Source organism: Lepisosteus platostomus, chromosome 5 (assembly GCF_059453375.1).
Source record: "Lepisosteus platostomus isolate fLepPlt1 chromosome 5, fLepPlt1.hap1, whole genome shotgun sequence".
NCBI lineage: Eukaryota > Metazoa > Chordata > Actinopteri > Semionotiformes > Lepisosteidae > Lepisosteus > Lepisosteus platostomus.
The window spans coordinates 52785036-52857124 of NC_142615.1; the positions used below are offsets into that span (position 1 = coordinate 52785036).

A 72089-nucleotide genomic window follows, 5' to 3' on the forward strand; every position below is an offset into this window, starting at 1 on the left:
AACAAGCAGTAAAAAAAAAATGACATTTCAGGTTTATTAGCTAAAGTTTTTATAAGTGAACTGAGATCCCTTTACAGTGCAGAGACCCATCTTTAATATGCTGCGTGTGCTCATTATGGACTTGAAATTCATTTTTGTCACAATGTAAAGGTGTAATAAATAGATAATATACTCTATTTATCAAGACGTGACTATTTTAATTCCATACTTCCATTGACTGCTTTGGAATACATTCCTTACAATTTTCCTAAATTATCATTGTCCCACAGTGAAGACCTGGGTGACATAACAGGGGTCAGGGCTGTGTTGACTGGAGGTTTGTGTAGACTGGCCATTGTCTATGTGAGACTGTGGGATCACTGGGGATCCCCCCCGCAACACCTATAACATTGTCAAGTGGTATAAAGCTAAAGTTTCCTCCATTAAGGGGTCACTATTTGTCACATTCTGGCTGAAAAAGAGACAAGATAAACCTCCCACTGTCACTGACAGAGCAGTCTGGGACACTCCATGCTAGACTGGACTGTTGTCTTTGGAAGATGGGGGCACAGGAGATGAAATAGATCACAGAAGAGTAGCAGTCTTGCCTAGTTGTTATATCACTGACAGACTCACCCACACATTGAGAAGAGAACACTGGCTTCTGTGCAGAAAGCAGAACAATTCACTTTAACAGGTCAATCAGGTCTAATGAGTTTTATTGCCCTCAACAACACTGGACAATTTACATCAATTTACTCCAGCCCCCCTTGTGGAAACAACCCCCAATTACTGTTCATTAGCTCCCAATAGAACAAGCCTGGAGCAGAAGAACAGAGGTTTTTGTTTCTTTATGTTGTAAAACAAGTCATCCTTTGGGGAATAAAAACTCTCCCTCTAGTCTAGTGGATATCTCCTGTATTTGCCCCTGGGCAGGGGAGGTTGTGCTCCTGAACTAGTCCCCTCCTCTCATATTTGCATCACAGTCTATAAACTCCAGCCCTATTGCTTTTCTTCCAGTTCATTTTTTTTAAAAACAGCTCATGAATTATATATACTCTTCTGAAGTATCAAGAAAGCACTCTTATCTTTATTTCACATACAGTATACAGCAGACTGCTTGACAAAAAAAATAAAATAATAGCGCTATTCCCGACGGTCTAGCACAGTAACCACAACTCCAATAACTTTAACTAGAGGAAGAAACCCCAGCTTCTGCTCAAAAGGAAATTAAATTTTAAGGTTTTTATTCATACACAAGCAATACCAATTTACACTATTAAGTTCTACATAAAATTAAATAAGATACAAAAGCAAAGAATAAAAACACTAGACAGTTTTTGTGCAAGGTAAGAAGCATCACAAAAAAAAGTTTCCAACATGATCTGCTGAAACATGACTTGTGATCCATCACCATTTGATTGCAACATGCTTGGGCCATAATGTCAACTTCCAGACCCTCTCAGTCTCTTTCTCCCCAAATCTTCTCCGGTGGATCAAAATGTAGTCTCTCAAATAAGACACAGCCTTCTGTATCACTGACAGAGGCAGAGTTTTTTTCATTCTATATACCAATGTAGATCTAGTCTTCCATAAAGTTTCCCTTAGGCAACAGATGACCTGCCAGGCTTTGCTTTCTTCCAATTTCGATAGCTTCTCAAGTCCATATCCATAGAGCACTACCTGGGGGTCACTTATACCGCAAGCCAGAAAGCACCTTATCCAGCTGTTGGTAAAACTTCATGTGCAATCAACCAGCACATGTCTCTGTGTCTGTTCAACAAAACCATGTGGCCAACCCTTTTCCAAACATGGCTGGGATCCCCAGCCACGAGGCCACGAATTTGACATACTGCACCTCTACCCTGTACAACAAGTTCCAACCTTCTTGCACTTGTCAACACATCCAGTGCCTCATTTTCCAAATTCCATTCCCTTAAATTTCTTTATGATAAAATATGAATATGGGAGGTTAATAGCAACAGGTGCTGTTAAAGGGATCTCTAAAACTTTCAGTGTCCTTAAATAAAAACCACACAAAAACCGAGACAAAGGATACTTTCCCCCTGTTCCCTACCGCTAAAGACAAATGTAATGATATATATTTGTACATTAGGAAAGTGAACAGTTCAGGCATGCCTTTTCCCACCCATTTCCACCTTTTTTTTCTACAACCACCCTCTTTACTCTCTCCCATTTTGACCTCCAGAAAAAATAAAAAATAGCCCTCTTCAAAACCAATAAAACAGACCTTGATGGCATAAAAACAGCACTGACAAACAACAGTAATGGTAAAATTACAGTCTTGACAACTAAAACCTTGCCTTCCATTGTTAATTCCCCATAAACTCCACAGACCGATCTTGCTTTTGACTTTCCCTACCACCCTCTCCCAATTCCTACTCCCCATCCCATTTCTGTCAAAGTTTATTCCATCTCCACGAATTGTGATTCCCACATTTTCCTCTTCACTCCAGTTTCCATATTGCATCAGCACACATTTGTTTTTATTCAGCTTGGCCACTGATGCTCCGCAAAACTGGGTTGTCACCTCCAAACTATTTCTGACTCCCTTATAATCTGTACAAAAAACATTTACATCGTCCATGTATAGTACAGTTCTCACCTCTTGGGCCCCACTCCCAGGGATTTTAATGCCTTCAATCCCATTCTCCATTCTTAAGGCTTGTGCCAGTGGTTCTATGCAGCAAACAAAAAGGAGTGGGGATAACGGACAGCCTTGGCGAACACCGCAATTCACATTAACCACATTTGACATGCTTCCATTAATCATTATTCTACTTCCTATACCCTTATATAATAACCTTACCCAAGTGAGGAACCTGGTTGAAAGCCCCATCTTTTGTAGTACTCTAAACATATACTCATGAGAGACACGATCGTAAGCTTTCTCAAAATCCAAGTTTAAGACCGCTAATCCAATATTCCTCTCTCTCGCATAACCTATGGTATGCTAATCAGTATCAGGCTGTCCGTGATCCTCTTCCCTGCCACACCACAAGCTTGATCTGGATGAATGACTTCACTCAGGACAGAGTTTAATCGAAGCGTTAAACACTTGGAAAGCAGTTTAAGATCACAATTCAATAAAGTTATCGGTCGCCAATTTGCCAGGTCTGTGCGATCATTCTTTTTGAATAGTAAGATCAGAACTTCTGTCTTAAAGCTGTCCAGCAGTTTCCAGCAGCACCAAAACTCAAATTCTTTAAAAATGGTTAAGAGATCCAATGCTAAAATATCCCAAAAGGCCCTGTAAAACTCAATGGGTAGACCATCCAACCCTGGAGTTTTACCCATTTTGAAGGTCTTCAAACTTTCCATTAACTCTTCTACAGAAAGGCCTTTTGATAAAACGGTATCATCTTTTACACTCTTTGGAATGACTTGCACAAATTTTTCTAACAAATCCTTAGACACTTGTTTCTTTCCAAACAACTCCCCATAGAAATCCTCAGCTACAGTCAACATGTCTTCCATACAAGTTTACAAAACCCTCTCTCTTCCCTTCAATGCTGACATTAGTCCCCTCCCTGCAACCCTTTTCTTGAAAAGAAATCTTGTACATTTTTCACCTTCTTCAAGCTCTTTCACTTTGAAACATGATTTTTTTTATCTTTTCTCTAGAGAGATTTTAAAGCTCATTCTTTAATTCTTTGATTTCCTCACTGAAGTCCCACCCCTCTTCTAATAACTTAACATACCTCTGCAATCTCTTTTGTAATCCATTTTCAACCCTTCGTATCCTAGCCTGTTTTCTCCTCCCCATCTCTATGAAGAATGCTTTTGTATGCTCCTTCACCTCCTCCCACCACTGTGCTCTTGTACCAAACAGGTCATACACAGACTGCCATTCCTTATATCTTTCCCTGAACCTGCTACTCACTTCCTCATCCTCCAGAAGTGAAATATTCAGCTTCCACACACCCTTCCCCACAGTAACAACCGTTGGAATAGCAAGTGTGCATGACAGTAAACAATGGTCAGAGAAAAAAACAGGGGTTAAGCCTGCAGTTGTGCAAGTACAATCACGTATCAAAACAAAATCTATACGTGAGGCTTGGGTCCCATTAGACTTGTGCCATGTGAAACCTGCCCTCCCCTGACTATGAAGTTTGAGGGCATCTTTCAGTTTAAAATCTTTACATACCATTTGTAATAATATTGATGATTTATCAAATTGGACCTGTCTCTCACCCCTCATTCTGCCTTCTCTTTCTAAAAGGCAATTAAAATCCCCAGCTAAAACCAGTGGTTCCCATCCCAATAAATACTCTCAATTCCTGAATTAGGACATATCTGTCACGTGGGCAACTCGGACAATACACATTTAAAATTCTAAATTTGACATTCATGAAACGCAGATACACCACCAGTGCTCTCCCTGGTTTCACTATAAGGCACCGACGTACCTCTACCATCTTATTTTTAATTAAAACCGCTATACCATCAGATTTATTCTCATTGGACCCACTCCAAATTGATGGGCCCAATGTCCACAGTTCTTCCATATCCTTATATCTGTTTTTAAAAGGTAATCCACACTCCTGTAACAACATAATATCAGCATTTACCTTACTCACAAATGATAGTATAATCCTTGCCCTTAACTTGGACCGAATGCTTCTCACATTTATGGACACAATGTTCAGAGCCATACTTAAAGTTAGAACAGGGAAGACTAAAAGCTCTGGCTAGAATCATTCAGTCTGTGACACCTACTATACAGGCCTTTTTCCTTTTTCCATTTGCTCTCCTTGCCTCCTCCTCCACCATCAATAGGATGGTTCTCCACCTGCCCTCCTTGAGTCTCTAGTTCTAAAGCTGGATCAGTAGGATTGGAGAGAACTAATCCCATGGGAGAACCTGCCATCTGAGGACTCTGAAAATGATCTTCCCTCAGTTTTCCCGCTCAGAGTTAGATCACTTCCTAAATCAGATATCTCAGCAGACCTTTTAGACTGCACCCTCTGTTCTGTACATTCCATTTGAGCGCTTTTTAGTCTCCACGGGTGGCAGACGATCAGGAGAGATGCTACCAATCAATTCAGAGTCCACCTCACTTTCCACATTATTATCATTCTCTTCTACTTCAGCCTTATCTCCTTCACTCCATTCTGAATCCTCACTCTCTTTTCCACTACTTTCTTCAACATCAACCACATCCAGTTCCTGATCCAGAACCACTGCTCCAGCCCTAAATACCTCTTCAAACTCTTCCTGTTTTTGCATCGGTCTTCCCAGTTTTGTTCTATTTGCAAAGGAATTTGGACAGTCTTTAAACACATGACCTTCACACTCACAGAGATTACATTTCCTCACGCTTGTACATTCAGTATATCCATGTCCAATTTCCTTGCACTTACCACACACCACCTTTGTACAGGCATCCACAAAGTGACCCAGCTCCCCACACCTCCTGCACAGTTTTGGCTGCCCTTGGTAGAACACAAGGACTCTATTTTCACCTAATCCAATCAAAGAAGGAATGTGTTTAAATCCACCATAACCATTTTTTGTCTTCATGCAACAAAATAGGTACTCTCCATGCACAGTTCCAGACCCCATCATCATCCAAGACTTTCTGAGGCTCACCTTTCACTAAACAATACTTAGACAACCATGTCACAATATCTTCCATCATCACCATCTCATTTAACATACGAACAATCAAACATTCTAATCAGACCCACATCTTTTTCTCTTCTATTTTTCTCCAAAATTCTTCCAATAACTTTGCCGATTTGAAACTAAAGTCAAAACCAATTCCCTTCGGCAAAGTAATTAAGCAATTGACATCTAATGCCTTAACCTTTAACTCTTTCTTTAACACCTTCCTTGAAAAGTCCAACCGTGAGATATCACCCGAGTGAGCCGAGCCCTCACCACTCTTATACACCAAACGCGTGCAAAAGTAACAGCGCATGCCGACCCTACAGGCCGCCATGGCCGTTACAAATGTATCAGAAGCAAACAAAAACCAAACCTAAACCTAAACCTCTTCTATACACCAAACCCCATTCCCTTAATCTTATACTCGTACACAAACTGTACTCTCAACTTCTGGGCTTTAACCCTATAATTCTCCAACACTGGCTGGAGACTCTGTGTATCCGGGCTCAGCGGTTATATAGGACAGGACTCGGCGAGCTGCAGGTGAAACTCATTGCTCTGCGCTCCCCGTGCGGAATGCGCGTCTCCTCCCTCCTGACTCGTCACACCGCCTTCATACTCTATAGCGGGGAAAAAAAACTCCCCTCTACTGTCTTCATACACCCCTCTTAAATCACAGAAACACTGAAACTCCGAGGCGTTTCTGTGAGTCAGTACCGGGTTTTTCTGTTCGAGGTTACAAGCAGAAACAATAAAAGCGTTGAAAGCAGGAAGTTATTTCTGCTCGTAGGCAATAACGTATAAAAATACATTTTCTGATTCCTAAAACCTAATAAAATCCATGTAAGTCTCCCTTTCGTTCCCAATGCACATTAATGAACATAAACCAGTCAAGTTCAGGTACTTTTCTGATGTATATGAATACACTAGTTCTGGCGCAGCTGTTACAACAAAGATACTTACTAACTATTTTTTTTTCATACGAGCTCTCGCCGTTTTTAAATTAAATATTTTTTCAATTCGCTAAGTCACAAGAAACACCAACAACACTCATCGTGAGCATCTGACCAATCACATTCCTGAATTTTAAAAGTATTTAGTATTTATTTTTAACTTGTTTTATTTTTAAAAAATTGTATACACCTGTTTTACATATTCTTGCCATTTTTGGCATATTGTAAGTGGATTGTAACTTCAAATTGATAATTCCTGATCTTTATAACTGTGTATCATTTCTTTTTACCTTGTTTTAATATGTTTTAATTATTTTTAATATATTGAGCATTTTAGCATAATTTTAAAATAGGACTATCAATGCTCCTGACTTCTAAAACCTGTATTTATTCTGACATTTTTCTCTCCAACTGCAGATGAGGAGGGATGCATTTGATTTTAAATTGGTTGATTTTAGGGGAAAATGTACATTAATTTCTTTGTACGTATCATCAGTGGGAAACTTGGCATTTTGGGATGAATTGCAATCTTTACTGCAAGACTGATATAGAAATGACGGGAGATTTAAATGACACATTTGATAAATCAGACAGGCACAGTACAACATCTAAAATGGCAGAACCCTCTAAAGTGCTGAAATATTTTAGGCACATTCATAATCTACGAGATATTTTTTAGTGTGCATGAATCTGTCCCACTTCTTTTACTAGTTTTTAAGGAAGATTCTGAAATATCTGATTATGAGATCAAGAGAAGAAAAATGATGACAATTAGTAGGAAGAAAAATACAATGTATTGACAATGTAATATGCTTTAAAGGATTAAAAGGAAAATAAATACTTTACGTAAACTAATTCAACTGAGCTCCTCTAAACACTATGGCCTGAAGAATTGCCAAAGCACAATGTATCACTTTGGGTGACACCAAGGGAAGAGGAACACAACACTCAACACAACACAACCACAAACCACTTATTTTCAACAGCAAAAATATGCTTGAAAATATTTGACAAAAAAAAGAAACCTTACACGCATGGAAACCAATATTTATCTGCTAGGGTAGAATGCAGCAGAGAACAGTAGGGCAGAAGGTTAGTGTAACTCTATAGTGCATCACAGAGGCCAGTCTCTTCCCCTCATTATGCAGGCTGACTTGTTCACAGTGAATTGCCCTCCAGCGATAGTCAGCTGCAAAAACTGACATCAGACATGATGTTAATACTCTGACAGCACTTTGGCTGATTTGGTTAATGTGTTTTCCTATGAAACAGGAGATCTTGAGTTCAAATCCCAGTCGTGCCTTTCTTCCTGTCTTGTCTTATAGAATGTATCACTATGGATGATCACGTGTGGCTTGATTTTGTTAAATGCAAGTTTTCATTTTCTTTGTAGAACAACTTGCTTTTCATGAAATTCATACAGCTTGCGAAAGATGAAACACAGATCTTGCTTATCAGTGCAAAACAAATATCACAGGCTGGCAAGAATAAAGTCTTTTTTTTTGCCAAAAGCTTGCAAATGGAGAAAAGGGATGCACGTGAGTCTCTGGGAGCTGTTAATTGAAAGGTTAGTGGTTCGAGCCCATTTCTCATTATTCTACTTGCAGTTGTTTTGTGTGTCGAACTACAACAAGTAAACAATTGAGTACATTAGTCATTATCACTGGGAATGACCAGTCATGGACAACATTCAGGGGAATCGTATTCAGCCATGGATTTTGTCCTTCAAATGGCTGGCGGGAGAATTCATTTATACTCTCGTTGCACCCTTAGTTAAAATATTTAAAATTACAACACAGATTTGTTCGAGAACTTGAAAAGCAAAAAAGACAGTTGGACAGCATGATTATGTTAGGACTGTACATTTGTATTTTAATACTTTTGTATATTTATCTTAATTTTAATATACATGTAACCATAAATGCTGTTCTATATATATATAAAGATTGTTGTATTTTATAATATTTTAGCGGAGGGCACAAGGGGGTCTATTATACCTTGCGAAACATCCAAGACAACTATAATAGAGGCTCATATTTTAATAAAATTTGCTTTAAAAGAAAACCAAAATTTGTATGATATCATCCCTCAATATTGACGTTCAGTTGAAGGATTTGAAGAAGCAACACCGATAGGTGAGTACATTGATTTTGGACCCATGTTTGCATCTGAATAATCTTTTCTCCTGGAAAGAATTAAAAACAGGTCTGTTTTGAGTCTCATGATGATGCTCTTCTGGATCTGAAAAAAACACGCAAATTTGTTTCCGATGTATTTTTCAATTTTATCAGATTTTTTCAGGTGAATGCAGTCGATACATACAAGTTTTTATATTATGACAGGACCTACACTTAGGGCTCAGTACCGATAACACTGCTGATATTGATGGAGTAGAAATAAGTGATGTATTGGCAGCTTTATCTGAGGCGAGAAGTCCTAGAACACCTACAAAAATGTTAGGATTCAGAGGAAGAAATATTTTTCTACCTCACCCAATCCTATTGCATTAACGAGGCTGAAGTTGGCTACTTGTTCGCCAGCTTCTTCTTCGCGTTTTTTGTTCCACCTTAAGTGCTGCTGCTGTGATGTTATGCTGCCTTTCGCCTGTAGATGCCTCTCTTTAGTCATTTTTAAAAATACTAATCCGAGTGGATTACTGCACATATCCTCAGTAAAGGGGAATATGTAAGTAATGATTATCCAAATTGCATTGTTGTATGAAACATATTTCAGAAAATCGAAAACCAATTTTCAAAACTCACAATAACACAAACTGGCATGTTAGACAACAAGTAAATAAGACAAAGGCAAAACGTGAATTCTCAAAGTCTCAAAATCTTGCATTTTGCAAGAAATATTATTATAGCAGTTTACAATGGGACATTTAGAACATGGCATATGAGAATATATGGTTAACGGAGGATGAGCAAAGGGTGATGACACTTTCTGCTTATTGCTATGACCCTCCCTCCTGATTATAAAATCGTCTCACAATTCTGCCAATGAGGTCTTAGACACAGTGTAACAGACTCTCAAAATCCTGAACTTCAGGAAATGTTGCCGTACTATTTTTAAAATATGACCCTCTGAATATGGCATGAGAGAATTCATAGGGAAAAGCTAATTGCTCTTTCTGTTGTATTGCTATGGCCCCCGTTTAGAAAAAAACATCTCAGAATTCTGACACAAAGGTGTGAGACACAATGTAACAAATTATGAAAATCATGAAGTATAAGAAAATTTACTGTACCATTTTTTTAATATGACCCTCTGAACATGGCATGTGAGGATTTATAGTCAACAAAATAGCACCCCTTCTGCTGAATTACTTATTCCCTCCTTCCTTGTTACCAGAACATCTTAGTATTCCGACACTAAGGTAAGAGAGACAAAATCACTCATCACGAACATTTGTAATTACAAAACTTCACTGTTGCATTTCTGTGTTGTGACATTCTGAACATGGCATGTTAAAGTATATAGAAAACCTAGATCAGAACAGGTTAAATGTAATTCATAGTGATTTATATTTTTTTAATTCTTTCTAAATGAAAAAATATGTTTTTCAGTTATTATGACACTTCGGTATTACATAAAATATGCTTCAATGCCAAAATAAATAATAATGGAAAAAATACCCACAGTGGACATTCATAGTTGCGATTATAGGAATGTTATATATCAGGTGAGTAGCTGTGTCAGCATGCGTAGGCTGCAAAGGAGCAAGTAAAGGATTATTCCATGCTGAAAAGAGAAGAAAGGAAACATAACGTGTTGGCCGTAGAGCCTTCTTCAGGTGTGAGAAAGACAGGGCAGTAAGCAAAGATAATTTTCTTTATATTTGCTTACTGCAGTTTATCTTTGATGACAACATCAAAGACGTTAGGACGTTTTACGGCTAACAGCTCCACATCAACTTCCTTTTATAACTAACCTCATCAGATCCCTCAACTCCCAACTCTTCCAATTTCTCACTTCAGAGAAGGATAAAAACCTCAATCATCCTCTACAGAGAAAAACCATCAACACCCCTACCACCTCCACTAATCCTAACCTCGTTTTTACTATACCCTCTGACCTTTCCCTTTCACCCCTTTGCATCCTCAGCTAACATATTTTAAAATTACAATAGACTGTATAGTATTTATGTTTAAAATTAAGGTAAATATGTCAAAATATCAAAATCCAACTGCACAGTGCCATCTTTACAATGCTTGTCAAGTTCTCAAACAAACCTGCATTGTATTTTTAAAATATTTCAGCAGAGGATTCAACTGGAGTATAAATGAAGATTCAACGATAATATTTTTGGGGTGAATGTGGTTTTCTGGGGAATTGCAATGTTGGGCATTATTGGACATTTCCCGGTGACCCTGACACGTGTTAAACACTCGCATTTCCTGCAAATATTAAAATGGTTATGGTTTCGCTGAGAAATCCAATCGACTGACGACAACGTTTACATCGCAAAAGAACCCCGTCCCTGGGTGGACTCGAACCACCAACCTTTCAATTAACAGCCGAACGCGCTAACCGATTGCGCCACAGAGACTGACTAGTTGGGTCTTCTCTCGAATCACAAGTTTGAGGTTTTAAAAAAATCTCTTAATGTTTATTTTGCCAGACGGTAATATTTCTTCTGCACTGATAACCAAGAATTGAATTTCATTTTTCGGAAGCTGTGTGAATTTAATCAAAAACAAGTTTTCCAGAAAGGAAATGAACACATGCATTTAACGAAATCAAGCCCTTTGTGATTGCCCGAAATGATACGTTCTGTACTACAGGATAGGAAGAAAGACACGGCTGGGATTTGAATCTCGGTTCTTTTGTTTGATAGAAAAGCGCTTTAACCAACTAGGCTACGGTGACAGGACAGCCATCACCGTTTACAGCCACTTGGACACACCACTCTGAGACATCTGCGTTCAGTAAGCGCTGAACCTGCGCTCAGAGCAAATTGCCTCTTTTACATAGCAGCCCCGACACTGAGAAACGAAGAGAACTGGCTTTTATCTGGCATTTTCATGTCCAATGCGTATGACATCTCCCAAGGGCGACAGAGTTATTTTGCGACACTATTTCTTCTTTTTTATTTCTGTACGCTTTGATAAAAAAACGAGAAATCGTGCAAGGGAAAAATTTCTTTTTTTTCATAGAGAAAACGTGCACCAGGAAATGTTGTGTTGAGAAGAAATGATTTAACATGATACGTGACCTAATTTATCGAAGCAATTGCTCAACCAGCAAGGTCTGGAGAGGTTGGAGAGTCTGGTGGATGTGATAATTATACGGTGTTGTGGAAGAAAACAGTCTTTCTTTGAATTCTCAGTCAATCGGAATTTCAGTGCGAAACACCCCTTGTATGATTTAAAGAGATTATATTTTAAAACTCATAAAAAATCAGAAAACACATGTTTCTCACTTTGAAATTTTAGACGGAGCTGTGCATTATTAGTAACGGCGCTGAGCACACTATGGGGGAATTCAGGTTATGTGAAATGCCAGCTGTTTAATAAACAACGCGTCTGATTTCGGATCATAAGATTGTAGCTTCGACTTCTACCTGGCTCGTGTAAATTTTATTCAAGCTCCTTAGTAATAGATGTATATTATGTAATGAACTGCACCTGAAAGCAAACGTTGGGTCTGTTTCCTTTGTTTTCCAGCATGAAATAGCAAATCGTTACAAAAAGCACCTGCTAATGTCCAATAGCGGTTTTTTTTTTAAATTACATTTTCAGGCTTCAGACACTTTTTAATAAAACAAAAGTGTCCGGAAACTCATTAACTTTCAGGTTTGCTTGAACCTGTATTAAAAAAAAGTTATCTGAAACTTCCGTGATTCCATTATCTGATGTAGCTGTCTCTAAAGTTGGACGTGATGTTAAGCAGATGTGAACTGTGCCTTTTCTCTTAAAAAAAACTAAGTTATTTTTTTCCTCTTCACTACAATACTGGAGACTGTAAGCCTGTGTGAGCTTCACACTGCGTGTCCTGTACTGCTCGATTTTGTTCAGATTATCTATGTGGTGTACAGATAGAACTCAACTGCATGGTGTGAATTCCGTGTTCAGGACCAGCAGAACCTGAAAAAGTAACAGCTGACCTCGACGTGATTTGAACACGCAGCCTTTTGATCTGGAATCAGACGCGCTACCGTTGCGCCACGAAGTCTCGGCTGTCCGTGCCTTTGAATTCCCCAAAGGAGACAAATCAGCTTCACAAAAAAAAAAATCTCCTGTGAAGAGCGCAGCTCTTCCGAAGAGAGTCTCTTCTTACCAGACCACATTTTATTCTTCCTGCGCAGCTCTTGTGCAGGTGTTGTTCTCAATTACAGATCCAGGAACACTGATTGTTTTTTCTATTTTTTTTTTAAATTGAGTACCCCATGGTGCAACGGTAGCACGTCTGACTCTAAATCCCGAAGTTTATTTTCAAAGTATATCGGAGTCAACTGATACTGATCAGGTTTTGCTGCTACTGAACCCGCAGTCTTCACCTTAAAGTTCAATTCCCCAAGCCTTTTGACCTTATATGTCCATCCCGTCTCGTCAAAACTTGTATTTTCACAGGATACCCTTCAGAAATCGCAGTATAGAATGAAAAAACTCCAGTAGATCTCGGCCGCTGTTGGTGATTTTCCTTTTAAAATAAATGAATCTCTGGAAATTTTACGGAGTGTATCACTTTCACTGAGACCGAGAAGTGTTAAGCTGTACATGCGTCTTTGTGGTTCGGTTGTTAACCAAAAGGGTGGTGGTTTGAGCCCTTCCAGGGACGCTATGAGCCTTTTAATGTACACACCCTCCTCACTTCATTTCTCCACAGCCGGTCTTGTATCGCTAACAAATACAGAGCCCGTAGGAGGCAGTAAGCTCGCATATATGGCTCACTGCTTATATAATGAAGAAGCAGAGGTTAGTTTCTCATCTGCGCGTTACAGAGCCTTACGCAACTCGTAGTGTACCAACAGCTAGGGTTTGATCCCTGCACGTGCTATTAGTTGAAAGGCCACTGTAAATAACGTATAAGAGATTTATAGATAGATACTTCATTGATCCCGTGATGGAAATTAATAAAGCTTATCCAGCTGGCTTTTATGTTTCACACTAAATTGCGATCTTGAAACCAAAATGAAATTGACATTTGTACTGTATGTTTTTTTTAATTACAAAGCAAACAGAGTATTCCCTTAATTCAAAGATCAGATATTGGCCAAAACAAGACAATCAGACGTGGGCAGACTTTGGAACAGGAGCCTCTGCTTCGTCGTTTATTGAGCTTTTGATCAATGTCTGAGTGAAAAAGATTCGCTATTTTAACTCTTTGATTAAAGTACACAAAAAGCACCTTCCTTCGAGCCGGAATCGAACCAGCAACCTAAGGATTCCCTACTGACTCCACTACAGTCCTCCGCTCTACCAACTGAGCTATCGAAGGGATGTCAAGCAATGCTCCCTAGCACATACTGCCCAATGTAGTGAAATGTTCCGGGTGATTTAAATCCCAGTTCGACATCAAGTTTCCAACTCGTTTCTTTAGTCTTGTTTACCTTGAATTTAAGCCACGAACCAGGATTCTACTGTATAAACTTCCGGGGATATTACAAAATGTTTGATGGGGCATCAATCATTCCAGGCAGAAATTGACTCCTTTTTGTTTCTCGAGGGATCATATTAAACATTTCATTAGTATCGAGAGGAGGATCACCATGAAACACAAAACAAACAGTTTCATTCTGTCTTTTTTAGAAAGTAGCGTTTGTGCTACATTAATTATATTTTGGTGGAAATATAGAAGTTGTAAATGTTAAAATTTATATTTGAATCGAAATGTGGTTTTGAGTAAAATATTAGCGGGATCATGTAATTAGTTTGTTTGTCATTACTATATATATTGCCATGTTACTAGAATTTGTAACTGAAGTTTACTAGTTGTGTTTTTATGATGATTAGCCATTTGTTGATTACAATATTGTATATAATGTATAATTTGAACTACATATTTTTCTAAAACAAATCATTGGCTTTATTTACTAGTTTATACACCTATAAAATATGTATTTGATGTATAATAGACCTTTAACTATATATGTATATTAGTCCTCTAAATGTATCCGTATAATAGAACTCCAACCATTTATGTATAATAAACATATAATCATAGATGTCAAATTGACGTATAACGATATACGTATATTAGAATTTCATTCTAGACCAGTTACGGAGCACATTTATACGTCTAAAGTATGCGTTTAATAGTCGTATATTCTACATCTTTTGTCCACTGGGATGTGCCGATTTTAATTGAACAAAGCTAGATACACATTTTCTAATGCAGCCTTCATTACAAGACAGTTTGTTTCTCGAAAGCGTGTTATGTAAAAAAGAGAAAAACGAAAATATATAGATGACAATCTTTCAAAGCTGAAGATTTTACTTTTGAAAAATTGACATTTTATGTATGCAGATGCATTCACTGGTTTTAGAACTTTGCTGTGCTTCCTGAATCATTTTCAGCGTTATAAACTGGGTGTAGAGGGAGCGATCTCTGTGTATAGCAGTTGACAGGCTGGAGATGTTCAGACTACTCTCGTTATTTCTCAAATGCTTACATCATTTTTCTTTCACACTAGGACGCGAGTGTGTACATGGGCTTGGTTTTCGTTTCACTGATTCTCATTAAAGATTTGGGAATTAACGACAAAAGATTCAGTTTGGCAGAAGGTTTGGTTCACAACGATCTTGAAGACACGCCCATGTAGAGCAGCGTGTGATGATTTGTACTATAAAAGACCAAGAGCTCAAAGTGACGTCTGCGTTTACCGTTTAGACTTTTCCATCTCGGGCACACTTTTAGAAAGCAAAGATAGAGTAGTTGTGTTGAATCACACAAAGACATCTGTTAGCAGAGTGGCGCAGCGGAACCGTGCTGGGCCTGTAACACAGAGATTGACTGATTGAAACCATCCTTAGCTATGTACATTTTATGCACGATTGATAAGCACACCATCAGTTTAATGAAGTACATTAAAACTGATTTTTCTCTCGTGTGTGTGCAAGCTTCACACTTACAGTACTCTTTAATCTTTACCAATAGCAGATGCCCAAATGTATCTTTGGTTGTTCAGAGATCCTTGATAGTTCCCTTAACCCCAACTGCTCCAGGGGCGCCGTACAATGGCAGACCCTGCGCTCTGACCCCAAACATTAACATTAACATTAACAAATCCTTCAAATGAACATCCATATCAAAGCAATTATGTTTAATTTTATTACAATTAAGGTACATATACAAAATATCAATGCACATTTGTATAATGCTCATTTAATAATGATTGTCAAGGATTGTCAAGTTCTCCAACAAATCTGTGTTCTAATTTTAAAATATTTTTGCTAAGGATACAACAGGTGTATAAATGAATTCTCCTGACAGCCAGTTGAAGATAAAATTCCACACGTGAAAATGGTTTTCTTGGACATTGACAGGTACTTAATTGTTTACTTGTAGTTCCACATGAGTAAAATACATATTTCCTGCAAATTTCAAGAGGGCTTGCGAAGAAATCCCATCAAGTTTTAGCAGAGATTATGGTTACAGCGGAACAGTCTGAAGCTCGTCCCTTAGTGGGTTTGAACCACCAGCCCTTCATTTACCAGCTCCACAGAGACACACTCCCGTTGCTTTTTGCCATTCACACGTTTGTAGTTAAAGAATTATAAAATACTGACATTTTCCTGCCAGCCGGCAGTATTTCTTCTGCACTGACCATGAATAACCAATAACTTTATTTCATCTTTCGCAGTCTGTAAGCCACAGAAAAGGAAGTGAATACTTGTATTAAGCTAAATTAAGATGACGGAGATGCACTGCCGTTGTTTTTCTCCACTTTTCGTTAAAAGGAGAAAAATCACTGACATTTTCTTGCGGTATTTCTTCTGTCCTGATTAGCAAGACTTATATTTTATCTTTCAGAAGTTGTATGAATTTCTTGAAGTTCAGAAACAACTTGTTCCACAAAGGAAATGAACACTTGTTTCAAAGTAAATCAAGACGTATGTCTCCCTCGCTGTGTGTGCTCTTATCTGTCCATCTCTCTACTTTTCTCTCACTCTGACAGTCTGTGCAGAGTTTCTGAAGGGGATGTAACACCACTTGGCAAAGAGAAAAATTATCAGAGGCAGAATAAAAAATCATTATTCTCTTCTTAGTCAGATTCACAGCTCAGAGACAATCGGACAGAAGCTCCATACTTCTTTTTATCCGTCAATCCAGAACCAGAGGACATTCAGACAATCAGTGCTGCTACATGAATAATATCAGACAGAACAGCCTGGATTCAGGTCACATCTCCCCATTTTCTCCTTCCTCACAGCCACTTAGAGACAGAGAAGAGCTCCTGGTTCTCCTCTCTGTGAACTGGGCTCAAGACTCACTGATCTGTTAGCTGTGGACTCTGTTCCAGGTCAGAAGCAAGAAGCTTCTATTAACTCTTTCCAGGACCTCAAGCCCTTCAGTATTTCTTTCTTTACTGTATGTCAATCTCCAAACATGTTTTATAAATGTTTTCTAACACACGTGAGTGTGGAATTATCTTTTAATGTAATAAACACAAGTAGTGACACTCTGGTCAGTACACTGTATATTGATTATTAGTAGCCGATGGGCCAATGGCCGTGTCTACAGTAGTGACCAGTTGACCAGTCTGTAGCTCTCAGCAGTGGGACTAAGATCACACAGAAGAAGACCTGTCTGTGTGTGATTCCACACCAGCCCAGGGAATCACCAGCTCTCATATGTCTCTCACAGGTGTCTCACAATCTTATAAATTTTATTGTAACAGTTATACATTTAATTTAAATAATCAGACTACCTATGGAACTAAGAGCAGGCTGGAAATAAAACCAGGATACACATTTTAACCTCCAGGATCAGGTTCCTGATCCTCCTGGCTTCTATACTCTGATGATTCGTTTAAAACATTTAAAAGCACTTATTACAGGGACTTGTGCTCGTTCTCTACTGCTCCACACGGGTACGCCTTGTAACACATTAATCTGCGAAGTAAACTATTTTTTTTCCTGTTTAATGAATTTCATTCCTTGGTTTGTCGCTCTCCTTTTACAACTGTTATGATTCGCTTCTCTTCACAGCCTGGTGTGTTCTTTTTTGGGGGGGATGTTATATAGACTCGCTCTGCTCTGTTAGAAAGAGCGCTGTGATGTCACAGACACCAGCCTGAGCACCTGGATCAGAGAGCAAGACCGCGGGAGGCGCAGGGCGCGCACGGAGGAGAGTTATTGATCACTTATCTATCGAAAACCAATTAATTCAATTGAAAAACCGTAGAATAAACGATTAACTTCACCGATTGGTGAGTACTGGTTCTTTTTCTGTTTTTGATCCTGTTTTAAATATCTAGAAAACAGTCAATAAAGACTGTATCGATCAATTACCACAGTGCGTTTAGTGTAAAAAATGTTCAAACCGAAATTAAACAATGATTATTCTTATTATTATTTAGGTAACTGTATCCTAGAGCTAAAAAAATATATTCCAAGTTGATAAATGTATGTAAGTAACAGTTTACATGTATTTTTTCCCGTGTTTATAAATCATAAGTATGGTTACACGGGGACAGGCGCCACGTCACTGTGTGCGTCTAGGTGTATCGTGTTCATCACAAAGAGCGCTGTAACGTCATGGGTAGCAACAAATACTAATACTAGTGTATTCATATTAATATTAATGAGAGTACAACTGGTTGTTTTAATGCTAGTGTTCATATGAGTATTAATGATGATAGCGCTACTGATAGTTTTAGTTTTAATGTTCATATTCATGTAAATATTATTTATAATTATAGTGTTACTGTTAGAGAATTAACAGTAGTAGTATTAGTTTTAATACTAGTTATTCTAGCATTACTGTTATTCTCTTTGGGGGAATTAAAAGGACTTGTCATGAGTGACCTCGTGGTGCAACGGTAGCGCGTCTGACTACAGATCAGAAGGTTGCGTGTTCAAATCACATTGAGGTCAGCTGGTGTGTTTGCAGGTGCCTGAAAATCTGAAAATTTGAAAATTACACCACATAGCTAATCTGAATGAAATAACAGTGCAGTATAGAACACCCAGATAGGAGCTTATGCAGCAGATCATCTTGAACACGACAAGAGAAAAGGCACACTGCACATCTGTGAAACATCATGTCTGGCTTTAGAGACAGTGACAACAGAGAATGGAAGTTTCAGACTGCTTCTTTGTTACAGGTTCAAGCAAACCTGAAAGTTAGGGAGTGTTTGGTCACTTTTGTATGACAAAGTGTCTGAAGCCTGTAATTATAATTTGCCCTTTTTTAATTGTGGTTGAAATCCACTCCCATGTACCAAGACCTTACAGTATATTCATGTTTACTTAAATGACTAACTATTGGACTATTGGACATTAGTTGGTGTTTTTTTTTTGTAACGATTTGCTATTTCATGCAGGAAAGAAAGGAACCCAGACCCAACGTTTGCTTTCAGGTGCGGTTCATTTACATAACGGACATCTATTTCTGAGGAGCCTGATTTAAATCACACAACCCCGATAGAAGTCGAATCGACAATCTTATAAACCGAAATCAGATGCGTTATCCATTAAACAACTAACCCGTCACGTAAATGAATTGCACCATGGTGAGTTCAGCGCCGCTACTAGTAATACCCCACCCCCATCTAAAATTTCTAAGTGAGAAATGTGTTTTCTACATTTTTATCAGTTTTAAAAAATCATCACTTTTTGATTGATTTAGAATTCCAAGAAAAAAGCGTTTTGTTCCACAACGGCATGAAATGATCACGTCTTTCACTCTACTTCTCTCTTGTAGTAAAGGAGATCTTGCTAGGTGAGCATTTGCTCCGGTAAATTAGGTCACTTTTCATGTTAACTCACTTCTTCTAAACACAACATTTCCTGGTGCATGTTTTCTCCATGAAAAAAGACATTTTCCCTTACATGATTTCTCGTTTTGTTTCATCAAAGAGTACAGAAAAAAGAAAGAAAGGAAAAGTGTCGTAAATGAACTCTGTCGCCCTTGGGAGATGTCAAGCGCATTGGACATGAAAAGTGCCCAATAAAAGCCATTTCTCTTCATTTCTCTTACGGTCAGGGCTCCTGTTCCGTGTAAAGGAGGCAGCTTGCTCAGCCGGCAGACTCAGGGCTTCGAGAACGCAGATGGCTCAGAGTGGTGTGTCCAAGCGGCTATAAAAGAGGAGAATTCTGCCGGCACCGTAGCTGAGTCGGTTTAAGTACCTGTCTCATTAACTGGAGATCCTGGCTCCACATCCGAGCTGTGCCTTTCTTCCTGTCTTTTTGTGCAGAAACTACCATCTTGGACAACCGCATAGGGCTTGATTTAGTTTAAAGCATGAATGCATTTCCTTTCTGCAACAACTTGTTTTTCAAGAAATTCATACAGCTTGTGAAAAATGAAATGTAATTCTTGGCTATCAGAGCAGAAGGAATATTGCCGACTGGCAAGAAAATGCAAGCAATGTTTATTTTTTGACCGGGAAGGTGCGAATGGAGAAAAGCCTTTCGCATCAGTCTCTGTGGCGCAATCAGCGAGCGCGTTCGACTGTTAACTGAAAGATTGGTGTTTCAAGCCCACCCAGGGACGATCTTCTTCTTATTATTGTCAATGTAAACACTGCCTCCGCTAAAGCCGAAACCTTAACCCTCTTTATATTTGCTGAAAATGCGAGTCTTTTGCCCGTGTCCAACAACAACACTTGAGACCGGGGAAGTCCAATAGTGATCAACACCGCAACTCCCCAGACAACCATATTCACCCATGGAAAAGTATCTTTGAAGGGCTGGCGGGAGATATCATTTACAGATGCAGCCATTCAAAATGCACGGGCGATACCGCATTATTTTGTGGTGCCCTTTACGCAGTCTACCGCGAGTTACCGGTAAATACCGCGAGTTACCGTAAATTCCCCTATAATACCGCAAGCAAAATAATAGTATCCGGAATTTCCCCAAGGTGGAGCTAATAAAGCTCAACCTCTCATGTTTGAGTTGTAGCCATTAAAGTCTTTAACGAAGTTATTACTAATAGTATTAATAATGAATGACCTTGGACAAGCTGTAAACTCAAAGTATTACCCTGGTCCTTATTATTGTTTTCATTGACCGTGTTTGTAAAAGTAACATTTCGCAATCACGCATTTGTTTCCAATCCAAAGTACAGTAATTTTTGAAAATCGATTCACCATGCCTTTCACATGCTCATAAAAGAGATTGATTTAGGAACATGAACATATTACCGTATGCTAACTGTACTGTATACAGTATGTATATGTATATTTAATGTCTTAAATGTGCCCGTTTAAGTATTGAATATTTATATGGAATTTTACCACTGAAGGGAAATCTTAGTAGCTGAGCATAAAAATAATAGGAGCATACTGTAACGGGTGTGAAGGGCATAAACGATATTAATTTTGGAACACAAACATACAGTATATGGATGGTCTTGGTACTTTAAAGAAAAAATACACACCAGTATTCCATTTCTCCCTAAACATTTTAAGCATCGAAGTCTTTAACGAGATACCGGAGTCAACAAGCATACTTTTAGAATTTGATTAAAAGGGAATATAATATGGAATCGCGTATCTAAAGAAATTAATAACGATATAATTATATTCATGTACCGCAACACAAGAATAGTACACGCTGTACATTGTTTGTTGATAATGTTTCTGTAGTGCTTTTTCAGCACCCTGCATGTGACCTTGCTGGTGGCGCAGGGGGCTAGGTTCCTAACTCCCATGTCACACGGTCTGTGATCGAACCCCATTGGAACTATGACTGTTTCCTTTAACAAAGATTTCTTTGAAAAAATGAAACGTTTCCCTTGGTCAGAGATTAAATAAAACCTCACTCGCACCAAACAAATTTATATTTCTAAATATCACAACATGATCGAATTTAAGTCTTTTTAATAACAATGAATAGCCACCTATGCGTTACAAAATAAACATTTATATTGATTTGAATCGTGTTTTGATTTAAATCGTAAACGCGTGTTTAAATATATCTGTTTAAAGGCGATATATAAAAGCGCTGATTCTTATGGAATGTGTTCCGCCGGGGATTCAAAAAAAATATTTTTTTTAATCGCGTATCTAATGAAAATAGCAGTATAACTTTGTTCATGCACAAACAGTGGCATGTTACATTATTAATTTGGGTGTCTCCTCTTGCCAGAAAGCTCTAAATTGCATTTTGAGTGCGGTTTTTGACTTTTTCTAAATTGCAACCCATAAATAAAGCTGATACAGTTTAGACTTACTGTATTTTAAACTGTATTACAGCAGCACATTGGACAATTTAAAAGTGGAATCGCAAAGCAAAGTAAATACCCAACACTGATTGTACCCATCTGTCATGCTAATAAAACACCTTGAATTGAATTGAATTGAATTGAGGGGGGGGGGAGGGCGAGCGAGATCACCAGGACGTAAGGCAAATAAGATACACTCCACAGACATTCACAACAGCGATATATCATAAAACGTTTTCACATGTAGTTAAGTTATTACTTGGTTTTCAAAGTGCAATGAAATACAATATTGTTGTTGTTGCTGTTCTTGTTGTTTTTATCCCGTAAAGCGTTTTGAGAAGCCACCTTTAAAGGTGAAATATACTATAAAAGCGCTGATTCTTACGGAATGTGTTCCGCCGGGGATTCAAAATTTTTTTCAGCTAACAAGGCTCGCCAGCTATTGTGAATTGAAACCTGTTTTTCTAGCTTTTAAAGTCGTGCGATGTGTAAGCCACAATTCAAATAGAGAAAAAAGAGCTGACTGACAAGATTTAAGATGTGGCTGTCAATGTTGGATTAAAAAAAACACATTGCCTGAGGTTTGTTGCATTGCTTGAAAAATAACTTTATTTCAAGAGACTGGATAAGTAATTCAAGTGTTTTTTTTAACTTCCTGTAAAAACAACTAATAATTTAACTATATGTGCAAACGTTTTATGATAAGTCGCCGTTGTGAATGTCTGTGGACATGTGCTGGCTGGACAGGAGGCTCTACTGTACACAGAGATGGGCGGGTGGAGGGGACAAGCCTCTTAGTGAGCCGAAAATCTCATCAAGAATCAGTTTCAGCAACAGGGCTGGGCGCATTGTTCCATTCTCCGACCACTCTCGGTGTAAACAAGTCCCTCCTGGTCTCTGCTTGAAATGCACTTTCCTGCGTTTGCTTTGGTGTAACTGGCTTCCCCTGCATGGGCGAATTTGAAGAAGATCCTTAGTAAGTCATTGAAGAAAACCGAGAAGAGGTCGGAGTGGCCTCTGTCGTTCATCAACCATCCAGGCAGGCAGTACTCCTCCTATTCTGCCAGGACCCGGAATCGAACCGGGGTTGTTGCGGCCACAACACAAAATACTGACCACTATACGATCACAGCGAGTTACTGAGACAGACGCAGAGGGGTGGGAAGGATGTACTCTCTTCGTGTGACACTAGTCGGAAAAGTCCTGACGTTTTATTTCAACTGAGCCCTAGTATACATCGACCCTTCGACACTCTGAGTGCCAACTCTCTTGTGTGTTTTCTCCACCAAGCAGCTGGAGTGCAATGGCCGAGCCTCACCCTGGGTGAACCTCCTTCTTGATCAAGGTATCTCCCCTGCCAGGTAAGTATGAGTTGTACAAGCCCCTGCAAGCGGCCCGCACCCAAAGCACAAAGCGCGCAGCCTAGGCCAGCACCTTGTCCCGCACGCCGCCGCCTCCGTCTCTTACCCGCTCTCCAGAACCTGCTGCCTTCTGTGCTCTCTCGGCACCGCTGCAGCGCACACAACTCCCGTCTCGTCTCGTCTCGTCTCGGGGGCCGGCTTCAAAGACAATACAGCAAACACAGCGGGGCGGGGGAAGAAGAGGACACGACACATGCAGGTACATTCAGCTCCGGTGGGAACGAGTCATTTGTCGGTCTTTTCAAGTGCTGGGAGCCGAGTAATCCTTCGCTTGTATCGTTTCTCCCCGGTGACTAGATCTCACCCTGCGACTCTTGACTCGGCTCACCCACGGCAGCCCAGCAGGTGTGAGCCTAGCCGGCACCTGGATGGGAGATTCCCCCCGGAAAAGCTCAGGTTGCTGCTGCTTCTCCAAGAGGTGTGACTGGGACCAGTAGGGAGCTCACTGTGGCTTTCTTATGCCCCAGCATCCTGATGGCGACACTCTGCTGCACAAACAGGCGCCGTCCTTCGGGGAAGGCGTAAAACCGAGGTCCCAACCCTCCTTGGCCATGAAGAAATCCCAGGGCGTCTCTCAAAAAGAGACGCCGGGGGTGTCACTCTGGTGTTAGTGTTCCCCTTTACCAATCAGTCGGAGTCTCCTCCTAATCCCCGTCTCATATGTAACAATCAATGACAAGGCCCCCCTTTCCCGCGATATTGTACTTGTCTCCTGGCCGCTGGCTGGCGCCGTGAGATTTAGTACTCGCGCAAGAGACCGGGGGCAGAGCGCGAACGCGGTCCCCCGCCCCCCACAAAGTGTGCGCTCCAGGTTCCCTCTCGGGGCTCTGCAACACAGCGGAAAGGCAGCGAGAAGGAGCCTCTTGCTCTGACGCCGCAAGGCCACAAGAGGGCGGAGGCGCCGCGCGCCCGGCCGACGTGTTGGACTGGTGTGCTTTATGTGCTGAAATAAACACGCGACAGCCCAGAAAGGTTTTCAGAGTGCTGTGCACTGGAGGTTTTTGTCTTGTGAAGACTTGCCTTGTGCTCCTCCATGCAGTTTGTTTGTTCTCCTCCAGTGCGGGACAAGCCAACACAAGGGAGCACATTCGCCAACATCCAGGTACGCAATGCGATTTGGAAAGAAGCTCCTTTCCAAAGAGTTGCACACGAACGATCCTTCAGTCCCGCTCAGGGGGCACGGAGCCCCAGCCACACACAGCTTCAAGTAGCGAGTCAGGCACCTCTGCTTTCACTTGTGGCCTCACCACCCTGAACGCGCCTGATTTGGTCTGGTTTTGGAAGCTAAGCAGGGTTGGGCCTGAATAGTACTTGGATGGGAGACTTCCTGGGAATACCAGGTGCTGCAAGCTTTTGCTCTCTCGGCCAGCAGGGGTCGCCGTTGGTGCCGTAGGATTTGGGAAGAAAACCTGGAGGATGGAAAGGTGATCTATAGCCTCATCTCTAGAGATGTTTTGTTGCTATGGCATGTGTGTGACCCATATAAAAAAAAAACCCGTTTGTAAAACGAATATCGAAGCTGCCTCTAAATCTGCAAATAAAGATGAGTCGATAAACCACTTGTTTTTCGTATAACTATACATATATTCATTTATTACTGATTTCATTCATTGAGCACGGATACAATAGAGGTACAGCCATTCACTGTTTGACATGTCTGCACTGGTACAGAACCGAGCAATCAGAAAACGGGTGAAACTGTCTTGAGAATTAGTATACAGTACCGAGGCTCCCATGACCAAATAAATTGGCCTTAATAATGCAGACTACAGCAGGAGTAGTGTAACCAGCTTGAAATGTTTCTCCGGACCTCTAACTAAAAGAAACCGGGAACCAGCAGTGGCATCGACTCCTTTCGAACTGGGATCCTATCGCAGCTCGTGGTGTCGTAACTCTTCCGTATCTGATATTGGACCAAGCACATCAGGGGAGAGCCCTAACGCAGTCCCCCACTACCAGAAATTATGCAGTCGAGATTCCCACATTTGGGGAATTCGCAGGGGTCAGCACAGCCGGAGTGCAATGGCTGAGACTCGCTCTGGGTGAACCTCCTTCTTGATCAAGGTATCTCCCCTGCCAGGTAAGTATGTGATGTACAAGCCCCTGCAAGCGGCCCACACCCTCAGCACTAATCGCGCAGCCTAGGCTAGCTCCTCGCCTGGCTGGCTCCGTGAGATTTAGTACTCGGGCAAGAGACTGGGGGCAGAGCGCGAAGGCAGCCCCCCGCCCCCCTCTAAATGTGCGCTCCTGGTTCCCTCTCAGGGCTCTGCAACATAGCGTCCCGGCGCTTCCTCCTCGCCGCCCGGAGGCGATGTGCGTCTGGCCGATTTGTTCAATTGGTGCTGTTTCTGTTTTGAAATAAAACGCGCCAGCCAAGAATTGTTTTCAGAGTGCTGTGCACTGGAGGTTTTTGTCTTGTGAAGACTTGCCTTGTGCTCCTCCAGTGCGGGACAAGCCAACACAAGGGAGCACGTTCGTGAACATCCAGGCACGCATTGATTTCGAAAGAAGCTCCTTTCCAAAGAATTGCAAATAAACGATCCTCCAGTTCTGCTCAGGGGACACGGAGCCCCCGCCACACAATGCAACGGGAGTATAAATGATGTCTCCCGCCAGCCATTCGACAATCATTTTTCATGGGTGAATATGGTTTTCTGGGGGGTTGCAATGTTCGTCATTATTGGACATTCCTGGTGATTCTGACACGTGTTAAACACTCGCATTTCCTGCAATTATAAAAAGGGTTAAGTTTCGGTTTCGCTGACAAATCGAATCAACCTTCACGGAGAGAAGAAAGGAAACACAATGTTTCGGCTGTGGAGCTTAGTACCGATAACACTGCTGATCATGATGGAGTAGAAACAAGTGATGTATTGGCAGCTTTATCTGGGGCGAGAAGTCCTGGAACAACTACAAAAATGTTAGGATGCAGAGGAAGAAATATTTTTCCACCTCACCTCACCCAATCCTGCTGCATTAACGAAGCTGAAGTTGGCTTCTTATTCGCGTTTTTCGTTCCACCTTATTAGGTGCTGTGATGTTATGCCGCCTTTCGCCTGTAGATGGCTCTCTATAGTTATTTTTAAAAATACTAATCCGAGTGGATGACTGGACATAGCCTCAGTAAAGGGGAATATGTACATAATGATTATCCAAATTGCATTTTTGTATGAAACACATTTAAGAAAATCGAAAACCAATTTTCAAAACTCACAATAACACAAACTGGCATGTTAGACGACAAGTAAATAAGACAAAAGCAAACCATTCATTCACTGGCATTTTCTGCATATTTACCACGACCTTGCCTTCTGATTGTTAAAAGTCCCAAAATCTTGCATTTTGCAAGAAATGTTAATATAGCAGTCTACAATGGGACATTTAGAACATGGCATGTGAGAATATGGTTAACCGAAGATGAGCAAAGGGTGATGGCACTTTCTGCTTATTGCTATGACCCTCCCTCCTGATTATAAAATAGTCTCACAATTCTGCCACTGAGGTAATGTGACAAATTATGAAAATCATTAAGTATAAGAAAATGTACTGTACCATTTTTTAAATATGACCTTCTGAACATGTAAGGATTAACAGTTAACAAAATAGCACCCCTTCTGCTGATTTACTTTTTCCCTCCTTCCTTGTCACCAGAACATCTTAATATTCCGACACTAAGGTAGGAGAGACAAAATCACTTATCATGTACATTTGTAATTACGACACGTCACTGTTGCATTTCTGCGTTGTGACATGTAATACCCACAGTGGAAATTCATAGTTGTGATTATAGGAATGTTATATATCAGGTGGGTAGCTGCGTCAGCATGCGTAGGCTGCAAAGGAACAAGTAAAGGATTATTCCATGTTGAAAAGAGAAGAAAGGAAACACACTGTTTCGGCTGTGGAGCCTTCTTCAGGTGTGAGAAAGACAGGGCAGTATGCAAAGATTATTATCCTTTTATCTTTGCTGATTGCAGTTTATCTTTGATGACAGAATCAAAGACGTTAAGGAATTTTTACACCTAATAAACAGACACTTTTTTTGAACACCCTTATTTACTGTTAACAAAAGAGCTGACACGTATTATGTGTGAAAAAAAGCTGCTAAACAGCTCGACCTGCTGCCCCCTCTGAAAGACACAGTCACTCATAGAATTATTGAAATGGCGGATGGTTTCAAAAGTACACTGGTAGAGCGCGTTAAGATGAGCAGATGCTTTTCATTGCAATTAGGTGAGTCTGTAATCGATTTGGCCAATTCACTCGTTTATGTTAGATATGAGTTTGAGGGTATGTCTCATGAGGACTTTCTGTTCTGTAAACCGCTACCATCAGGAACAGGAAAGCAAGAGCAATGAAAAGCTGCACAGCGCTGTGAAAGAAAATACAGAGAAGTGAAAGGCAGTCCTTTCTCTAAGGAGGTAGAAGAAGAGCGATTCCCCGTCGGGGAATCAAACCCCGGTCTCCCACATGACAGGCAGGGATACTCACCACTATACTAACAAGGAAGACATCGCCCTCTCTGACCCCAGGCATCGTGTCTTGACCCACCGTGCTGGAAGCCGACGCGTACTGTGATTCCTTTACAGAGCAGAAATGACAACCGAGGAGCCGAGAGATCATTTCAGCATTTCGCGTCTGAACGGAAAACACAAACGACCAACTCGGAATGACTTGCTTTTGACACTTTTCAAAGCGTTCTTTGTGCACAACGACTGCGCTGCCTAGCAGATACAAATGGGTTGTACAACTTCGATCTAGCAAATGCAAGAGGGCTAAGCCCCCTTTCTTTTAGCCCAGGTTCGATCTGTCTCCCAGAATCACCAGGGCGCACGCACACACACACCCGTGCCGTTGAAGTGCTCTGCTTCATTTCTAAGGGCAACTCAACATTCACTCCTACCCCGTGAAAAGAAAAAAAACAGCGTCCGCAGCAACAACAGCTCAGGTCTCTGCACAGGAGATAAGCTGCTCCCATCTCCTCTGCTCTGCGGCTCCTGCGGAGTGGAGTCCTGCCTGGAGCCGTGTTTGCAGGCGGCGGCTCCCCGCGCCTTGTCTGTGCGTCGTGTCCAAGAGCTCCTGGGAGGAAGAGAGAGCCCTCCCACTCGGGGGCTTTTCCACGGTCTGTGTGAGGAGGGGCGGGTGTGTCCAGTAGCTTATCTCGTTCTGTTGTCTCGCGATGTCTATTCACTATACTACATCCCTTCCTTTGTTATTTTTAAAGTCTATAACTTTATCATACAATTGTAACAATTTTATATCAACACACAGTAAACGGTTATTAACTATTACAACAAAATGTATATAAACCCTTTCATTTCTATTCAATACATTCATCTTTTTTACAACAATTTCTATACGTACCAACTCAAATTTTAGTTCAATTTCTACTTAAGTCACTTCTAAATATCACCTCATTTCTAGCAGTCTAAGCAACATCTACATAGATAACACAAACAAAATAGGGCAATTTAACATTTGGAGAGCTATGCAAGTCCTGTATTTTTAAATGTCTCTGTAATGAGCCAGTTTCCTGATAACCCTGCCACTAATGGTTGTTACTTTACTACTGGGTAAAGTTACTGGCTTTCCTACGGATGTACTCTCCACTGTCTGAGGACTCGGCACTTCCTGCACGTCAGAAAGTCCTGTATTCTCAGCATTTTGTGTTTCTGCAGATTCAAAATCAAGATCCAATGGAGGAGTGTTCAAAGATGTTTTACATTTCTCATTATTTTTGAGCCATCTTCCACATTCACTAACTCAAAGGAGTTACAAGAGGTGTTTCTCAATAACACATAGCGAGTGTCTTTGAGTGTCTTAAAGCTTTTTTCAGGTATCTTTGAAATCTTTCAATTTTGCCATTACATCTCGGATAGTAAGGTGATGCACGGATGTGTTTAATTCCACGATTAATTCCACAAGTTTAATTCCACAATAGTCAGAAATGATTCAAACAACTGTCCTATGAATTGCCTGCCATTATCTGTTACTACCTCTAGTGGATAACCAAATCGTGCAAAGATGTTCATCAGCTCTCTAATAACTGTGGCTGAAGATATGTCTGATACAACAACCGCCTCAGGTTTAGAAGTATAATAGTCTATGACAGTCAATATGTATTCATTCTGAATGGGACCTACCAGGGCAATGCCCAATTTTGTCCAAGGCCTTGGTGGTAATTCAAGTGGTTGGAGAGGTTGATCCTCCTGCAATGGCTGATTCAACACACAAGTGGAACAATTCCTGATTAGTCTTTCAACATCACTGTTCATGTTGGGCCAGTAAAAGTTGCTTCTCAGGTACTGTTTTGTACGAGCTACACTGTGATGAGTCTCATGTGCTATTTTCAGTGCTTGTCTGATTTTTGTTTTCGGTAACACAATCCTCTGTCTTCTTAAAAGCAGTCCATCATATGTAGATAACTCCAACCTACACCTGTGGTATGGCTGCAGTTCGTCTGGAATTGGATTAGGCCATTGTCCTTTTTCCACTATGGACATCAACAATTTCAATGTGTCATCTTCGTTTGTTGCTTGTTTAAGTTCCTCAAGTGTCAGTGCATGCAGTTCATAAGTGCTGATTGAAAGCACTCTATCAACATAGGTGTCTTCATAACCAGTGTCTTCTGTGTCTGGTAAAGGAAGACGTGACAATGAGTCTGCGATATTGGTTTTCCCTACTATGTGTTCAATTTTGTAATCATAAGGCCATAATCTCAATCCAAGTCTTTGTATCCTGGGTGGTAACAATGTTGCCTTTTTGGGATTGAACATATAAATGAGGGGTTTATGATCCATTTGAAGTGTGAACTTGCCTCCCCATAAATATGTCCTAAAATGTTCCACTGCCCAAACACAACCCAAGGCTTCACGCTCTATTTGTGAGTAATGCCTTTCTGTTGGGGTAAGTGAGCGACTTGCATATGCCACTGGTTTGTTCTGTCTATTTTCTTGTCTTTGTAGCAATACTGCTCCAAGTCCTAAAGGATTCGCGTCACTGATCACTACTGGTGGTGCATCTAGTTTGGAGTATGCCAGACATGGTTCAGTTACAAGTGCTCTTTTCAACTCGGCAATGGCTTTCTCAGTTTCCGATGTCCATTCCCACTTCTGTCTTTTCCTCGTTAGTTTTCTAAGAGGTTCTGATATGTCTGCATAATTAGGAATAAATTTCATCAAAAATCCACAAGTTCCTAAGAATGAGCGCAAAAGTGCAACATTCTCAGGTCTCGGCGCACTGCAAACATGCATAGTTGAATCAAGAGCACTTAAAAGATGCAAAAAGTTTCAAATAAAACAGAATTGAAAGACAGTCGAGTAAGGAGGTAGAAAAAAAGCACTTCCCCGTCTGGGAATTAACCACCGTCGCACGTGTGACTGGATACAAAAATAATAGATTAATTTGTGCCCAGTCTCTTGAAGCTTCAATGCGATTATTTTTCCTTCCTTATTTCTTCATTCCCATGCATTTACTCTATAGTAGAGGAAACGCGAAAGTGGGAAACTGCAGGCATTCGTCGTGAGTGGTGGATTGTGATCAGTGAGCATCTGGACAAGTCTGTTCCATTACCTTTTCCATTGGGGATGTAGCACAGCGGTAGAGTGCATGCTTTGCATGGATGAGGTCCCTGGTTCAATCCCTGGCATCTCCAGGTGCTTTATATTCACATCGCAATCTTCTGTTGAGTGAGAACTCTTTGCTCGTGTTCAGAGAGAGCCAGGTTTACACAATTAAATGCAGGCACACTCGACGTGCTGCAGAGTTGCGCTGCTGTTTTAAATGTACCTCATTTAGTTCTGTTAAATCTTAAATTATTTGAACTAATAATTTAGTTCAAATTCAGGAAATCCAGAGATTGCTTCACACTTGTGGCTGTTGCAGAAAACACCTGTTGAAACTCACCCGGGATTTCCTGAGAGATCATTCAGCGAGCGAATCCTCCTTCTGAACTCCGCACTAAACTGAAAGCTTCACGAATTCCTCACTGCGTGTCCTGTACTGTTACAAGTGCTTTCGTGTAGATGTGAAACACTCCATAAACACACTTTGAACTTTTTCCATTTGTTAAGGAAAATGCAAAAGAGCATGACAAGTATTGATCGTATAAAATATCCATGGCACAACTCGAGAAAGTACTGAAGGACTACACATCGACTTTTGATGATTACAAGAGATTCAAGAAACACAATCGTCCGCAGCTGGGTTTGGATCCTGAACTCTAGAGTTAAAAGAACATAAGCAAAGGATATGACCAATAAACTCTCTGAATTGCCTTATAGTTTATGAAATAAAACAATTTCTTAATAAATTCTAACTGTTGATAGACGATTTATTGAATTTTAACAAAATCACAATTACAAACTTTTTCGGTTAAACTTTTATTCACATACTCTAACATAAATAAACGTTAGTGTCTTCCGGTGTGTGAGCCAATTTCTCCAACAAATATTTGTTAGTCTGTCGGGCTGTGCAAGGTGTTAAGAAATAGAATTTCGAAAAGACAGGCTCCCTAAGCTTAACATCAAGGCTGTTTTCTCTACAGAAATGCTCTTTAAATTTCAGCACTGTTGCAACTCCCTTTATAAAGGGTGTGCACACGTATACAACCAAGTCATTGAAATATTTTTTTAATTATTGTTCCAAAAAACGTTCCATTTGTTTTCTTTTTAATGTTGTTGATTAAAAGATTTTATTAAATGAGAAAAAAATCTGAATGTGAAAAAAGGTTAAATGCTATTGAAAAAAATCAGTAATGTGAGGAAAGATGGATTTTAGGAGCCCCTTACCTCCCCATGTCATGCTGTATTTCTCACTCATTCTACTGGGCGTGGTGCCGTCGCTTCATGATAAAGTCTGTCAGTGGTCATTCCAGATGGGTCAGGTATGACTGCTCTTCGGAACAAGAGACAGGTGACTTGCGAGGATCCCGACAGTGTTGACCTTCTTTCAGAGCCTGGATAGCTCAGTTGGTAGAACATCAGACTTTTAATCTGAGGGCCCAGGGTTCAAGTCCCTGTTTGGACAGTTGTGCTGTTCTTAAGTCTATTGTGAATGTCATTCTAAATAGTCTTTTATCTTTCACTCTTCTAGCTGTACTGTGGTTATTTTAAATGTCCATTACTTGTATTTACAGTAGTGTATTTAGCGTTTCATTTCACAAACCGAAAATGTTCAAGTAGATCTTGTCACTCTACTCACGTAATCATCTAAATTAAATCACAGTAGAGTACAGAACACGCAGTGAGGAGCTCACACAGTGAGTACTCTTGAATACGACAAGAGGAAAGGCACACTGCACATCTGCAGAACATCACGTCCGAGTTTACAGTGACAGCAGAGGTTGGAAGCGACGTAGTTTTTTAATACTCGCTCGCTGAACGATCTCTCAAGAAACCTCGGTGGAGATTTAACGGGTGTCTAATAATCACGTTCAAAAAGATGACGATAAGTTTTTTTTTTTTAACTAGGTAGCCTTAATGGCAACACGGTGTGAGTAGATCTTAAAGCAGCTGCAGAGTACCCGTAATGGCAACACAGTGCTTTGAGTTCGGCTTTTCTTATTTCTTCTGCAGAACCAGTGGAATCGGAATATACTGATCCGCATAAGAAGCGCTTTCGGTTTCTGATCATTTTTATTGAGCGCTGCTCTAAGTACCACAGGCAAGATGACTGGTGGTCTAAGGCGTTGCGTTCAGGTCGCAGTTAACCCTGGAGACGTTTGTTAAAATCTCACTTCTAATAAAGAGGTCTTTCTCGTTAGAGTAGAAACGATAGAAGCCTTAAGCGGGAAACAAATCACAACATCTCGCATTTCACGTGTTTAATGTTAACTGTCTCAGTGGTTGCCTCGGTGATTGATGGCTCTTCTCCCTCGCAAGGTGACGGCAAACTTCTTCAGAGAGGGAGTCTCCCACGCACGGCTTTTCTTTATCAAGAGCTGAGACAACAGAAACAGACTTCCAACTGACATGAATTACTTCTTGAGCGTTTATGACTGTCTTTAAAAGCTGAGAGCAGGTGAAAAAGTCTTTGGAAATGAGGCAATGACTGCTGACAGTAAACAGAGCTGACGCTCAGCAGCAGACAAGCGCTCCTCGTTAGTACAGTGCTGAGTACCCCCTCTTGTTGCGCTGGAGACTGGGGTACGTTTCTGTGACAGGGCGCTGGTTTAATTTTTTAACAACCTGAGTTCACTTAAAAAAGTATGTACTGTGTACTACGTTTCGGACTAGATAGTGCGGTAGAATATGGAGATCATCTCCAGCTTTGAGCTCAACTGCAACAAGAAGTCATGCTAAATGTAGTATAGTGAGTAGACATCGCCAGACAACAGAACGAGAGAGTAGAAGGCGGGAATATATGGTGTAAGGGCGTGATCTGTGTAGTTAATAAAATAGTTAAAATAATATAAAAACGTCTCTAAATTTAGATACACAACATTTATGGCGACGAGAGATGAGTGCTTGACGGACTCAAAGCGAGCAGAACACTGCAGATTTTAGTATCGGGGCTCCCGTGCAGCGGATTTTCGCCAACCTCCCTGGAGAAAAAGGTACACATTAACAGACTGTAGCTGCCTTAGACGCTTACTTTACACCGCGGAGAAAAGTGGTTTTGGAACGGCATAAATTTAGGCAGAGAACTTAGTCTCAGGACGAATCTGTTGATGCTTTTGTGACTGCACTAAGAGAACTGGCTAAATCTTGTGACTTTGGAGTATTGGAAACTGACATGTTAAGAGATCAACTTGTGGAAAAATGTGCACCTAAGAGACTATAAATTGCTGCAGGAGGAAGGGCTGACTTTAGAAAGAGCTCTTACAGTCGCTAGAATTCATGAAGCAGCTCAAGCAGAATCAAGAATGCTTTCTGACCACAGTGACAAAGTGACACTGAACGGGGCGCTCGCTCAAAATTTACAAACAAAAGCCGAGCAGCAGGACGCAGTCATGCTAGAGAAATAGAAGAACAGGGGACGGCTGGCATTACATGTTACAGGTGCGGACTAACAACGCACAAAGCAGATGAATGCGGAGCGTGAACAGCAAAATGTCTACATTGCAAGAAAACAGGACATTGTGCACAAGTCTGCAGAACATCACGTCCGAGTTTAAGGACAAGTATCCCTTTTATTGTTGTTGCTGCCTCCAGTTTACATTTGGCGATGTAAACCAGATTCAGAAAAAAATAATTTGAACAACCTTATTCCCATGCTTCCTCGAAGGCGCGGTGGCCAAGTGGTAAGGCGTCGGTCTTGTAAACCGAAGAGCGTGGGTTCAAGCCCCACCCGTGCCTGTTTCATTTGTCACCGCTTTCCTTCAGTTTCAAAGTCTTAAAAAAACTCGCAATGTAGGGATCTCAATAGTAAGAGAACATAACTGTCGCCAGTGATTAGTGTTCCTGCATATCCTGCCTTGTTTTTTAGTCGACAAAGCTTATCTCTCTTCACACCCATCTTCCGAATGATCGCCTCAGCATTGGGAAGGAACGTGCGCTTGGTACAGCCCCCGACTCCACGGTCTGATCACAAATAGATCGGGTGAGCTGTCAGTCCAGGTTGGAAGTTACGTTCGTAAGCACTTAAAATCTGATTTAGGAACGAGAAGACCATGCTTTTTTATACGAGTAAACGATAAAATAATATACTGCCTGCAAGACTATGTCAAGTTCAAGTCCAAGTTTATTGTCATTATACTCATACACAGGTATATGGTATAACGAAATGCTATTTAGCTAGCTCTCGGACATAAGTAGTACAAAGAAAAAAACACAGCAACAATACAATTATATAACAGAAGAAAGACAACAGCCGATGTGCATAAAACAACAACAGGCAGTATGCAAAACAACAAAAAGGTAACAGGTTATGTGCAAAAACATGCATCAAAAGAATGAAATAAAGGGATAGAAATGATGGGGAGTGAGCTTTTGACATGTATGGGAGAGGTAGATTTTCAATGTGTGTTTGGGTTTTTGGTAAGAAAGAAGGCACTGTGAGTTTCAGATCATAGGTGAGAGGTGAGGAGAGAGTGAGAGAGGCTGGGAGTTTAATAGTTTGATAGTGCGGGGGTAAAAACTGTTTCTGAGTCTGGTAGTCCGGACCCGAATGCTCCGCTACCGTTTTCCATGTCATGCTAAACGCCACAAATTGTGTTCGTCCAGTCGTATCAATCGTCCTAAAATTACGGAAAATCGGATGCGACTGGTGCAATCAGCACACATTTTTTCAGGATAGTCGAGCGGTTTAAAACAGCAAATTCACAGCTTCGTGTCTTTTAAGCTTTGTGTTTCACTCTCCAAACAGAGGCACGGGTTCAAATCCCACTTCCGACAGTCAGGCGTTTTACCCTGTCTTTTTTTACCTGCCTTTACACTGTTTCAGTCTTATTGTGCTCACTGACAATCACAGTACGAGGAAAACGGAGAAACTGCTTAGCAAAAACAGGGACAGAAAAAAGCTTCGTAAACACGTGAATGTGGTTAGCAGCAGTAAGGTATGCATTCAAACGTTTAAGGCAGATTTATAACAGCAGCAGAAGAAAGGTGCAGCCTTTGTGAGAATTCGCAGGTTTTTATGCTGCTTGGACTTCTTTCAAGCCTATGAAGTGACCCCCGTTTTATTTTCATTTTCAAACTTCAGAACCGAATAACAAAAAGGTTTCATGTGTGACAGCATTCCGTTGCAAATACCGGTTCCACGATGTATTCAGCGACGGGAATTAAATATTTTAGTGCTGGCTCAAATGCGAGGAATTTCAGAAAAACCCGGAAAAGCAACGCTTGCAGTAAATGACAAATTTAAAGCGTGTAGTCAGCATGAACAGAACAATGCAATGCTCTGTAAAAACGATCTGGAGCCGCAATTACTCTTTTATCTCGGGCAGTTCATTCCGATACGATGTTTCCGCAGAATAAATGAAATCCCAACTCCAAACATGTTGTTGCCATTATTGTTACTCCTGCTGCTGTAGTTTTAAGTTTTAATCAGTGGGTATGTAATGTTGTAAAGGGGCTGGACTACTTTGTTCAGTCCAAATTCCATTATGTGAATTTATGCTTTTTTAATATAAGCATTAACAATACAATGCGTGCTCAAAAACCGTTACTTATTAGCTTAAGAAGCGGCAGTGTTTTGACAAAGTGTGGTATTCGAACAGAAAATGCTGAAGTGTTTAATACTTGCTTGTGAGCAGATCTCCCTCGATTTAGACAAACTCTTGTTCGGCCGATGATTTCATATCAAAATCTGAATCAAGTGGAAAGAAAGCTGAATTACGCTGGGTACTGGGTATCACTGTTACGCCATCAGGTCATGCTAGGAGGATTGGGGGATCAAATTGACACAGAGGGACCCAATGTGGGGGCTGAACCCACAGTTCTGAGATTAAGAGATTCTTGCTCTATGGACTGCGCCTATATAACTCTTGTGCTACAGCAGTAATGTTTCTGGGTGTGGATGAACATGACATAATAGGTTGACAGCAGGAACACGTGGCCCACAGGCAGTGACAGTATCGCTATCACATTTGGCTGCAGTATATTGTGTTGAGAGCAGCAATAACGTTCCTGCAGAGATGGGAGTGCCTTTAATACAGCTTTTTTAATCGGACAGAGTAACAGGAACTGACCTAAAGTTTCGGCTGTGGATCCATCTCCACATGGGGGAAAGAGACAGTAAAATTGCGATGAAGAAACAGAAAGATTTGTGCTCGCTGCAAAGTAGGAAAGAGGTGGTCAGACACATAAAACAGCTTGGTGATAATTTGCAGCGACAGTTTTATGTTATTTAGTACACGATTTCTCTTCATGTTCCTTAAGATGTGTAATTTGTATGTTGGTTGTATGAGAACATGTTCTTCTAAAGTCCTGTCAATTGACAGAGGAGAGCTAGCTGGTGCAGTCGAACAAATCCGTGTCATATTTTTAAAATAGTTTAGCTAATGAGCAACGAGAGTATAAATGAATTCTCCCACCCTCCATTCGAAGATAAAACTCCATGTGCGAGTCTAAATTTCCTTGAAGCTACTGATGTTCGTCATTATTGGACATTCCCGGTGATATTGATTAAGGAGCTCAATTTTTACTTGTTGTAGTTCAACATGTGCAAAACATTCGTATCCCCTGCAAATATCGGCAAGGTCAGTGATATTCTCAACAATTTGTGCCATTGCAATTCGTGCAATTCATGCCATACTTTTTCGAAATGTATTCTGACATGCCAGGATCATATTTAAAAAACTGGTGCCTTAAAATTTCTTGGACTTCAGGATTTTGATAGTCTGTTACATTGTCTTTCACACGTCGGTGTCAGAACTGTGAGACATTTTCATAATCGGGGGGAAGGCCGTAGCAATAAGCAGAAAGTGCATTCACCTTTTCTCAGTGTAAATCCGTGTTGTGGTGAGTTTTTAAAATTGGTTTGCGATTTTCTGAAATATATTCCATACAAAAATATAATTTGGACAGTCGCTATTTATTTGGATATTCCCTTTCAGTGAAGATGTCTGCAGTATTCCAGCCGGATTAGTACTGATCGAAGAGAGCCATCTACAGGCGAAAGGCGACATAACATCACAGCAGCACCATTTAAGGTGGAACGAAAAACACGCATAAGAAGCTGGCGAATAAGAAGCCAACTTAAGCCTCGTAGCAGACCCTGGGAGGCACGCTCAAAATAATCATCTTTCCCAGTACTTCAGAGTCATATTTAGATCGCTTTACTGCAATTTTATTTGACTGATGGGAGATGTGAAGCCATCGAACCTGTACTGCGCTTTCACATTGAAATTGAAGCCATTTCTCATGCTTTCTCTCAGTGTCCGGGCTGCAATTGCGTGTAAAGAAGGCGACTTGAAAATGAAACGTGTAATCACTTTACAGAGGGTCTTCACGACGGGGTGCGTCAGCTAGTTCTCCATTATTGTCAGTTTACTGGACTTCTGAAGAAACCTATCTACAATGAAGATACAAACTGCACGGTTTAAGGCACATGAAGATAAATCTGTTTGCTGATTGACTCAAAACATGTCGATACAAATAATCTGCCAGGCTGATTTACTTGTCCGACCACCTCCCTCCGTCCCCCTTTGCTGTTAGCACAATTCTTTCAGTTTCTTTTCTTGTATTTTCCTTGCTATTTTATTGTTCCTTTTCCCCAGGTGGAGATGGATCCACAACCGAAACCGTTTTCACCCTGTGTTTCTGCACCGTCAGTCTGTATGAAGAACAGAAGTTGCACAGCTCCAGTGGCGCAATCGGTCAGCGCGCGGTACTTATACAGCAGTGCACAGCAGAGTCATGCCGAGGTTGTGAGTTCAAGCCTCACCTGGAGCAGTGTCTTTCTCTAATGAGCGCAACTGTCGAGTTTAGATACTCTTAGATATTTGATGGAGATAAATTAACATCAAACGAACAAGTAACGATTTATTTCGAGTCACAATCAAAGAAGGCTCCACAGCTGAAACGTTGTGTTTACCTCTATTTTCAGCATGGAATAAACCTATACTTTTCCATTTGCAGCCCACACATGCTGTGATGCAGCTCCCTACTTAAATTACTATCAGCTGTATACCTCCAGTTGACCTGTACACAAATATATGAGAGGGGTCTACTGAGACGAGAGGAGCACTGAAGACTTGATAAAGCTCTCGCATTAGATTATGTGTTTATGTTGTTCCCCAGATTTGTTTTAATGTTCTTTTTCTTTTGAAGTTGTTGTGTTTGGTTGTTTTTTTATAGTTGCTAGACAACTACAGGGATTTACCTAGGTTCCCGTAAGACTTCTCGTTTTGTGTTTGTTGTGTTTTCGGGTTACAACAATTTTTTTTTTCTATTGATAGGACCCCACGCATTACTGTGGGACTAGTTAACTTTAGTTCATACATTGTACCTGAAATTACCACATAAACTACTACTGTACTCTGTTTTCCTTTTTTTTTTTAAAAAAGGCAAACCTAATGTTCGTTTCTCCTTGCTTCTGATTGGTAGCTACAACGGGTCAGTTGCAACAAACTGGCTGCTGAAATTTGTCAGCAGCTCTGTAGCAAACCTGTTTTCAATTGCAACAAACCTAAAATAACAACTGCTCCCCATTAGATGTTACTAAAGTAGGAGACTAAGCAGACGAAGTGGAACAATAGATTACATTGGAACTGTCCTGAATGTAGTGGAAATAATATCGTCATTAAGTAATGAACAATTGCTTTCCAGACACTACAATTATTCACAAGGAATTTTATCAATACATATTTTATTAATAAAAGTGTAATATCTTAATAATGAAGTTTAATGTTATCTATATTAGTAGCTGTATTACAGGTAATGCATGCACAGACTTTATTATACTATAATGAATTTTCAGGTATCCCGGGGAGAGAACTGAAATGAAGGAAATACATATTTAAAAGGGGTGTAAGTCTTAAATGTGTTCGTTCACATAGGGGTGTTAATTGAATAGATTTGTTGTAATATTATTTGACTCTACACTTCTGTTTCTCAGGAGACAGCATTAATATTGGGGATTTGCGGATACAGAAAATAAGTTGTACTATACAGGCAAATGTATGGTTACCTTAATGAAAAAAACTCTTATCATTAACCTTTTCAACATTATTATTTAAGACAGTCTTTCAGAACAGTATTCTCGTATTAGTGGCTATAGTCTAATGATAACGGTGGTGAAACAGGTGAAATGTGCGGAAAGAATTGGAGATGGAACAGGAGACTCATCCAATCGATAGAAAGCTTGGGTAGGACTGCACAAACACGATGCCAGTACTTAGTAGCGTCATTTAAAAAAATACGTGGTTTAACAATATCAACTGCTCTTCTGTGAGCTCAGCTCCACTACTAGTAATACATTGCCCAAATTTTCAAATTAGATACATGTGTTTTCTACATGTATATAATTGGTACTTTTTTTGTTTTAACTGATTTAAAATATAATCTTTATAAAACAGACAAAGGGTTTATGTGTCGCGCATGAAATTCACACACAAGTAAGGAAAGATATCGCGCTTAGGAAGAAATCCAGAGTGCAGACGCCGGCGATTGAAAACAACCACATACAGCCTGTATGTGCTCTACCACTGAACTAAACTTCTGACAACTACTGTATCTTTATCTGCAGCACTTTCTTTTAGGAAGAGTGAGGAGTCTACAAGCCTAGAAAATAAGACAACTAAGTGAAAGATAAATTTTCACTTCTTGATTAAAGAACATAAAAAACACCTTTCTTCCAGCCAGATTCAAACCAGAGAGAAAAGAGTTCCCAGCTGTTTCCACTATATTCCTCCGCTCTTACAACTGAGTTATCGAAAACACAGGAAGCCCACCTTTTGTCTTACATAAAGCACAATGTAGTGCAGTGGTCCTATTTATTTAAATCCCAGTTCGAAATCAAATCTCATTCCCATAGTCCTGTTTAGTTTGAATTTAAGCAGTTGTAGCAGCAATACTTGGTAATAAGACAGAATTAAGCGTTGCTGTGCTTTCCTAAATGAGGCCCCATCTCACTCTCCATCTCTGTGGTGCAGCCACAGAGAAAGTATTCATGCAGGCTGATTTAAGATATTTTCTTTTGATAAGGGACAGCTCCCAAACAGGGATGCATTTAGATAAGCCTGGCTATCATGATCAATGGTCATCCATTGGCGCCTATCTGTCTAGGGAGTGCCAAATGGACATCTGGACTGCATTCCTAAGTGTCAGGAGTAAGTGACTCGTATCTCACCTTGATCAACCAATCAGGGATTTGCAGGGCGTGGTAACACCACGTGGGTCTCCAATGCCCGCCAAAATCTCAACCAATCAGCACACATCTGTGTCTTGGTTAAAAAGGGAGCGCAAGCTCAGATCGGGGCTCTCCTTGGCCATTTTCGCGCATCCTCAGAGACAATCACATGATAACTGCTGTTGTCTGCACTGGGACTTGGACTTTGTTCTAAGCGCGAGGCCGAGGATCCCATACGTACTCAGAATTCTACCAACGTGAATGCTCCGCTTGATCAACGGCAGCCTACAGTTGGACCCTCGTCGACAACCTGAATAGCTTATTCAGTAGCAGCGCTGGTCCGGGAACGAACCAGCTTCTTCCCGGGCAAAAGAGTGACTTGTGCGGACTCGCGGTCACACTCTGTGCATAGATACTTTCTACTAGCCAGCTGGACTGCTGGTAGATCCCCTCGGAGCAATGACTGCCCTGCGCGTCGCAGTTAGATTCCTCCGCCCGTCCAACTCCGAGCTGCACCTCTACTGGTTGGCCGGTAGCCAGAGGACGCCGGGACAACGCCCATTGGACAACCACTGGAACCAAGGCTGCAACAGAGCCTGTCAGCTGGTTTGGTGTTCGTGCCGGGAAATTCCAAATCCATACACAGTGGATAAGTAAACCCCATGTCCTACATTGCGTCTCGAGAATTCAATTGTACCTCAACACAAGTTGTTATCAATTTAATTCACGAGTATTGCATTTACTTCCGAGTTTAGAGTAACAGTGGGTAATAACGCTGATTAGCGATTTTGTAACTGAACGATATATATTGACATATATTCTCTGTTGTGTATCTCTTTGTGTTTGCATCTCTTCGAGATTATATACCTTGTATATTGATAATCCTCACAGTAAGGTCTGCCGCTTGTATCCAGGCAGACTGGTATATGTTTGGTGCACAATTTATATTAATAACTGTATCTCGTGTATTGAACATGTGTGTGTGCGTTGTTAGTTGTTCTGACGATTGATTTTCTAAAAACCACAGCGAACCACCTCGTGATTACTGCTACATGAATAATTGTCTCAGTAAACCCATCAAACCTGTACACAGCTAAGGAAGAGTAGCTCGGAAAATACCCAACTCAACAAGCGAGCGCATTGGTTGCTCTTGCTCTTAATGCAAGGAGCTGTTTTTTATTTCACATTCATCATTATTATCCAAAAACAGCTGCACAACTGGTCGCATTTGTGATTATGTCACTTCTCTGCAAAACTGGAAACTACTGTAGGTTTATGTAGCGCCAATACATTTAGCTGCTACTCCTGCTGCTACTCCTTCGTCCTGTTTTAAAAAAAAACATAAACAATTTTCTAATGAACAACTCATGAATTATTGCCAGGATCTATATTTAGCGTTTGGTAGTGATAACACTGCAGATATTGATTGAGTAGAAATTCATGATGTATTAACAGCTTTATCTGAAGCGAGAAGTCCTAGAACGCCATCTATGAAGTTTTAGGATTCATACCAAGAAATGCCTTTTATTTCCCACCCCAACTGCTGCTTTGGCATTACACATTATGTGAACATTACCAGTTTTGGTAGCTTCTGGGCACGATTTTTCTAAATTGAAACTTATTACAAAATTCTTGTAAATCAGGACTAATTTTAATATCAAATGAAATTACTACAGAAGAAAAGGCTTAACTGAAATATGAATAAGACTATGCAAGCCTAAAAAGTAGAACAATTCAATTTCTATAACTTATTTTTAATTTTTTTAGAAATTGGCTCACACACTGGAAGAGACTAACGTTTCTCTTTGTTAGAGTATGTGAATAACAGTTTAACCCCAAATGTTTGTAGTTGTGATTCTGTTAAAATTCAATAAATCGTCTATCAACAGTAAGAAATTATAAAGAAAGAAAAAAAATGTTTTATTACATAAACTATAAGACAATGAAGAGAGTTTACTTCGCTTTTTTTCTTTTGACTTATGCGTTCAGGATCCGAACCCATCTGTGGACGGTTGTGTTTCTTGAATCTCTTGTAATCATCAAAAGTCGTTGTTTTGTGCTTCAGCTTTTTCTCGAGTTGTACCATGGATATTTTATATGATCAATACTTTACATGCTCTTTTGCATTTTTCTTCACATACAGAAAAAGTTCAAGTTGTTCATATCACTGTGCTGCACATTTACGCTGGACCACCTGTAACAGTAGAGGACACGCAGTGAGGAATTCGTGCAGCTTTCAGCTCAGTGCGGAGTCCAGAGGGAGGGCTCGCTCGCTGAATGATCTCTCAGGAAATCCCGGGTGAGATTCAAAAGGTAAACCTGGCTCTCTATGAACACGAGCAAAGAGTTCTCACTCAACAGAAGATTGCAATGTGAGTACAGTAATATAAAACACCTGAAGATGCCAGGGATTGAACCCCGGACCTGTGGAGCAGTAAGTGACTTGTAACGCTGACATAAGAAATACTTACATAAAGTGCTTTTACTGACCATATTACAAATCACAGGAAGTAAGGTCTTAAAACATTGGGCAGTAGTGGGATTTAAACCCACGCCCCTGAGAGAGTGGAGCCTAAAATCCAGCATATTAGACAATTCAGCCACACTACCTCTGGCCCCTTCTCCTTTCCTCTCGTTGCTGAGTATAGGTGCCTTCATGCAATTGAGCCAGTTTTGAATCCCAGCCAATACATCTCCAAATCTTTTCAAATGAATCTGTGATCTTGTAGCACATCCTCTGAAAGAAGCAATCGAAATTGGAAACGTCTTCTTCAACACTGAAAAGCTCAATTAGGACGAAGCAGTTGTACACAGGACAGCAGTACCGTATATGTTCTTGATTGATTCAGACTCGTTCTCAGTGGTTCTTGCTCACCAAATAACTTAAAAGCTGAGGAAGAACGCTACGAAAAATACTAATCAAAATACAAAATAATAATCATTATTAACCAGAAACAGCAGAAAAACTGGTCACATCTGTGATTATGTCGCTTCTCTGCTTCAGCAAGGTCAATAAAGGACTCTCTGAAAGTAGTAAAACACTGAAGAACTGCAAAACTGAATTCAAAATCATATTAGGAATTCTGAGTGATGCCTGCTGACATGCAATCCAATACGGATGTTGTCTTTAAATAAGAATTCTCTATGTTTCCCTGCCTTTTCCCTGGAGTGAAACTATTGGATTGAAGGAATTCTTATCATAGGTTTACAAGGTGCCGTTGATATTTGGATAAATCTATGAACTCGTGATTTTTATATACTTTAAATATCGGCCATATGCACAGAATAAAATGACAGTACTAATGATTTTTCCTGAGACGAAGCACAACTTATCTTTCCAAGACAGCTGATAAAGGCAAGCCAGTGGATACTCTAGCAGAACATGGAAAAACGTTCAGCTTTGTAACCAACAAATTCCCCATTTAGATCTGACATGTGAGGTATGCTTTATGATTGCTTGAAGTGAAACCCACAATCTCTTTGGAACTTAGACAAGTTATTTCTGATGGAGCCCTATGCGGAAAGACTTAATCAGCTCTACCCCTGAGGATGACTCGACTCGAAAATGCAGAACATTAACGTTTCACAGATAAAAGGAGCACAACCGACATTAAAATTGAGGGCGCATTGTGATTTGCACTGACTCAAAAGTGATCTTGGTAGACAAACTTCCCTGCTGAAGGTGGAAAAAAGAATTTGTGTTGAGAAGAAGAAACACTTTTTTCTCCCTGCTTTGATGTTAAGCTGATAAAGTAGCTTTTAACACATTGCTCCACTTGGTGGTTGTAACACAAAAACTCTTAGCAGCAGTGGGATTCAAACACACACCTCCAACAAGACTGGAGCCTTAATCCAGCACCTTAGACCACTCAGCCACACTAACCACTGTGTCCTGTCTCTTTGTCTCATTACTTGCCCGGAGGAAGCCGGGTGGCTTTTGCTCTTGTCCAACAGTGGCGTTATGACTATGGAACCGACTGCACCTGCTTTTTCTGAGATGCTTCCCCTCTCATGGTGTGATCTCGAATTCTTAAACACCTCTGGATAAAGTTCTTCTGTGGAGCAGGCTACAGACCTCTGCGTACAGCACCCTTGATGTTGTTTTATTTCTATAGCAGCACCCATCCGGAATTTGTTTGTGTTTTATTTTTTATTTGAACAACAAAATAGATTCAATATAAACAAGAGCACATATAACGTATTAATAGACTCGTGAGGGGCACATAAATAATACAATCAGACTTTATGGAAAAAAAAGTTAAACAAAGTATATTTCCTCAATTACAGGACAGCACAAACAGTTCTTAAAGCAGAAATGGAAGCCTGTCTAAATTTTCCTTTCTGTTAAAGACATTTCGGGAATCACTTTTTTTGGGACACTGATTTTTCTCCTTTGGGGAGCTAAAGAAGACTATAGGGTGTGGCACAGTGGTAGTGCAGTTGATTCTAGCTCAGAAAGTTGCGCGTTCAAATTAGGTTGGGGTCAGCTAAGAGTTTTTCACCATCTGCTGGTGCTGAACCCAGACTTCTCACCATGTAGTTGAGTTCTTCTCAATATCTCAGCATCTCCAAAACATCATGTCCAACTTTAGAGACAGCTACATCAGACAATGAAAGTTTGAGACCACTTTATTATTACAGGTTCTAGCAAACCTGAAAGCTAAGGCGTTTCAGGCCACTTTTTTAATTAAAAAAGTGTCTGAAGCCTCTAAATAAAATTAGGCTTTTTTAATTGTGTATGAAATTCACTCCCATGGGCTCTGAAAGGGGAAATATACTGTTGGGATCCTCGCAAGTGAGGTGTCTCTTCTTGTGGTGAAGCACAGTCATACCTGACTTGTCCGGAATGACCCAAGACAGACTTTATCCAGAAGCGACGGCACCACTCCAAGTAGAATGAGAGAGAAACACAGCACGACACGGGGAGTCAAGAGGCTCCCACAATTCACCTTTCCTCACATTACTGATTTCTTCACTAACATTTTGACCGTTTTACAATCACAATGACCGTTTCACATTAAATAAGTTTTTAAACCATCAATATTTAAGAAAAAAAATAGTACATTTTTTTCCAATTATTAAAAAAAACATTAAATGCCTTGATTGCATAAAGTTTCACAGACAGAAGCAGCACGCCAGCACAACCAACATTAAAATGGAGGGCACACTACGATTTGCATTGACTCAAAAGTGATCTCGGCAGACGTCATTCCCTGCATAACGCAAAAGGTGGCAAACCGCATTTGGTTTGAGTGGACGCAAGAAAGTTTTTGTTTTCTGCCTTGATGTCAAGCTGACAAAGTATCTTTAAACACTTTGCTTAGTTTCTCGAGGGACTGCCAAAAAGCAGCTCCCTCCCCTTTGAAGTCAGTTGGAAGAGGGTCGGTTACCACTGTACTGTGTCTCTTTGTCACATTACTTGCTCAGAGAAAGCCAGGTGGCTTTCGCTCTTCTGGTCCGACTTAGTGGCATTACGACTGTGTAACGAACTGCACCTGCTTTTTTTGAGATGCTGCCATTCTCGTAGTGAGATCTAGACTTCTTTAACACCTCTGGATATAGTTCTTAAATGAAACAGGCTTCAGACCTCTGCGTACAGCACCCTTGATGTCATTTTATTTTTACAGCAGCCGCATCCGGAAAGTTGTGTCTTTTACGTTTTATTTGAACAACAAAACTACATACAATACAAACAAGAGCACATATAACGTATCAAGAAAATCTTCAGGGGCACATGCTATAATACAATTACACTCTATGAAAAACGTTTACACGATGTTAATAAAGATAAGGTCCGCACAGCTTGTTCTTACATTTCGAAAGAGTCCGTATATACCCCTTTACGTCTATTTTGAACTGTTCAAACGTAGGACTCTTCCCAGACCATTTCACTTTATACCACATTCCTAAATGAGGATGCATCTCCCGTTTTAGAACTATTTTGGGCGGTATGGCTTATACAACACACCCACAGTATTCTAATGGTGGACTGCAGATCTGTGCTATAGTTCAGTCGAATTCGAAGGATCCAGCAATCGTACTGGATTTGACTAGGATTCTGAAATGTCACTTGCAAAAGTATTCAGGTTTGCTTGAACCTTTGATAAAAAAAAGTGATCTAATCTGAAACTACCCATTTTACAATCTCTGAGGTAGTTGTCACTAAACTCGGACGTGATGTGGCACACATGTGCCGTGTGCCTTTACTTTTCTAAAAAACTGGTATCGGGAAAAGTTTCTTAATATTTCTTTTGATTAGCATGCAAGAAAATGTGATCATTACCTATGGAATTTCCCGCCAGCGTGGAGCTTGAATTCACAACCTTGAGATTTAGTGTTCAAGAGTCACAGAAGAGGTCGGCCTGGTCTTCAGTTTGCCAACGATAAGCTCCGGCAGTGCTCCTCTGTAAAGCAGCTTGTTTGGATCGGTTATGTGGGACGGCATTTCGATACTAAGATCATTTGCAGTGCACTCAAAAAACATAGATGAAGAAGGTGTCACAGTAAGGTGAACCCAAGGGCGAGGGATGTTCCTGCTTCGTGTACATCTACACCACCTAGCAATACAAACGGGGTGCTAGGGCCCCTCTACATTACCACAGGCTCTGTTTGTCTCCCAGAATCACCAATGCACACACAGACCAGCGACAAGCATTTGTATTGTATAAGTGCCCTTTTTATTTTCCAACTACATTCACATTCACTGTCACCCAAAAACACAACGAAAACAGAATTCACAGCAGCAAAAGGTCCTTCCCAGGGTCAAAATGAATACAGAGGGGCAGCAGTCTTTTCTGTAAAATACATGAGAGAGGTTACTCGATCGTCTCTACTTAGTACCTGTAGTCTCTGATGGCCCACTTTGAGGAGAGGGGTATCGCCCAGTCCTATTTCCCCAGTCTCTGTTCAGGTAACAATAGAAATCCTCTGCGACTATATTACATTCCTCTCAGTTTGAATCGGCTAACTGTGCCAGTTTCCTTGTTCCTCACCTTCAGGTGTTAAAAGTCTCTGTACAGTACCTCTGTTCCAATGCCAATGTCTCTCGTTGTCGTCAGTTACTGAACCAGTAGATCCTTGCCTCCAGGTATTAGAAGTCTCTGCAGAGTTCCTCCGGGGTCTTGCACTCTGCAGCGGGGTCTTGCACCCTGCAGCTTCCTTGTGCTGCCTGTGTCGTCTCCAGGATCCAGTGGGAATCGGGAGCCCCCTCTGTTCTGTCTCAGGTCTTTTTTATCCCTCTCCTTAGCCAATCCCTTTCAGGGGGGTTTCCACTGTCCCTGTCAGAATCAGGTCTGCCCAGTATTTTTCCAGGAGGAAGCTTGTGTTGTTTGAGGAATGTGGGAGTGCTGAGCTAGGTGTCATGGAACCTTATCAGTTCACCCCTTGGTCTGGCTAAAACTGGCTCAGCGACTCCTCACACCTCCAAGTCTCGATACCTAATTGCTCCCTGAACGACTTGGGTTTGACTGTTTTTACTGACTGTTCCTGTATTAATTGGGACAACTGCAGTCACCCCCTTGAGTGAGAGGCAACATTGACACCATCCTGGAATTCAACATAACCTAATCAATCACAGCCTGTTTCTGCCTCAATAACCCACACCCTGTAACACAAATCAACATAACCCAATCAATCCCAGACCGTGACTGCCTCAATGACCCACATCCTGCGACACAAGCTTCACCTGGAGCACAATGGCTGTGTTTTCAGCTACGGAAACTTCCTGTTGACAAGTCGGTGTTTGTGTTGCTTTTTCTGCTCAATGGAGCTGTATTAATGCAGGCACACGTGCTTCCACGGCAAGTTATTTTATTAGTGCTCACAAACCAACACACTGCAGACACCTCTGATACTGTCACTGCTTGTGGACCCCGTGTTCCTGCCGTCAGCCTACTATACCATGTTCATGCACATCTAGAAATATTACTGCTGTAGTACAGGAGCGAAAGACGAAACGAAAGCACACCCAGTTTAAAAAGGCACATCTGTCAACTGCTGAACTTCACAAGGATGGGATTCACACCCACATGTGCAGAGCACAATGGATTAGTAGTCCATCGCCTTACCACCCCACCACCTCATCCCAGAAGTTAGCCTCCTGACATGAGTTAGTACTCAAGATGGTCGTCTTTCCTCTACTCAAGGATCATTTTCCTCTTCCACCTGCGATTTCACCATTTTCCTTGAAGATGTCAAACATAAAAAGCATATTGAGCTCCTTGGACTTGAAATTACCAGATAAAAGCCATTTCTCATCACTTGCTCAGCGAGCAGGCGCAGCGCACACAGAACGCAGGTATCTCAGAGCGGTGTGTCTAAGAGGCTGTAAAAGGATAGTGCTCTGTTGGTGCTGTGGCTTAGCTGGTTAACGTGCATGTCTAGTAAATAAGTTTCTGGGTTCAAATCACCACAGTGCTTTTCTCCTCTCTTGCCATGCAGAGTTGGTCGTTGTGGACAGCAACAGGTGTCTGCCTTAACTTTAATGGAAGTGTTCATTTCTGGAACAACTTTTTTAAAAACAAATTCCACACATATTGTGATAGATAAAATACTAATCTTCCCTGTCAGTGCAGAATAATTAGTGCCAGCTGGCATGAAAACGACAAAAAAAAACATTTTTGTCTTTAGCGTAAAACCTGTGAATGTAGAAGAAAAGATGACGAATGTCAATTTTTATGGCACCGTGAGCTTGTCCTTCAGTCAAACACGTAGGTAATTCAAACACACCCAGAGATGCACTTTGAATTAGCTTTGACCTAAATACTATCTACTCCAGATGTGATTGGGCCTCTTTCCACATCCTGATATATGCAGAGAACACAAGCTTTTGGCACGAGTGAATATAAATGTAAACATAAATACTATTCAATATATCGGAATTTTGTTTACCTGGGGATCCTCAAATCAGGAGTGTAGAAAAGAACACCGTTAAACACCGGGAGTGCAGAACATGATAAAAGTGTTCTTTAAACAAAAAGTGAAAATAGTGAATATGTCTTTCACTTAGATGTTCATTGAATGCTCAGTAAACGATAAAGCAGAGGCTCGTTTTGTGAATTCTCCTCGCATCAGATTGTCTTGCTTCGACCTTTAAATTGTACACTGTGTAGACCCTTCACTCTCCCTAACTCAATTAAAGAGCTGCAGGCAAAAGTGCCTATCAGTTTAGTTCAGTGGTAGAGCACTTGCATCTCGTGTATAAGGCTTTGTTTTCTACTGCCACTCTGGATTTCTTTTTAAATGCAACATCTTATCTGTGATTGTCTTTCATGTGACATCCCCCGTGTGTGAATTTCAGCATGACACATAAAATCGTTTGAGATGCTATTTTTAAAACAGACCAAACGAAAGACCTAGTAGCTAAATACAAGTAGAAAACACATGAATCTAATTGAGAAAATTTGGACTGGAGCGATGTATAGTATTGTAATGGTTGGGGGTTCAGGTGGGCACCCTTGCCATTGCCACTTAAGTCAGCCCCCCACCGTCGGGGACTCAAACCTGCGACCGCCACCATAGCTCAACAGGGACCCAGCCGCTTGAGCTTAGGGACGGACTCCCTTTAGTTCAACAGGCTGGGTCCCTGTTGAGTGATGCCAGAGGTCTGGGTTTGAGTCCCTGACGGTGGGGGACTGACCTGATGTGGCAGTGGCGAGGATGCCCATGTGAACCCTGGAGCGTTACATTGGTGTCAGCAGTGGGATGGGATAGCCCTTTGCTGAGGTTGGTGAGTTAAGCGGGGGAGAGTGTAACGCATACGGCCACCATTGAGTGTGTAAGAGCCGGCTTACCAGAGCGGTGATGTCACTGCCCTTCCCTGTAATAGCAGGGCCACAGGCGCAGGACTGAGGGAGATTGCTCTTTAGCTCAACAGGCTAGGTCCCTGTTGAGTGATGCAGGAGGCCTGGGTTTGAGTTCCTGGTGGTGGGGGGCTGTTGTGAACACCGGAGTGCTACAGTATTACTAATAGCAGCACAAAGCTCACAGTGGTGGCTTTAGGGTATCAGAGCCAGTGGTGCAATGGATAATGTGTTTGACTTTGGCTCAGAAGATTGCAGGTTTGACTCCTCCCTGGCTCGTTAAGCTTTTAAACTACACTTCTCAGCGTACACAACCCTTCTATCGACTGGATGAGTCTCCCGTTACGTCTCCAATTCTTTCCGCACATTCTGCTTGTTTCACCACCGTTACTGTTGGACCACAGCCACAGAATCGAGGAGAGATACGGTTCCGATAAACTGTCTTAAATAATCATGTTGAAAAAGGTGACAAAGTTTATTTTTCTTTAACATAACCTTACATTTGCCTGTTCAGTTCAAGTTATTTTCTGTACCTGCAAATTCCTCAATTTTTCTGCTGTCTCCTGAGACAGACATGTGTCAAATCACAATAAGTAATACAATCTATTCAGTTAACACCCAGATGTAACAGAACACATTTAAGACTTACACCCCCTTTAAATATGTATTTCCTTCATTTCAGTTTTCTTACCTCCCCAGGATACCTGAAAGTTCACTATCCCATATTAAGGACTGTACATGCATTACCGGTAATACAGCTACTAATAAAGATATACATTAATCTTAATTATTAATAAATTACACTTTTATTAATAAAGACATGTATTCATCAAATTCATTGTGAATAGTTGTGGTGTCTAGAAAACAATTTTAGCTACAGTAAATATTTCAAGCAAGTGGTGCGTATGTTCGTTACTTTGTGACTATATTATTTCCACTACATTCAGAACAGTTCAAATGCGATCGACTGTTCCTCTACTGAACTACATAAACCCTGTGAAGAGGTGGTTTAAGTTAGTCTCCTACATCGGTAACATCTAATGGGCAGCATATGTTATTTTAGGTTTGTTGCAATTGAGAACAGGTTTAGTATGGAGCTGCTGACAAATTTCAGCAGCCACGTTCGTTGCAATGACCCGTTGTAGGGTCATTGCCAATCAGCTGCAAGAAAAAAAAAACATCATTTGTGCCTTTATTTAAAAAAAAGAAAACAGAGTAGTAGTTTATGTGGTAATTTCAGGTACAATGTAAGAACTTAAGTTAACTAGTCCCACAGTAATGCGTGGGGTCCTATCAATAGAAAAAAAATACTTGTAACCCAAAAACACAACAACCACGATGCAAGAAGCCTTCCGGGAACCTAGGTAAATCACTGTAGTAGTCTAACGACTACAGAAAATAAAATAAACAAATACTTAAAGGAACAACTTCAAAACAAAAAGAACATTAAAAACAAATCTGGGAAACAACAAAAACAGAATCTAATGCGAGAGCTTTTTCAAGTCTTCGGTACCCCATCGTGCTCCCTTAGTCCCAGCAGACCTCTCGTCTAAGAAGATATCTCTCATCTATCTGTGTAGAGATCAGCTGGGGGTCCACAGCTGATGGGAATTTAAGTAGTGACCTGCGTCAGCTGCAAAGGAAAAAGTATAGGTTTATACCATGCTGAAAGGAGAAGGAAACACAACGTGGACCCTTCTTCGGGTGTGACGTGGAATAAACCTTTACCTGTTCCTTTTATGTTAATTTAGACTGGATCTCCAGCAAACACCTAACAAGCTACAATCCCGTTAGATAAGGTGTTAAGGACGACCTATAAGTAACAGTATCTAAAGTGGACGGTTGCTTTCGGTAGCTAAAGACAGGCCACACTGCTCCAGGTGAGGCTCGAACTCATAACCTCGGCATGACTCCGGCATGACTCCGCTGTGCACTGCTGCATAAGTACCGCGCGCTGACCGATTGCGCCACTGGAGCCACGTAGATTGCTTTCCCTTCACACACTGACGTTGCACAAACACAGGGTGAAAACGATTTCGGCATGTTTTCCGTCTCTCCGTGGGAGAAAGGGACAGTAAAAGAGCGAGGAAACTACAAGGGAAGAAAATGAAAAAATTCTTGAAGCCAGCTCCACAGAAGAACTATATTCTTTACTTCTCCTGCCATTGCAATTTGCGCACAGATTTTTTTTTTTCAAAATGTATTAGCCTTGATGGGAAAAAAAAACTAGACTGTTTGCGCGGTGGCCAAGTGGTAAGGCATCGGTTTCGTAAACCGAAGAGCGCGGGTTCAAACCCCGTCCGTGCCTGGTTTGCGTGCCACGATATACCTTTATCTAAATCGTCAATTGTCTTGCAATGTAGAAATCTCTGTAATAATAAGAAAAGAAAAGTAGTTAATAATCCTTTGACAAAGTAACGGGCATCCTCCACTGCTTGTCAGGATGGCTGAGTTGTCTTAGGTGCCAGCCTCAAGAACTCAATCGTGTGTAGTGAGAGTTGTTATTCACAACCCGGATTTCTATGGAAGCCCGTTTCCGCCAGGGAGTAAAAAAAAAACCCGCTATGGTATCTCAGAATTCCGATTTAGCAACTCAGAATTGCGACTTAGTAACTCAGAATTCCTACTTTATATCTCACATTTGCGACTTCGAAATAGCCCATATTTCAATGTCTGTCCTTTTGTTATTGTAACGGATTCGGGTTGTAGGGCTTGTGCCCTCGCAGCTCCCACCCTAGTTCGTGCCTCACTGCATTGGCTCGAACCCAGGTCTTGCCAGCTGAGCTAAAGAAGACCCTTTTAAGTAAAAAAAGACATACAATGAGATATCATAGCGCGTTTTTTTTACTCCCTGACGGAAACGGGCTTCCATAGATTTCCCTTCATGTTCATTAAGATGTTTAATTTGTATGTTGCTTATATAAGAACAGTTTCTTCAAAAGTTCTGTCAATTAACAGTGGAGAGCTAGCCGATGTACGTTTTCATGAAAACTCTCTTTAAGGCGATTACAAGTATCTTGAGCAAATCTGCGTCATATTTTTTTAAAAAAAAGTTTAGCTCAAGATGCAACAGGAGTATAAATGAATTCTCCCGCCCTACATTCCAAGATATGGAATCTTATTTTTCTTGAAGTGTCTGATGTTGGTCGTTATTGGAAATTGCCCGGTGATATCGACTCAGGTACTCAGTTGTTACGTGCTGTAATTCGATACATGCAAAGCATTTATATTCCCTCAAATTATTAATAAGGCCAATAATGTATTAAACATTACATGCCACTTTTTCTCTAGATGATGTTCACGATGGAACAGTGAGAAAGGCGTGCCTAGATGTGCTTGAACCAGCACCTTACTATCATTTTAGTCCCGACCTGCCCGCACTGAGCAATGGTACGACAGAGACTCCAACAGGTCGGTTTTCTCCTTTTACAGTTTTTGGGAAAAAAATAATCTGCACTTTTAAGCAAGTATTTTATTTCAAATTTTGCAAAGTGTAAGTTTTTCTTGGAAAACGTTGTTTCAGAAAGAAACTGAGTTGATGGGAATAGCCCTGTCAGTAGAATATCGAACGTTTCATCTCAGCTAGTTCTTCTGTGGAGCAGGCTTCAGAACTCTACGTACAACGCCTTTGATGTCATTTTATTTCTACAGCAGACGCATCCGGAATGTTTTTTTTTTACTTTTTATTTGAACAACAAAATAGATTCAATATAAACAAGAGCACTTATAACATCAGTAGAATCGTCAAGGGTACATAAAATAATAAAATTACACTTTCTGAAAACGATTAAACTAGGTAAATCAAGATAAGGTCCGCACAGCTTTAATGTTCTTACATTTCGAAAGAGTCTGTAATTACCCTTTTTCGTCTATTTTGAACTATTCAAACTTAGGACTCGTACCAGACCATTTCACTCTACGTACAGTATATCTCTTTTCGTAACGAAAATGTATTTCCTGTCTTAGAAATGCTCTGGGCGGTATGTCTTGCACGTGGACTGCAGATCTGTGATATTGTCGAATTCGAGGGATCCAGCAATCATACTGGATTTGACTGGGATTCTGAAATGTCTCTTGCAAAGGTATTTGTGTTTGCTTGAACATTTAATAAAAAAGTGATCTGAGACTTCCTAGCTTCCAGTCTATAATCTCACTGTAACTAAACTAGGATGTGATGTTTCGCAGATGTGCAGTGTGCCTTTACGCTTGGCATGTTCAAGACTATTCGTTGCGTGAGCTCCTCACTGCGTGTCCTGTACTGTATTGTGATTTCGTTGAGATTATCTACGAGGAGTACAGCGACTAGAACGCCTTGAACCTTTTTTTCGGTATATAAAAGAAAACGCTAAAGCACATACAAAGTAACTAACATTTCCTATATGTAGGTTTTCTGATTATATCTCTACTTTACTTAAATACCTTAGTGACAGGCGATTCTTTCCGATATTTGTTCAGGCGCGGTTATTGATCCCATACTAAAGATTATTTTTATAAAGAACATGTCACCTGCAAACTCGTATCGAGAAAGTTTTATAATATTACTTTTTATTTAAAAAAGTACATTTATCATAACCTATATGATTTCTTACCAGCGTGGAGCTCGAATTCACAACCCCGAGATTACGTGTTTGGTACTAGTTGCGCCACAGAAAATTGAAATCTCTTATTCATATTAAATACTGCGGCTCCTGTCCTTTTCTTCTCGTCAGAGAAGAGGTCGGTCTGGTCTCCAGTTTACCAACAATAAGCTCAGGTAGTGCTCCTTTGTAAAGCAGTGTTGGTTCACATTGCTTATATGGGGCAACACATCAACTCGATGATCGCTCGCTGTACACGCATGCCCCCCCCTTCACTGAAATAACATAGACGAAGGAAACTCTCTTGTCTTGGGCTGCTGTCACCCGGATTCAAAGCGCGGGTAGTGCGGTCACAGCACAAAGTACGGTCCACTATACCATCGCGGTGAGCTGGGACAGACTATCCTTAATTTTATTCAAATGCTCACAGTGTCTTTAATCTGATGGATTCATATACCGTGCTCATGAGAAAGTCACAAACCTGTCATCTACACACTGTTCCCAGAGCTGGATAAGTTATTCCAGATTCTACAGCTCTCTAGCAATAGTGGAAATCAGGCTACATAAATGGAGAAATTCTCTTCAAAATGTGGAAATATATTCCCGAGACGAGTCCTTTCTCAAAGGTCAACTCTGCTTGTAAGTCACCCCTCCCCACATCGCGCGGTGTAGCGGTTATAACCTTCTAAAGGGCTTCAGTGAGAAAGCGGGCAGAAACAAAGCGATCTCTTTCATTTATACGTTTTGCACGCCTGACGGGGTTTTACGGTGCTCTTTTCTACACTGAACTGATCATTTGGACATCGTAAGGGAAGAGAGACACATTTCTATGTAATCAGGAAACCAGGAATCCTAACCGTTAGCCCGTTAGTGCCACAGAGAAAAAAAAAAACGTTTCAACGAGATAAAATTGCAGGATAAACACATTTTTTTTCTTTTTCGTAGCGTTTGTGTTTTGTTTGATTTAGCGAATTTTATACACTTTATTTCTGACACATGAGTTAAAAGGCTGGTAGAGTATATTTAATACAAGAGCGCTGAACAACAATTTTCATCTACCGTATTGTAATGTTTTTTTAAAAAAAAAACAAGTTAAATGGATATATAGTAAATGTTTTTTTTTCATATAATAGTGTTTATGGTCTGAAAAACATCATTCATTATTTAACGGACATTTGGTATAATTAAAAAAAATACTCATTCACGAATGTTAACATTTTTTACAGTAACGTGTTCTATTGTGATATTGCGCCCCGTGCAGCAATATCACCAGACAGTTTAATGGTCTTAGTTCAAGTGGGTAGCTGCGCCAGCATGCGTAGGCTGCAAAGGAACAAGTAAAAGGTTTATTCCATGCTGAAAAAAAGAAGAAAGAGAACACAACGTTTCGGCCGTGGAGCCTTCTTCAGGTGTGAGAGAGACAGGGCAGTAGGCAAAGGTAAAGTAGCGGGAGAACAAAGGTTGGGAGGGAGGAAGAGTGAGAGGCGGGAGCAGGGGACATAAAGAGAGGCCAATCAAGAGGTGTGAAGTCAGAATGGGTGCAGAGAGGTATGAAATGAAGCTTCCAATGAATGGAGAAAATTTAAAAGAACAGTAGTCTGTCGTTAAGGGAAGGGAGAATGTATGATCCTAGCTGCAGAATAATTTTAGTTTCGGTGGTCTTTCTGATGTATGAGTTTGGAAAACCGTCTTTGAGAACACTGGTGCCCGGCTAGCTCAGTCAGTAGAGCATGTGATTCTTTAGGTCAGGGGTGTGGGTTTGAGCCCCATGTTGGGCGGTGTCCATCTCCTTATTAACAAAGTTTCCTGCTCATCCTTGACCCTCTTACACCTCGATGGTACTGAGCACGGTTTTCCAAACTCATACATCAGAAAGACCACTGAAACTAAAATTATTCTGCAGCTAGGATCACACATTCTCCCTTCACTTAACGACAGACTACTGTTCTTTTCAAATTTTCTCCATTCATTGGAAGTGAAGAGAACAGAACTTAAGCTATTATTTATATAAATGTAGCGTGAGGCTTTAATGTGTTCTATAAAATCGAGGAGTCAACTGGATAGATTTGTTAAATATTTTAGTGATGGGTCTCCGTAATTGTGGTTATCGGAGGAAAGCAGGATGAGGAGGAAATAGATGGCACCCAAGCATGTTAAAGGAAAAAACTCAGCATCTTAAAAGTGATTTATGATGGTTTACAGTCCCTTTTCTGTCCTGTGGCTGTGATCCAATGACTGTGTTGAAACAGCCAGGGTTGTGCTAGCTCTTGATGGACTGGTATGCAAACCAAATGACAGACAAGCAAAGCGTTGTTTTACAATTCTGAAAGCTCGTTCAATGTGGCTTCTTGTGTTTTTATGACTCCTGTTATAGTGCTGGTCTTGTAATGTTGTTGGATTGTGCCCAGGTGTCAGAAGATACCGTCATAAAGGATAAGCACGACTTGGCAAAACAACACGCCAGCAAGCACTTCCCCACTTTGAAAGGAAGATGTTGGAACAGATTAAAGAGCTTAATCTGAACTGACACAGGAGAGAGAGAAAATCAAAATTCAGATAAGTAAGCACAAGGCACACCCTGCTAAAGAAATGTATTGCCTTAAAAAAATGCTTAGAAGGTCAGAGGAACAATTGTTTTGTTGTTGGTTTTTTTTATTGCTCAAGTATTTTTATAAGTCTAATTTCCAGCTCTGTTAAAAATAAAACTTTAACTTTACTGGTTATTAGTCGGTGTCTTTTGTGACGACTTAGCTATAACAATGGGTTTGCTTATTCATCTGGAGTGTTAAACAAAATTAATGCTGCAATAATACAGTAGTGTTTAATTTCAAATGCACAGCTGCAGTTCTCATTTGTTTCATGACTAATTACAATTGGGTATCTCATTAATAACAATGTAGCCTCATAAGATGAATTGTAGCCTAAATGCAATTCTTAAATTAAAAACTAACTGATTTGCCAGGAAATTTAGTTTGAATATAAACAAGAAACAGAAAAGTAATTGTATATTAACATGGCGTATGTATTATCCTACTAATCGGAAGTGTTCTGATGCACAGTCCCCTGCAGTTCGGGCTAATTAGTACAACAACGCCGAACCGGATTAAGCACAAGTTGAACTGAGCTCCAACTTTGTTCCACATGTTTTTTGCTGCAATTGAACTCAGAGTGGGAGATGATCTCCACAATGTACCATACTAAATTGGTACGCGGCTGTGTTGTAACTCGGGAAGTCCATTGCAATTGACCCTATGGGTTTATATACATGGGTTTCTCTACATCCACTACCATAAGGGAGGAATGGTGAGTTAGAGGGAGGGCACCAGTTTGGTTTATCAAGAATTCACCAGACTGAGTAGAAGTACAGATCCAATCATTCAAAATGTGCAAGGTATGCTGCAGTAAATCGCAGTGCTCGTTCTGCAAAGAACTGTAGGATACCGCATGATGTATCATAGTAGGGTGGAATATCTTGTAAAACCACCAGGTGGAGCTATGAAAGCTCTCATGTGCAGCATTTGGTCTGTTGCCAGAAAACACTTGGTTTTGAATCCCTGTCAATGCTGAGGGACAATTGTTTGTCAATTACAGAATTTAACAGTCTAAACGGTATATGCAATTTAATAATTTTAAGCTTTGTATAACATTGTTAAACATTAAACTGATTAAAATGTACACTGAAGTGTTATAGAGGACACATGTTGTGTATTGCCTCTTACAATTAAAAAAAACATTCATTTGAATGTGATATGAAAGATATTAATAATGAATAACACTGGATAGGCTGTAAGCTCAAAATAGTACTGTAGTCCACTTTCTTTCTAAACATCTGCATCAATTTGTCTCATTCACCTATGATTACTTAAACATTTTGCCTGCCCTTTTCAGCTATAGTTTTTTTGAACCCAGCTCCTGGCATGAGTTTTCCTTTAACAAAAAAAGGAAAATAGTTGGATTTACACTTGTAAGAAACTTTCTGATTTTAATGGGATATGGAATATATTAATAATAAATGACATTGGATGGTCTAAATGGAAGATGTATAGAGGAGACATGTTGAGTCTTTTCTTTTCAGCTTGAAATTAACTTTTGCCTACTACTGTATATTCCATTGCAAACTCTTTATGCAACGCAGCTCCATACTTCTCTCAAAGTCTAGGCTAGGTGTTGCACCCCACTGTGTTTATGTAGATTAAACAGTTCTGCTGGGGGAGGGGAAGGAATTTTCATGCTCTGGTCTCATTGTTGCCCTTTAACATAAGGCAACCAGCAATCAAATGTCATGTTTTTCTGGACTGTAGTTTTAAATCGTGAACAAAGACGTGCCTTATGCATACGGTGTGATGTTGTATTTCCCACAAGCTATACTGTAGTAGCTTTAAAAGTATACATTTGTCCTGTATCAAAGTTTAACTTGTTCAGAGCACCCTACATTACAAACTGAGCGAATTCAACAGTATCGACGGCTAAAAGCAACATGTCAAAATGTTCCCAAAATAACAAGTGAATGAGTTGAGGATTCGATAATAGAGTAATCATAACAATAACTCCCGAGTTGTTTCATACAATCCAAATGAAAGAAGGACACTTAAATAAACATGAAAAGACTGTTTTTTCATTGACGAAAAGTAACGTCACACTCTCTCTTGTTTAATCTGATTGTTTTATTGCTGCACAGACTAAAACCAGAGAGAAAGAGCACCTCTTTCTTTGAAGCATTTTGTTTATCCTATCATGTATCAGTTTCCAATCACACAAAGTAAGTTTTGAGAATCTCCAATTCAACATGCCTATGTGTTCGCGGAGAATGCAAGGCAAGGCCCTTTTCCCTCTGGACCAGTCAACATTTACGGATGTGGTTCACTCCCAGTCACAAAATTACAAAACAGAAGAGCGGCGTAGCGGTCGGCTCTGGCTGTCCCCTCTGTGCCGACACACTGCACATTCAATCCCCCACTCCTCTTGGCTGATGGGCAAAAGGTGGACATCTGGGAGAACTGTACATGGCATTGGCATCTGTGAATTCTGCTGTGTAGATAGTGCTTCCTGAGGGGAGAGAAACAGTGGGGATGGCATCAGCCAATTTCTGGGTGGTGGTGAGCAGAGAGGACATGATGGAGTGTCCTAAGGTGGTGTGTGCTCTGCTGGGGGTGGAGGGATGTGTGGAGATATGCATTGCACCAGGCACAGCAACCTGTGTGGCAGGGAGGGGCACTTTTCAGGAGATGAAGTTCTGTTTGGAGACCCGCTGCTGTCGTAAACACTCCAAACAGGTGCTCTTGCTCTTTTTACAAAACTTTTTACTCGCTCTTTTTGAAAACAGAGACCCACAGCCTGTGGCAAAATAACGGAATCCATGTAAGAAATAACATCACACAGGAGTATTCATCAGTTGCGGAAGAGACGTCAAAATCTTTTTTCATCCATCTTACTGCTTTCTTTTTTACTGTTCCTATAGTCTTTGAATATTGTTTAGTGTGTGCGAGGCTTCCTGAAGAAGAGGCTGTGAATAAAACATTTATAATAAATTATACATTCTAGCACAGCAAAAATACCTTGGATTTTGAAATACAATCGGGTATTTCAAATGAAGCCCCTTTGTACTTTGCAGGCCAGAGCAGCTGAAGCATGACATCTCTTCCTGTAAAAAGTCTTTACCAAGACTCTAAATATCTGACTTTCAGTTTGAAGTGGTACAGCGGATTCCAGGGCATATTCATTCTTGATTCAGGATATATATGAGTGTGCTAATGGTTAAAACTGTGTTTACATGAGGTACAAGCCGTAACATTTTCATTCCGAAAGAAAGCCAGTCTGTGCGCATTTCTCAGCGTGCACATTGTCAGGAACAACAAACCCACAGTGCCAGCAAACCTATCGATAGCCTGTAGGTACTGTCATTGACCAGGTTAAAGTTAGCTTGAAGTTTGAAAATGATTTTGGCACACCTGTAGCATTTTCACAAAACCTCTTAGGGTTATGAAAACACTTGCTTTGTGTGCAAACTACATTGTGACCGTTTTCACAGCCTTCACTGTCATTTTTAAGCCATCAAAACTATTAGTGAGCTAATTATCTTTTTAAACCTCTGGTTTTTCATTGATGTGTAACTACGCACTAACTGGAACCCGGGGGACTGCTGTGTACACACGTTCACAATGCAAGAAATACTGGTCAATACGGCTTTGTGTGAAAAAAAACAGTATATCGCCATAGGAAGCAGGACAGCGCAGTCTCCAATTACCCAGACTGTATGCACAGGAATAAAGCTTTGTTTGATTTCTGAAACCCTTTCTTAATGTCTTGTTTTCATTCAGGTAAGGGTCAACTATATATACACTATAGTGCTAACAGCGGGAAAATTAAATATATTCATTACTCAGCAGCTTAATTAAAACAGCTCCAATGATGTTCAAACCGATTTTTTACACAGAAGACTAATACAGCTTTGCATTCTGAATCTCATTTTCTCATGCTTTTAATTAATGTGGCATTCTGCGCTGGGATAGGGGTATGTTGTTCACAAACCAATAGCATTTAAACTACAGCACCCACAATGCTGCAACCAAGTGTTTTACACACCAGACAGTCCCCCTCACCTTATACAACCTTGCTTGGGGTTGTGAAACCTTTTTTTTAATTATTTTTTCAATACGGCACCATTAAACATGCATTACACTGGGATGGGGGGGTGCTATTCATGAGTCAAAAGCTTCATCACAACATCTGAAAATTTTAGATTTGACATTCTTTTTATTTCACGCTTTCTTTTAGTTTTTCCTAATTTCACATTTTAAATAAGCTGTATCTGTAGCAAATCACAGTGAAGGTGTGGTATGCAGATGTGACTGTGTAACCATCAGGCACGAAGGAGAGAAAATCAAAAAAATCTCTGGGGGTCCAAGGCCTGATGATTGACCTCCCCTCCAGGTATGACAAGTAGTTACTAGAAACAGTTCACATGCACCACCATGCAGATTGACACGGTGAATTCTATTGCCTGTATTATGTCAGGCTAGATATTAATGTTGAGTATGTCCCATCCACTGGGTTGAGCAGTACAGGATCTTGAGTTTTGTAGGGACTCATATCGGCTGGGTTCCTTGCTTCAGAAATCCAGGAGGATCCCTTGTCATGCGGAACAGAGCTCAATATCAACCAAAGGCACCGAAGAGAGAACAGTGGCAGGCATGGTGTGGAGAAAAAAAATGGGTTAGACACAGAAAAAACAATTGCAACGTGGTTGTCTACTTACCCACCTGATATCTGTTTCTGCACTTCCTAAAGAATTAGATCACTCAGGATCAATAAGACTACAGAGATGATGTAGAAGACTACAGCATTGTTAAATATGCTTGTAGGTATGGGGCATCCTTAATAAGGTATGACATATTTCTACAATTTAGGGGCTGTGTGCCTAAATGCTCTGCTACCTGCTCGCTATTATTAATGTAATCTGTTTATTGATCTAGACAGCATCCTGCAAATGCCATAATCTTACTGGAAGAAAAGGATCATTTTGGTGTATAGGCTGTTCTTTTTTGATGAGTCTCCAAGCCTGGAGATGTACACGGTATGATATTGAAAGTCAGTGGGGTTCGGACTTCGATGATGTGATTGTGTTTTATTCTTTCGGTTAGAATCCTTTTAGTACTGTGTCCTGTCTGAAAGGTACTGTAGAGATGGTACTATTTGGGTAACCTAATAAGGAATCACGTTAGATACACCTCTGTTGGATAGAAGCCAGTTTTCTTTGATCTTTCTTACATCGGAGTGGAATAAATCATGTCATGGTGACATACTGTTGATTTAGAATTCTTTGCACTACTACTTTGATGTTAACACTGTGTAGTAATCATATATAAAAGGGACTGTGTTGTGTTATGATGAACTTTTTTACCGTTTTCATAATACTTTGTTTGGTTTCTGGCAATAGATAACAAATGGTTTCTAGTGATTTTTTTGTGTTCTAGTGTTTTTCATTATTTTTTCGCAAAGTGTCTGAAAGTTTACTCTTACCCAAGAGATTTTTGGGGGAATATTGAAACTTGTACTTACATGTCTTTTGGAGTTGAATTCTGCTGAGAACACATTGACAGTCTTCTTGAGTTTCCAGCATGTCTTTTATGTAATGCTTGGGAGTAGGGGGTGGTTGCTCACTCATCAATAGTGCCTGAAATATAAAACCGTAAGAAGGGTTACGAACTGCAAAGAATCCAAAGAGTATTAATGGGTCACAGATCAAGATCTAGGTATTTGCAGAATTTGCCAGATCTCTCTTGATCAAACTCCTTTTTTCTTACTTTGTGTTTTTATAGCAAGACATTATATTGTTTCTGTGCTAAATGGCAAGCTCTTTAAGGTGTTCATGTTCGTGCCTTTGTTTCTATATTATTGGAAAGAAACCTAGTAATTGATTTGATGCATCCATATCTAATCATCAACCTGATACACAGTAATTCTATCTTCGAGATGCCTGTGTCATGTAATAAATTGCAAAGATTATCAATAATCTTTTATGCCTTTTTATGCCTTCTTTGGAGTGTTTTTTGAAAAGGTATCTCTAATTTATAGAACCATTAATGCCAGAACATAACCCTGAAATTCAAACTTCCTAACAATAACAAACAATTATAACATCCACTGAAAAATGTCATCCTATGTTTCTGTTGAATCTAAAACTACATGTCCTGCTTAAAAAACCCTTTCATAGTGATAGTTTGCATGCAGAGCATACTCACCAAACTGGGGTTGGCAAAATGTACATATCCACGTTACTTCATTCTTTGTGCTTTCATACTCTTCTTTTGAGATGCACAATTCATGGAACCAGTTTTCACAACTGTCACACTGGACCTACACAGAGTAAACCTTATATTAGTTCAGCTATCACATTTCATTGGCATGTTTTGTTATTATGTGCATACATTACACATAATAATGTTACGACCCCAAGTATCTAGGGGTAAAGGGGTGTAAAATTTAGAATAATTCTTTTGGAAGCAGGTGGGTTCTGGTAAGTGACTAGGAAGCACAATAACAAAGGTGGGTGATGATTTTAAGTTAAATAAGTGACTGGTAAGACACGATAACACACAGGGGTAAGGGAACTAGAGTGGTGCCAAAGAAAAGAAAATAACCAAACAAAATGGAGCTGGCTAAAAAAAGTGAGGGAAAGCTAACCTGACTGCAAAAGAAAACCCGAAACACACGGTCTTCTGCGTCTTCAACACCCTAGCTAACCTCCCCTGACTACTCAAAACCATACAAGAAAAATGGCATTCACCCGTACTTAACTATTGTTACTAATACAAAATCATTTAAGTGTGTAGAATGTACCCAACAACCTGAACTAACCTTATACACAAAAGTTTACACAAAAACACAAGTGAACTAGGAATACAGATAATGGAAAACGAGACTAATCGACAGGAACAGGGTACAAAAGAACATAAAGGTTGAACATGTAACATGTTAGGGCAAGATAATGGCAAAACAAGGACAAACACAAACAAACGAAAGTACAAAGAAATGAACAGAAAACAACAAACCAACAAAGCCAAAACAATAGCAAAACAAAGCGATAACCACAACTAAATGAAGCAAAGCAAAACCAAGCAGGACCAAAGTCAAACGAAAGGCTCTTCCTTCAGAAAACCTCCATGTTATATAGTGAATAAGATGCACGCTGGCTGAGAAGCTGATTGATCATGATGTCATACAGAACAGTGGTGTAATGGTGGGCCAATGAGGGAGGGAGAACAATCAAAGGGTCAGCAGTGTGGAACATAAAAAAACACAGACCACACACTGGGACATAACAATTACACATACAGATAGAAATGATGTTCACTTTCCCAGTTTGTCTGCAGCACCAGTGTTTTCTCCACACATCAGACACATGTCCTGGAGAGGAGCTATAATAAACATGCCAAATAGACTGATTTCTCCAATGTTATCTACAGATCATTGTTGCATAATTGAAGACCATTTGATAGAGACCTTTTCGTATGCACTTTCCTGATTAGGTGTTCTACTGCTTCTTAAACCGCACATTGTCATGTCTCAGAATACTCCTGTCAACACCTGTTACCCTTTTTTTGTTGCTTTGACTTTAAGGGGGCACATGATAACACACCCATGTTCAACCAGTTTGTTTCACTATGGGCAATCAAGACCCACACTTTTCCCAGACTGTGGTTGTGTCAACCACGATGAAGGCCAAAGTGTCATTGAATTTTAACTGTGCGAAATGTGATTTAATTAACTTTTCATCACTGTGTTATATAGTACAAAAAGGATACCCAAATGAGTTCTGCATATAAATAAATCGAGAATCTTTTTTCATTCAGACTTGTTACATAGACAGAACATGCTTCAGGAAAACAACATACACCAATAAACGCAGGCAATGATGATCAAATGGTACAATACCTGAAGCTTCAAGAATTCTGATTGACAGGTCTTCCCGCAACTTTCTTATTTCTTTGGCGCTGCTGTTCATCTCGATGTATGTTGGAATATCCAGGAAATTGTTCACGATGTCTGCGCCCATCTAACAGACGAAGGTTTGTCACAATTATTATTTCCCTAAAAATCTCTCATACAATAGTTTTGAGACAGTCCAAAATTTCTGCATGGAAAGGTTATGCTGACCTGCATCACAAAGACCCCACAGCTTGAGGCATCTGCTTGCTTGGTGTGACCAATCACGCTTGGGTGCCAGATGATATTCAAACAGTCTTCTTTTCCTAGGACGTTCCTTCACATCTTGAAAATCCCTGTGAATCAAAATAATAGGTTATTGATAAATGAGGACATATTTGTCATGCTGAATTTGAATGTGAAATGCATGTGTGCCCGTGCAGAGTTTCACCACGAAACCAATGCTTGATTTCTTACCTGAAACTTTTTGCCGCTGCAGTGGAGTCCGCCATCTCGTCACTCCCCATAGGGTCGACCACAAAGACTTTCTGGGATGGAGCACACAGATACTGCAAGAAACAAAGGGCCCATCATCAGACATGAAGTTGCATTTAATGTGGGGCCAGACACACAGGCAGTTTCAGGAGTTTAATGTTGTGGAAACAAAAGTTTTTAATATTTAAATATTTTATTTATATTTATATATTATTTAACATGTAATATTTTCCAAACCTCAGCAAAGACAGTCAGGAAATGACCTAACAGTACTTTTTTTTTCCTACATGACACTTTGACCTGCTTGGTGTCACGGAGGGGGTGACTGCGGAGGATAGGGATTCTATGCGGAGCTCTTCGGAAGGGTAACGATAGGCGAAGGCGTAGTCGGAGAAGTAGCTGAGTCCAAAATCCGGGTAGTCGTAGTAGGAGCGTCGGTACAGAATCGGTAGGCGTGGGCGTCATCTGGAAGGAAGAGCAGGGTCCAAAATCCAGGAGAGAGTAGTAGGCGCGTAGGTACAAAGTCGGGAGGCAAAGACGTAGCAGAAGAACAGCAGGGTCAAGATCCAGGAGTCAAAGAGTAGTATCGCAGAATGTAAACTAGGAACTAAGCTCAGGGAGAAGATCTCAATCGTGAGCACTGAAAGGGGGTCTGGCGAGGGTTTAAATAGAGGAAAGATTGGTGCGTGCACGTTTGGGATGGGAGGAGCTCGTGGGAATGCATGAGCGCCTGCCTGCGGGGGTGCAATTCATGACACTTGGTTTTCTGTTTATTACACAGCAGTATTCACAATAATATTTTAGGAAAAATGTGCACTGTCACTATTGCCTTGGATACTCACTATCCATGTCCGCCTTTTTTAACAGGAGAGGAACCCATACATTGTAATTTTTTTAGATGCAACAGGGATAATCACTTGAACTGTGTTATGGTTCCAAGTGTAATTATAAACCTACGCTGTTTTGGATTACCTGCACCACACTTACCAACAACTTCCAATGGACACCAGTGTTAAAAAAAACTAATTATGGCTTCATAGTTTTCAAAGTTGACCTGTAATGAAAAGAATGACGAGATTAGCACGACAGGCTGCCTCACATAGATGGTGTGCTACCTTTGAATTTTGATTTCTGACTATAAAGGTAGTTTCTTTAGGCAGCACCATGGGCACAGTTGTGACCTGTTTTGATTGCTTGTAGCTCTCCTTGTTTCTCTATTGATAAAACAATCATTAGTTAGTGAAAAACCATGTTTGCCTCTCACTAATGTAATCCATCAACATTTGTGTTTGATCTCCTTACCTTGGACAAACGTTGTCTAGCCATGTGCTCTCTATTCCCACTTATGATTACACTAGTTGTGTAGTGGTTCATTAGGAAAACCTTCTTCCCCAAGTCCATGGATGCTTTCACTACTTGAAAGTAACACTCAATGGTCTTATGGAAAAAGCAAATACAATTGAAGAAGATATGATTTCACACACTCACACACATTTGATTACACAAAAGCTCAGAAACCTTAACAAACCTTGCAATCAAACACTTTCATCTCACCTCGCCTATGAGCCACTCATCTGGTTTCAGAGACACAAACTCCGAGTGTCTGAGAATATATGTGTCTGCACTGTGCATGGATGGCAAAACTGCAACCACTAATTCACTCAGATTGATGTTCCAAAGGGCGTGAACCTAAAAAAGATTTACCAAGCCAAAAGCATACACAAGAGATCACTGGAGCTAACATAACGAAAATTGAGATTACACACCACTGTCAACAAGTATAACAAGTTAGAGAGAAACGACAAAGAACACCTACAGTAGTAGAAGATGACATTCATAAGCTCTGAAAAAGAAGTTTGTTTCTTTGCCTACACCTGGTGCTCTCTTTGCCCATTGTTCCTGTGCATGTTCATGACGTGTTTTAGTGGTGATCAATGGTGCCATCAAAACCTTTTTGGGGAGATCATTTTGGATTATATGTTCTCTGTACCACCCTAGAGGGATTTTCTCATCATCGTAATAAACTCTGCTGGCTTCAGTTTCCTCCTGTGCTGAAGTATTGATTGCTTGACAATGCCAAACCAGGTCTCAACATGACAGTTAGTGGCTCTTGTTTGTGCTACCTCTGACATTGATATGTCTTTTTTGCTGTCTGAAGCATATCTTGTCAGGTCACCCAACAAAATTCCACTCCACAGTGGAAATAATGCCATGTATCTTTGCAACAGAAATCTAATTATGTCTTCACAGAAATAGGGGTTCACATTGTGTTGTGTCCCATAGTCATCATGTCCTTGAACTGATATGCTGTCTTCATAAATACCTTTGAACTCCACAGCGAAAGGAGAGCAGCCCAGGCTGCCTCTCATTTTTGGGTATAGTACCTCATCTGTGTCTTTGACTTCTGCTTCCTTTTCCATCTGGTCTGGTGTGGTTGTTTGAGAAATGTAAGCGTTAAGGAGGCAGACACTAGATTGGACTTCAGTTGTGAACCTTCTGCTTGAGAGTACAGTACACATGTGTTTGAAAACATTTCTGGAGACACTCAAAGTTGTGCTGTTTTGTAGGATGGCAAAGGAAAATGTTGCAAAGTCTCGCAGTCCTTTGTCTGTTGTTTTTTTACTAATTGCTTGAGAGACAGCCTTTATGACATGGGCAGAGCAAAGGTGCAGAACAGTGAACATCTGAAGTTCTGTGTACTTAAGTTTGCCTTGGCAGACTTTCATTGCACGATTTAAGTATGCATGGATGGTGTCCCCATTGAAGGCAAAAAAAAACACTATGAATCAGGGCCCAGCTGTAGTCAGTTTCTACATGCTGCACTCTCTTGGTAGTACATGTTGAGATGTCAAACATGAATTTACGTAGCCAACGTTCTATACTGACAATGGTGTGGTCAGTTGTCAACATTTCAGACACTGGTAATGGAGGCTTTCTTTTCCACCTCCAGGTAACGTAAGACTGTAGTACAAAATTATTTTGTTCTCCGATGGAATTTTTCTGACTACCCCTCCTGTCGCATCCAGGTAAAGGCTGACTTTCTCCTTCATATTTAGATGGGCAATAAGAATTCACATACTCTGTTCTGTGTAAAGATAGGCAGCAAATGTGTCTAACTGCAAAATCTGTATATATCATGAAAAATGGACAGTGTTGAAGTCGCATGCTTTCATATATTTTTGTGCCATATGTAATTCAATCACTGGATCATAGTGAATGCGTTTACTGTTCCTGAACTCTGATGAAATGACTTTCAGGACATTCTGTGTTAGTGGTTTAGATAAATTGCCTGCTGCAATTTCAGCAAGCGGAGTTCTGCTCAGGTTCCTGTAGTATACATTGCTGATTCTTTTTGTGAGGGTCTGGCAATCTTTCTATGATAAGGCTGACGTGCTTGTTGAAATTGTTTCCCTTTTACTGTGCTGTATTTGCCCTACTTGTACAACATCAATTGTGATGTCATCATTGCCCATTGGTTTGTGTCTTGTTGTCATTATGTATTTTACATTGCAGGACCTGAAGGTACAGACTGCTTTTATCATCAGAAAGTTTTTTTTTTCTGCTGTTCTCTTTCCTGATGTATTGGTATTTGAAGGCTATTGGGCAGCAAGGATTTATCTTCATGAACTCCCTATATAAGATCTGGCTCCATGGTCGTCTTAGTTTAGATGTACCTTTTAGAGGTGCTATTTTTCTCCATTGTTCAGCCCTTAGACATACTTTGAAAGTTTTAGGCACAGACATAATCTTTCTTAATCCCCTTTTATCCTGAGGTGACGTCCCAGACGAGCTTGCGCCCTGGGAATATTCACTGTGCTCTTCAGGCTTTTTTTCTGATTCTACACAGATTTTTTTTCTCCCTCTAACATGTCACCACTGTCTGTGTTGCCGTGTGCTGCCCATGCATGTTTTGTATCTTCTGATGAACTTCTGAGCTCTGTGTTGCCTTCCAAACTATGTCCCTCACTTTGACTTGAAATACTGACTATAGATTGTTTACTGTCATCTGGTTTGGAATCTCTACCAATACTCTCCTCTTTCTGCATCCTAAGCACTTGGGTTCTTACTTTTTTTCTATCTTCATGCCAAATCACTGATAACCATTTCTTGTTGCTGGGGCAATCCTCTCCAAGGACTCTGTTTGACAGTGTTGACCACATCTTGTAACTGTCCAACTACTTACATCTCAGCCTCTCTCGACAGCCTCATGAGACCGCTGGTTGAAGATCTTCCCTCATACATCAAAGACACCAACCACGCGCTCCAACTTTTCAATGATTTCCAATTTCAGGGTACCGAATGCCACATTTTTACCATGGACATCACATCTCTGTACACCGTCATTCCCCATAATGACGGCCTTACAGCCCTCAAGCACACGCTGGACAAACGCACACCCACCCACACCCTGGTACGCCTTGCAGAATTGGTCCTCACACTGAACGCATTCTCTTTCAATAATCTTTTTTACCAACAGGTCAGTGGAGTTGCCATGGGCACCAGAATGGGACCCAGCTATGCCAACATTTTTGTCGGCTGGGTAGAAGAACGCTTCTTCACTTCCTACACTGGCTATGTCCCTGACCTCTACAAACGATATATTGATGACTGCATCGGTGCCGCCACATGTTTCAACGATCAGCTTGAATTTTTCCTGCACCATTTCACCAACTTCCACCCGTCCCTCAAATATACGGTTAACATTTCTTCCACCACTCTTCCGTTTCTAGACATCCACTTGTCTATCAACTACCCCCGACTGTCCACTTCAGTTTATTACAAACCCACGGATTCACACAGCTACCTCCTGTACAGCTCATTTCACCCCAACCACGCTAAAAACTCTCTTCCTTTTTCACAGTTCCTTAGGTTACGACAATTATGCAGCGACGACATCGACTTCGAAAACCAAGCCCTCGAAATGTACTCATTTTTTATCAACAGAGGATACCCCAGCAGTGTGATTGACAGGGCCCTTGCCCGAGCCAAAAACACCCCCCGGACCATCAACCCGATCAGGAACTCCCGCTGTAACAACCGCATTCCTTTGGTGCTTCCTTACCACCCTAACACACTTCCTATCCCTAGGACCATTAACCAGAACTTTTCCATCCTACAGGATGATCCCTCCATTGGGGCCCTCTTTTCTGATCGCCCTATCATCTCATATCGCCGACCACCTAATCTGCGTAACCTCCTTGTCCACAGCTCCCTTGACCGCCCTCAGCAACCATCCACACCAGGCACTTTCCCTTGCAAAAGAGCTCGCTGTATCACCTGCAAGTACACAGCCACCACCACACTCATTCAAGGCCCCTCAGGACAATTCCGGATCACCCAGACAGCATCTTGTACCTCCAGCAACCTTATTTACTGTATCTCTTGCAGTAAATGCCCAGCCATCTACATTGGGGAAACAGGAAGGAGACTCGGAGACCGCTTCAGAGAACACGTCAGGGCTGTGAAGATTAAAGATCTCTCCAAGCCCATTGTTTCTCATTTCACCTCTGACGGCCACAACCACTCTAATCTCTCCGTCTGTGTTCTCAAAGACGGTTTTCCGAACTCATACATCAGAAAGACCACCGAAACTAAAATTATTCTGCAGCTAGGATCACACATTCTCCCTTCCCTTAACGACAGATTACTGTTCTTTTAAATTTTCTCCATTCATTGGAAGTTTCATTTCACACCTCTCTGCACCCATTCTGACTTCACACCTCTTGATTGGCCTCT

At 40.7% G+C, this 72089-nt stretch overlaps 9 non-coding genes and 1 pseudogene across 9 annotated transcripts; 5 read left to right on the forward strand and 5 right to left on the reverse strand.

The window, feature by feature from the left end:
• Positions 1-11041: 11041 nt before the first annotated feature.
• trnan-guu (transfer RNA asparagine (anticodon GUU)) lies at positions 11042-11115 on the reverse strand. Its single transcript has one exon. It is a non-coding gene; the product is annotated as a tRNA-Asn (tRNA).
• Positions 11116-12668: 1553 nt separating this feature from the next.
• Positions 12669-12740, reverse strand: trnaw-cca (transfer RNA tryptophan (anticodon CCA)). The gene has a single exon. It is a non-coding gene; the product is annotated as a tRNA-Trp (tRNA).
• Positions 12741-13918: 1178 nt separating this feature from the next.
• On the reverse strand, positions 13919-14006 carry trnay-gua (transfer RNA tyrosine (anticodon GUA)). Its single transcript is given in 2 exon segments — positions 13919-13954; positions 13970-14006. It is a non-coding gene; the product is annotated as a tRNA-Tyr (tRNA).
• A 4529-nt stretch (positions 14007-18535) lies between these two features.
• Positions 18536-18607, forward strand: trnac-aca (transfer RNA cysteine (anticodon ACA)). The gene has a single exon. It is a non-coding gene; the product is annotated as a tRNA-Cys (tRNA).
• A 5949-nt stretch (positions 18608-24556) lies between these two features.
• On the forward strand, positions 24557-24675 carry LOC148669202 (5S ribosomal RNA; annotated as a pseudogene).
• Positions 24676-25247: 572 nt separating this feature from the next.
• On the reverse strand, positions 25248-25411 carry LOC148669203 (U1 spliceosomal RNA). The gene has a single exon (XR_015938664.1). It is a non-coding gene; the product is annotated as a U1 spliceosomal RNA (small nuclear RNA).
• A 9137-nt stretch (positions 25412-34548) lies between these two features.
• On the forward strand, positions 34549-34620 carry trnat-ugu (transfer RNA threonine (anticodon UGU)). The gene has a single exon. It is a non-coding gene; the product is annotated as a tRNA-Thr (tRNA).
• Positions 34621-38564: 3944 nt separating this feature from the next.
• On the forward strand, positions 38565-38658 carry trnai-uau (transfer RNA isoleucine (anticodon UAU)). Its single transcript has 2 exons — positions 38565-38602; positions 38623-38658. It is a non-coding gene; the product is annotated as a tRNA-Ile (tRNA).
• A 14070-nt stretch (positions 38659-52728) lies between these two features.
• On the reverse strand, positions 52729-52833 carry trnai-uau (transfer RNA isoleucine (anticodon UAU)). The gene is made up of 2 exons: positions 52796-52833; positions 52729-52764 (listed from the first exon to the last, which is right to left on the reverse strand). It is a non-coding gene; the product is annotated as a tRNA-Ile (tRNA).
• Positions 52834-53092: 259 nt separating this feature from the next.
• On the forward strand, positions 53093-53164 carry trnat-cgu (transfer RNA threonine (anticodon CGU)). Its single transcript has one exon. It is a non-coding gene; the product is annotated as a tRNA-Thr (tRNA).
• The last annotated feature ends 18925 nt before the right edge of the window (positions 53165-72089 follow it).